The sequence below is a fragment of the Oryzias latipes genome, chromosome 7 (genome assembly GCF_002234675.1).
Source record: "Oryzias latipes chromosome 7, ASM223467v1".
Classification (NCBI taxonomy): domain Eukaryota; kingdom Metazoa; phylum Chordata; class Actinopteri; order Beloniformes; family Adrianichthyidae; genus Oryzias; species Oryzias latipes.
The window spans coordinates 384478-456566 of record NC_019865.2 but is presented as its reverse complement, the minus strand read 5'-3'; the positions used below and the strand labels follow the sequence as shown (position 1 = coordinate 456566).

General features: G+C 48.0%; 1 protein-coding gene across 2 annotated transcripts; it reads right to left on the bottom strand.

Annotated features, from left to right (window-relative positions):
- Nucleotides 1-12267: 12267 nt before the first annotated feature.
- Nucleotides 12268-56833, bottom strand: ajap1 (adherens junctions associated protein 1). Of its 2 annotated transcripts, none has more exons than XM_023956269.1 (6): nucleotides 55889-56833; nucleotides 35108-35838; nucleotides 24804-24891; nucleotides 24444-24686; nucleotides 19731-19854; nucleotides 12268-15828 (listed from the first exon to the last, which is right to left on the bottom strand). In XM_023956269.1, the coding sequence occupies exons 1-5, from the start codon at nucleotides 55915-55917 to the stop codon at nucleotides 19782-19784; spliced, it is 1164 nt and encodes a 387-aa protein (XP_023812037.1). In that variant the 5' UTR covers nucleotides 55918-56833; the 3' UTR covers nucleotides 12268-15828; nucleotides 19731-19781. The 2 variants fall into 2 exon arrangements, with proteins under 2 accessions (XP_023812037.1, XP_023812036.1); XM_023956268.1 differs by lacking the exon at nucleotides 55889-56833 and adding an exon at nucleotides 41452-41773.
- Nucleotides 56834-72089: the final 15256 nt, after the last annotated feature.

Here is a 72089-nt window from a genome sequence, read left to right as displayed (position 1 = left end):
GGATTTAGTGTTGGGAGAACATCAGCACCAGGTGGGCGGAGCTCCACCAGCACCAGGTGGGCGGAGCTCCACCAGCACCAGGTGGGCGGAGCTCCACCAGCACCAGGTGGGCGGAGCTCCACCAGCACCAGGTGGGCGGAGCTACACCAGCACGAGGTGGGCGGAGCTCCACCAGCACCAGGTGGGCGGAGCTCCACCAGCACCAGGTGGGCGGAGCTCCACCAGCACCAGGTGGGCGGAGCTCCACCAGCACCAGGTGGGCGGAGCTCCACCAGCACTGATGTGGGTAAGATGCACACAGAGCTGCCTGGCTGAACAGCAGAGGTCCCGGCTAAAGCGGCAAATCCATAAGTTATTAAATAGATCATTGAGTCTCCACAGTCGGCTGGTAATGAAACAACATTGAATCAGCGTGAGGCGGGGGGGCGGGGGGTGACAGTAAGTAGATGGGATGGTCATAACAGCTCCAAACTGTTGATGGGCGATTATTGTCCTCCCAGCTGCCACTGATGGGACTCTCCTGAAAACTTTCCAACCCCCCCCCCAAAGCTGCTGCTCCTATGCAGGATCTGACCTGCTTTCATTATTTTCTCCTCTTCTAAAAGGAGAACCCCCCCCCCTCTCAGTGAACAGAAAAGAGGTGAATGAATTAGAAACGTGAGCTTCACCTTTAACCCTTGTGCTATCTTAGATGCCCCCCCCCGCTTCCATTGAGGTGTTCCCCCTACCATGACAAAGGTGGATAAAGGTGGAAAGATTTCATGTAATCCATGGACACCAGTGAAGATCACAAATCATTGAAGAACAAAGGTTCAGAGCACTGTCTAGTGGGTCTAGATGACCCTACTCCTAATGTTAAAGTGCCTAGGATAGAACAAGGGTTACCATGAAGAGTGGAGGAGTGACTCCATCAGAAGCTCATAGAGCTCATCAACGTCCGGATGTTCCAGCTGAGCTCCAGTGTCTCTGGCAGACACTTCCACCCTTTTTCTGTGACTTTTCCTGGACTGGTCGTCATTGGGGGGTGAAGTTATGACATCACTGTCACATGTCATAAATGGAAATGGATCGGTCATCAATCGATGGTTCGGTCATCATGGCAGAAACTTTGACTTAGTTTGGCTTATTCTGCAGAGCAAACCTTCACGCTGACGCTGAGCTCTGTGGGCGTGGCCATCTTTGAATGAATGAATGCATCTTAAATGGTCCTGTGACAGACTGCAGACCAACCAGGATGTCCCGTACCTTCACCCACGAGTGGCAGGGATAGGCTCCAGCAGCCCTGTGGCCCCGAAAGGATAAATAGGGTTTACAAGATGAATACATGAATGAAAACTTTAATTAGAAGCCACTTAACAACACCACACAGTTCCAAAGTGCTTCACAATAAGAAGAACATTTTAAAATTAGGCAGATTAGGGAAAGAATAACAGCATAAAATTACAACAGCCTATAAACTCCATAAGAAACAGATGCAAGTTTATCAAAAGGAGTAACAGAAAATAAGAAGCCACCACCTGCTGAGTGTTGAAAGTGATCCTGAAAGGCAAGTCTTTGGTTTGTGTAACTAAAGCCACTTTATCCCTAAAAGAATCAGAGTTGATGACTGTGAGGTGCCTGAAAGTGCGGTTGAAGCTGGCGTTTTGTGTGTTTGGGGACGGACGTTTTTCTCTAATTGAATGGTGTGTTGGCTCATTCTCTGATCCCTGCAGAGGCGGTTCTGTAATGACAGCAGGAGGAAATAGAGACGTGAGCACAGTGGCCCGGCCCTCAGCGGGGCAGCAGGGGTATTGATCAGATGCAGGGAAGTCCCATAGAAACAACTCAAAGGTCACGCTGGCGGGACTCTGTCTGCAAAATATGAAAATGCTAAAACTTCTCTCTGATTGCATTCACAGCACGCCGCCTCATCTGTTCCCAGCAGGCAGTTAGCGCCCGAAAGGAAATATGTCAGATGGAGCAAAAATAAGCCTAATCTGGACAAAGAAAGGAGGAAAAGGCCACAGCTGAGAGGAGGCTGCCCTGACTTTCCAGATTAGTAATCTGATCACACATCTGATGCTGGTTTTTGTCTCTACATTCAATCACTGAACAACCTGAAGATCTGCAGATGTCCTGAAACTCGCAGAAGATTCCAGTCTTTGGTCAAAAACAGGTCATTTAGAAAACAGAAGAAACTGACAGGATCACCTTCAAGTCGTGGAGCAAGAAATGACGACATTTGTGGTTAAACAAAGGTTCAAATTATATGTCAGGGTAGAAGCTATCTGCTAGCAACTTCAGAAAGGGCTCCACTTCATCAGCTGATGTGGTTGTGTGTGTAGTTGTGTGTGTCGTTGTGTGTGATTGACTTTGGTAAGGTTTAAATCCAGAGCAGCACACATCCGGACATAAACAGAGTCAAAGGGAGACCAAGAATACGTCCCAAGTTGATCAAAACAGTCACGTCTGTCATTTTCCCGATTTCTTCTGAATTCACAGAAAGCTTTGGTTTATTCAATTCAATTCAATTTTATTTTATTTTATTTGTTTAGCCCAAATTCACAACAACAGTCGTCTCGATGGGCTTCGTATCGGTAATTGTAAAAGTGAAAAATAGAATCAAAAGGATCATGAAAACATAGAATTCAATAGGAAAATACTAAACAGACTAAACTAAACTGGTCATCCCTGCCCTTAGACCCCCCTTCTCTGTGAGGAAAAACTCCTAAAAAAACGGATTTCGGAAAAAAGAAGAAACCTCAGGGGTGAAGGAGGGATCCTCCCCCAGGACGGACCAGATGTACCAGAACTCTTAGAGAAGAATTAACTTATCTAAATCTACAACTACATATTTATGTCCAAGCCCGTGGATGATGTGCTGATAAATGTGCTGCTCTGGCCGTTGGTTCCACACAGTGATGAGTGGTTCATGAGGGCCGCAGTTAGCAGGACTTCCTAGATTTGGCCTCGTCGGATATCAATCAACTGTCTGAGACAGACTCAGGAACCCTGAAGCTGTTTGAAAGGATGTTTTACAAAAGAAGAAACTCATCTGTCCATTTTACAGAAAAGTATTTGAGAATCAGTGGCGCACAGATGCTGATGAGGCGTCAGAGCTGGAGTGAGAGCAGCAGGAAGGCGATGTGCTGCTGAACAGGCGTCCAAACTCAAACCCAGACTGCAGACTGACACTTTTCTCATGAGGAGGAGCAGAAATGAAGCCAGAGTGAGGCTGTAAGCAGAGCAGGATGACGGCAGCTGAGAGGGGCCAGAACAGCTGACCTGGAAAGGTGGGAACATTCTGAGAGCCATAAACGCGCTGAGGTGTGAAGCCAATGAGCATCAACTTACAGACACTTCTGAGCAAAGCACAGTCATTGGAGATTAAGACATGTGGGAACATTTCATTTCACCCCCCGCCCGCCTTGTTTTCTGCTTCCGGTTTGCTGCACAATCCAAAGATTTCCCTCCATCCCTCCAAAGTGCACGGACACAAAAAGTCTTTAACATTTATGGTGTTAAAGTGCATGAGCCGAGTCTCTGAAGAAGGGCTCCTGGTTAGAAGAACAGAAAAAGATTTCTTCCACTTCTTCACTCATTGATGCCTGACATGGGTAAAAAAACATTCCCACCAATAATACTCTGATATACATTTATCCTGTTGTATTTGAATGCACCACAGTTACAGGGACATGTTGTTTGGTCAAGATGCACTATGGAATAGGTGGGTTGCATGATGGGATACGTAGTAAGGAGCCTTCGGATTTGAAGTGACTGCTAACGAATGTGTTAATAAATGATAAGTGACCTCAGCACATCCTGAATATTATCATTCCTGTTTGACCCTGAACTACAACAACCCGCACCGCAGCGGCTGTCCGTCTGCCAGCCAGCCGGCTGCCTGGATGCCGACACCACGGACTCAAGAGCGCCTTTTAGTTTCCCGTGTCGGCAGATGTAGAGCCACTGCCCTGCGGGGAATCAGCCAGCTGGGGCGTCCTAAATCTTTGATATTTTTCTTATTTTCATGGACATAATAATAAATAGATCCCAATAGATCCTCTAGTTGGATCCTTGATTTCATTTTTCTCCTCTTGAATGAATGTGGCTCACAGAGACACGGATGTTGCGGCACAAAGGGGCTATAGCGGCGGGACGGCGAGCGCACCGGGATGTGAATGAACCATTTCAAGTATTGATCACATCCGTGTTTTTGAAGGATTTATCACACAAATTATTACTTCGTGGGAACAAATCATTATGATGTTTTTACCGGTGTCAGGTCTTGGGCTCCGTACTTTGACCCCTTTGACGTCTTCAGCTCTGTTGAAATCCTGGTTTCAGGGTGACCTTGTGTGACCTCTACAGCCCTAACCAGATGAACAGAGCTTCACCACTTTGCACCTCTGGATGTGTTCTTTGTCACTGAAACAGAAAACGGTCCTTTCTCTGAGACCATGAAAGCTCTCCCCGATGACCCCCCCCCCCCCCCCCCATCAGGGCGGAGGCTCAGGGACACCTTCATCAGAGCCTCCAAAGGGACAATGCTGCGTGAGAGAGGGAGGGGCTGGTCACAGAGACGGCGTTGATGAGAAAAGGCGGATCTCCTGAACTCAATCTAACTGAATGGACGGCAGAGGAAGCTGAGGGGCTGAATGATGAAGATTGAACGAGGCCTTTGATCTGCCTCCTCTGCTGCTCGCTCTGATCTGATGTGACATCATCAACGGACATCAGTCTTCAGAGTTTACTGCAGTTCAGAGTTCTTCCACCTAAAACCCATTCAGAAGGCTTCAGCTGTTGTGGATTTGGATCTGGGCCGATCACATGATTCAAGGATGCTTTCTTCATGTCTGTAAAGATTCAGCAGCTTCAGACGTGGAGGAAAAGGTGGCACCCTTAACTCACAGAGAAGGTCTTGGTTCAAATCCCAGTTAGGATGCGTGGAGTCGCTGTCTTCTCCTCGGCCATTTCCTCCCACTGTCTAAACGTATCCACCACAGCTCAATTTGGAACTCTAAATTGTCCGTCATCGTGTGACTGTGTGTGTTTGTGTATCTCTTAGTGGCCCTGCAGTGAAGTGGCAAGCTGTCCAAGGTGAACTCCGCCTTTACCCGACAGTGGCTGGGATAGGCTCCAGCATCCCTATCATTCCCCAGAAAGGATAAAAGAAGTTTGGGAAATTGATGGATGGATGCAAGTCTCAGTGCAAACTGCATGGTGGTGCAGTGGTGCAGTGGGTAGGCCTCTAGTCTCACAGCAAGAAGACCCAGGTTCAAGTCCCACTTGGTCCTTTCTGTGTGAAGCTCAATTTCATTTGAATAGCCCAAATTGACAACAACAGTCATCTCGATGGGCTTCATATCAAGCCCATCGTTGTTCTCCAGGTTCTCCGACTTCCTGCTCCAATCCAGAAACATGATTCATGGGGTCATGATTCACTCTAGATGTGAGTGTTTGGTGGTTTGTCTCCGTGTTCTAACCCTAACGGTCTGGGAATCTGTCCGGGTGTACCCCCCCGTGCCCTTCAGCAGCTGCATGGGCTCCAGAAGACCCGTCAGCCACCACGGGAGAAGGAGGATGGAAGGACCGAGTCTGTATGTCAGCGTGTTTGTGTCTCAGTGTCAGTTAGTATTTCTAACATTGTGGGACAACAGTCTGTGTGGGTGTGTGTTTGTTTGTGCGGTGAAGACGCTGACTCAGCAGTTTCTCAGCTCTGAGCGTCTTTCTGAAGTCAGCAAAGAAACTGAGACGTTTGTTTGCTGTGAATTCAGTCAGACTTTGAGCAGCTCCTCTGAGCAGAAACCAAACGCTGGTTGATCTTCATCAGGTGGAGAATAAAGCTGCCGGCCGGAGAGCGTGGAGCGTGCCGCTCCTGTGGAGCGTCCCGCTGTTACACGTCTTTCCCAGAGACATGCAGGTCGATGGAGACAGGTCTGCTTCATGCTGCTTCTCTGGCAGCACAAAGCAGAGAAACAGTCCATAAAAGGGTTTATGTCAAGAATCAAACAGGTTCGTGACGGATGGTGGAGGGTCTGGACACGCATCCAGCGTTCTGCGGTCCTCAGCATCAATCAGCCGGAGGCACAGAACCTGCCAGAGGAACTACTTGGGTGTCTTCACTGATGTCTCCCCCTCAAAGGTGAATCATTTCTTCCACACCCAGACGCTCTAATTGGATTGTAAATCTTTGCTGATCATTAATCATGTGACCTGCTACAAAGCCGCTAATGAGGAGCTATTTTAGCCCCATGACATCACCACCAATCACCAGTGGCAAGGGCTGTCTGTGTTTCTTCCTTCTTTGTGAAGCTGTCGCTGTCGGTCTTCACTCCCTATTTTCAGGTTTGTAAGGATTTAGAACTTGCAGTTTGTCTCCCGTCGGCGTCTCTCAGCTGTCGTACACGATGAATAAAACGTCCAAAACCCGACCTTAGAAAATACCATCTGGATTGAGGTACAGGAGGTTTATGTCACTCTAATGTAAAACCGACCAATCACAGCAACAACACACGTGTGATGTCATGAACACGGATCAGTCCATCATTCCAGTCCAATGTGTGGACAGACTTTGAATAAAGTCATGTGACCATCCAGGGTCTAGAATGTTCTAAGAATGTTCCCTTTGGATTCTTTGGATGTGGAAAAACAACAGTGGAGAACTTTAGAAACTAACATGTGAGTGGATTTGACATTCATGCTAGTTTACTGGTTGGTTTGGACACAGATTTCATTAACTTGATGATCTGGAAGAAATCCAAGAATCTGGAAAACTGTTCAGTAGCAGGAATTTCTGTCTGAGTCTCACTGCTGGAAGTTTGGATCAAGAGGATCTGGATCCACTTTAGGGCAGAGGATCAGATCCAATCGGATCATTCCAAAGGAACCGATATCGACTATGAATTGGATCAGCAACCACAAACTATGAATTGTTGTTAAAAGGAAATCTTGGACCCCTAAAATAACCATAGATGTGAAGAATAATTCTCATTGTGACATTTTCAGCCAAAATCCCAGCAAACTGGACCTTCCGGACGTGAGGACGGGGCGGCGCTGCCGGTGCTGCTTCTGCGTTTACGGTGAGTCACACTGATGCTCTCAGCTCAGAATGTGGCTTCAAGCAGGCAATATGTGTTTGTTTTTCCACCCAAAAGGATTAGAAAGTGACATCCACTGGCTGAAAAGAAGAAGGAGGATTTCTGAAAGAACACTCTTTCTCTCCGAGTGTGATAACTACATCTGGCAGAGTCTGTGTTAAAAGACTGTTACCATAACAACAGCGACGGCGGCCTTTTCTCCGTGCAAAAGGAGCGTCTCTCTCAGCTGTGAGAGGATGTTTCCTTTCTTGACATTTGTGAGTGTACAACACTTCACTTTGAAGGGCACAGTGTGCTGCTCATAATGTGTGCTATTTGCACACTTCAGACTGATCAAGGGCTGTTTGGAGGACCTTTTCCATGCTGTTCTAATAGATGCAGAGCAGCAAGAACCGATTTGAAGGCCATCAGCAAGGGCTTTATGATGCATGTTATGACAGAGTTTAACTGTCCTGAAAGCATCTTCACTGTCAGCTCTGCTGCTTACAGGAAACCACGAGCTCCCCATCAGGAGAAATGAGACTCAGACCGGCCTCTGTGTGCTGTCAGTACCAGCAGTGGAAGAGGTGGCCGATGCTTTCTTCCAGATCCACCCTCCATTCGGCTGAAGCTACCGATCGGCTCTGACGGCGCCGTCTTGGCACGGTGGCAGCTCTCTGATGACTGTCGCTTCGCAGCAGGGATTCATTGCAGCCGGCGTTAGCTCTCTTTGGCAGCTGTCGGCCGGACCTGTCCACACTGTTGGTCAGGTCCAACCGTGCAGAAAAGGCTGCAAGATTGAACCCGATGTGAGGAGCAGCAGGTCTCCAGTCCCGTCAGGAGATGTGTGGACTGACCCAACCAGCCTTATGCTAATGCAGCCCGGCAGACCTCCCCGGGGGCAGATTCTGGCCTCAGGGCAAGAGGGGGCGGACTCATTCTGCTAGTGCTGATTTGTCGAAGGGGAAAAATGCTTCTGGAGGGGGTTGGAACCATCTACATAGTACATGAGAAAACAGAGAGAGGGAGACGAAGACAATAGTCTTTCAGGGCCAAGCCTAAAACGTGAGATATGAATAAATGAGAGTTTTTCTCCTGTGTCTGCTCGGTCTCACCCACCAAAGTCTGAGCCATTGTTGCCATCACTGCCTTGTCTGTCTCTGCTAGCAGATGTTCCAGTCTTTTTGTGTTTCTCTGTCTCCTAACAATCTCTTCAGGATTCATTTTGTTGCCTCTTCTGTTTGTCTCGTGTGTCTGGTTCTGTTTCAAAAACTGTTCACGGTTCTCAAACTTGGATTGTTCCACATTTCTTCCACTGGAATCTCTTCAGTGTTGAGCAGAAACTTCTGCAGGAATTCTTGTCAGGAACAGAGACATTCCCACCCATGTCAGCATAAGATGATCAATATGACATGAGGACATCAAGCTTGTCGCATTTTTACATGTTTAAGTCACTGCAGTGGGAGTCCAAAGTTTGGCCACCATGCAGGGTTGGTACGTTGTGCTGCCCCCAGTGTCTCAGCTTGTAAAGGCTTTTTGTAGCCAGCCAAGAGTCTCTCAGGGTTTTCTTAAGGTATCTTCATGCGTTCCTCCCTCCAAAAGTCCTCCAGTTCTCTGAGACTTCTGGGATGTCTGCTCCACTCTGCTCTAAAGAGGTCTATCCTAGATTTTCAATGATGTAGAGGTCAGCTGATTGGGAAGGCCGTTGGGGAAGGCTCCACCCCCATGCGTAACTCTTGGACAGAGGCTCTTTTCATTGAACTCTTTCTTCTCCAAAAGTATCTTTGCTCGTTCCATTAGAACCTCGTCGCCTCACTGAACTTCTTTCCAAAATGCATCAGGCTTGTTTTTAAGTTTTTTATGAACTTCCAACGTTGAATTTATCGGTGAGAATGGAGAGGAGGTTTTCTTCTGATGACTCTCCATGCAGACCACATTTGTACAAGTGTCTCTTTACAGTAGAAGTGTGTAACTTCAGAGTCTGCAGGGACTTGCTTCATCTCAGTCCTGCGAGCTGCTCTGTCGGAGGTCCGTCTTGGTCCTTCACATTAACTTCAACTCTTCCTGTTGATTTCAATTTTTGATTCCATTCCAAACATTGGATATTGGCGTCTGAAAAAAGGGTTTTCTGTCTTTTACAGCCTCTTCCAGCGTTCCCAGCATCAACTGTTTTCAGTTTCCTGGTTCTAGACAACTGCTTGGAAGAACCCATGATGCTGATTGTTGGGGTACAGGTCACATGACTCAGATAATTGAAATCACATGGTCTTTGCAAACAATGATTGGGAACAATCCATGAGACTGACACGTCTCAGCTTTTCCAGAGGCGGCAGGCTATGCTTTACATTCTGCAGGGGGTCCAAACTTTTGTACACGCCGTCATTTTGTTTTCTGTTATTTTGAAATAGTACATGATGGAGATAAAGCCTAACGTTCTTTTAAATATGACAAGAATGTTTCATCTCTAATCTGATGCCCTTTGAAGATTTCCTTGGCTTCTTTATGCACAGTGATCGAACTCTTTACCTGGAGGGCCCAAACCTTTGATCCCCACTGTACACTTGACCTGCAGGGACAGTTTCATGCTGGAACTGCTTCAAAATGGCAGTGATTGAACAAAGTTACTGTCCTGGTAAAAAAATACAAAAAATACAATTGCTGTATTGATTGAATCAACAGTTTGGAAAAAACAAGATGGCGACGCCATATTTGGCTAATGCTGCTGTGAGTCCCAAGAACACAGCCAGATTTGTCATGAAAAAGGTCCAGTCTTTAGGTTTTTAACATAGTTTATAATGCTACAGCCTTTAAATAAAGTCCTGCTACTCTGTTGTTTTTCTTGCAGTTACAAAAATGTCCGTTTATCTGTAATTTGCAGGAATTTGTGTGATTGCAATGTTACAACATCCTGAAGTGCCTGACACAGATTGTCGTGCGTGTGGTAAGAGTATCGTGAAGTATTCCTACGGATAATGGAAGTTAGACCCTCTTACGGTGTACGGGTGATGCTGTGGTACGGCGCCCTTACACCACACTGACCGCATACAAATGCACGCACACACGTGGTGTGCACGTGATCCAGAAGTGTCTGTAGGACACCCTTGTCATAGAAACTTTTCCTCATTTTAATTTCAATGAGCCCCTGCAGGGCTACCACCCCACATGAACGAACCCGGCTCCATTTGGTCTCATTTGATCCAGAGTCAAAGGAGGAAGGTTGGAAATGCACCCATGGGTGCTGGAAGGCGTGGGGAATGCAGTTCAGAACCTCTGACATGCAAGAAGAGAACATCTGAGAACTTTCTGAACTCTGGAAGGAACATGCAAAGAAGGAACATGCGGTGGAAGCTGCAGATCAGATGTTTGCCAATGGAGCAGAGACAAAACAAGAGGTTCTTCTGGAAGAATGCAGCTTTTTCATATGGCCTCCCCCAGTTATTTGAAGCTCAGCCGTCCTGGAGAACAGTGTGAGTCCAACAGGGCTCACTAAGCGTTAATCAATCCCATGATTAATGGCTGCTGCGTTAGAACGCCCTCATCAGATGAACATTTGCTGCATTAGTGACACCTTCATCCCTAAATCCTTGTTTATCTACAGACACTTGTTATTGTAATGTCCTAAAAGCGTCTGACCTGAATAAAATGACCATAACTCTCGGACTCTAGTACCAATACCCTGAAACAAACTGCCTCATGATCGATTCTCTTTAACAGCTATTTGATAGAAGAGCTTCTGAAAGTCTCTAATCCCATCTACCTCTGCACATTTCCAGGTGTCTCATCTACACGCAGCTTCACAGCTTGATATTTCATGGATGATGATCTGAGGATCAGTGTGCTCTAAAGGCTGCAGCTTCTGCCCTCTGGGCTGTGAATGTGCAGCAGACAAAGATCATGTTCTGCTTCTGCCACATCTCTGAAGCAGCAAGAACCTGAGAACGTCCTCTGAGGGTCAGACAAACGTCTTCAGACCGACCTTTGAGGTCCAGCCCCTCTGCAGAACAGCTGGGCAAACACGGGCTGATGAATTGGCACAAACGTTAGTAGAATGAAAGAAAACAGAATGATGGGTCTGTCTGAGCGACTCCAACCAGACGGTGGAGAGAGGATTCAGGACCTGAGAGACGCTGATCCCTCTCCTGATTCCACAGCTGCTGAAAACGGTCTCCATTTCAGTGTTTTCCTCTTTTTGATTGATCTTTAAGTTTCTGAGTTCGCGTTTCTGGTCACTGGTATTGAGACATGCACAAACTCTGTTGTGTTTTTTGGTTGAATACGTTTTTAAAAAGTGCATTTCTACTATGTTTAATGTCACATCTGAAATCTAAAGGTTTTTCTTTTTTTCTTTCTAACGTACGTTTGAAGGTCCTTGAAAACAATTTTATTATGAATATATTTAAATGTATTATAATGTTAAAACTTTAGCATCTTATTGTCTTGGTGTAATTGTGAGCTGTGACCTAGAACAGACGTGGTTCAGGCCTTTCTAACAGCAAGACCGTATTATACCATGTTTTATATGTTGTCTGGGTGAATCCTTGATTCTGATTGGCTGCTGGGTGTGCATTACAAAGTGATAATGCACAGTGATAACCGCACACCTAAAAAAGTAGTTCCGGTCACATAGATTAAATGTTCTGTATCACTGCTCTGGCTTCTCTGAAACAAAGTTTATCTTCATCATCTGGACAGAAACGAGCGGTCAGAGGTGAACTGTCTCTCTGATCTGATGCTTTATTTGACACGTCAGGATCATCGGCATAGAGATCTCTTTCCTTTGCAGCTCAGTCGAGGTTAGTGCCAGCACAGTCATGTTACCATGACAACGCCCTGCACCACATAAATAATAGTCCGCTTACTGTGAAAAAAAGTGATCTAAGCCCTAAAAACTAAGTATCATAAATGGAATAGTTATTTCTTCTGTTAGTGACCACGGTTTAAGCGGGTTAAAGGCCTTCGAAGTGTCCTTGATCAGAAATGAACACACTTCTTGTTCAGACTTCCACGGCGTGTGTTCATTTCTGATAATGCAGACTTCGAAGGCCATTATTCTTTATTCAAGCCATTCATTCAACTCTTGTTGACAAACTTCACATTAAATGGATTCAGTGTGTCGTGGATTGTATGTGTTATGTATCACACGCTTGTATGATAACCCTGACCCTGAATGCAGAGCTTTCTCCTTTCCTCAAGCAAAATCCCCATCCAGTATTTTCAACCTTTTATTAAGAGTAACATCAGAGTACTAAATGTACAGAAGACAAATCCAATGAGAATCGCATTTACAGTGCTTGCAAATACAGAGCTTAGTACTACAAATCAAAGTCACCTGAAAGTCTGAATGTTTACCAGAAACTACCAAAAGAAAAATGGGGTTCAGACGACTGAAAATGAAATTCTACAACAGGAAGGCGTCACAGCGGCGGGCTGGAGCTGCTCTCCGGTGGACGTGAGATTATAGATTATAGATCTTATACAAAAGTTAACAGAGGTACTCATTGATATATTAAACACAATTATAAAAGGTTAAAGAGTCACAAAGTACAAACTCTTCAGTTTTATGGCAACAACACAACTTTAGGTTGTTTATGGTCAGAATGGTTTGTGATTGACGGTGGACATCTCTACCCTGAACAACATGAAACATCTAAACCCGATCACCTCTGACCTCTGGAGTGTGTTGGGGGTCTTCTGCGTGTGCTGCTGTCTAAGCATATGTGGATGGAGGCGTTTCTGATCGCCACAGGAGTGGTCTGTTCCGTGTCCGACAGCGTGGAGAAGCACCGACACTTAAGAAGTGGAAATGGTGGAGCGGTACCGAGCCGCGTTGCCCCCCCCCCCCGTAAGCGCACAGTGTGTGATCCTGCTGGACTCATGAGGGAAAAGAAAAGGAAGGTAAGCGATGAAATGGGTTCAGAAAGATTGATGGTCTCCTGGACAAAGCGGACGGCCGCACGCTTTAATTAAACCACGTCATGAGCCGCTCCGCCTCTCCTCAGGCCGGCAGGAAGTGGGGATCAGATTTTGGAAATATTCAATCACCGTCGACCGAGAACACGGACGTACGTCTGACACGCAAACAGCAGTCACGGCTCGCAGAAACGCCGGACATCCTTCATGTTGGCAGCCGGAGCCTCCCTGACGGATAACTGCTTGGTGCTGAAAGGAGAGTGGCGTTTTGCGGGTCAACAAAGAGGCACAAACGGGAAAGCCCCGCCCTCTGCAGCTTCCTCAGTCCAGTATTACCACCTTTTCATTGGTTGCCGTTCAGCAGGAAAGCACATTCATGCTTTCAGAGGTGTGGGGTCGTTTCCTCAGCTTCATCAGCGTTTTAGGGCCGACATCCTCGGCTGTTCTCGCCTCGCGGCCGTGGTCTCCTGAACGTAAGGCTTCTTCCCGCCTGCAGCTGCTCGCCAACATAAACCAGACCCAAACATCTGAGCTAACGTTCACATCTAGGGATCAGGGTGAGGAGAGTCTGCAGAGGTTTTCTCTTTAGCAAAGAAACAAAAAGGACAAAGATGCTGTCATGCAGATTGTCAAAAATTCTCAGCAGCAAAGTGGAACAGAGAAAGGTGAGAGGTGATTCATTTTCCAGAAGCTCCATGGTGACCGAAGCAGAACCGAAGCCGAGGCTTCAGAAGGTCTCCCTGCAGGTGGGACCGGGGTGAGGGTCCTGACACGCCCGGAAACAGGACTTTGCTCCATCTCAGTCCAGACCGACGCACTTATTCTGTGTTTTCTTGGAGGCCATGTCAGTGTTCAGCACTAACCTCAGAGGACGGAGGTTTGATTCCAGTCAGTGCGGAGCTTCACGTTCACACGGACGCCACGCCTCCAGATCGACCTCAGCTCCTCTCCTGGATCTGCCGCTGCACTTCCTGTTCTGGATTCTGTTAAAACCCCCACCCCCTTTGAAAGAAGCCAATAAGGGCTTATTTTCCAGCGGACCGGGACAAAAGCAGAACCCCGAACCCGATCCCAACAGCCCCCCCTTCTTTAATCCACTACTGCGTTCACTGGAGTTTGATTCGCTTGGCTGAAGTTATAATACAAGTCCTGCTGGAAAGTGGCACATTTCCAAAGAAAATACCGCAGAGACACATGTAAACAAGGACACTGTCCCCAACCGGGCCAGAACCAGAACCTTTTCCAAACAGAAAGAGGTCAGCAAAAACAGAACAAACCTGTGCACAAAGACAAGCAAATATATAGAAAATACATGTACACCTGTGTAATATACAGCAGCGGCCACGACGCTCTGGACGCTCTCCATCAAAAAAACGTTAAGGATGTGACCCGCCCACGCCAGGCTGGGGCGGGCCGCTCATGGCGGGGTGATGGGGGCCAAAACAGCAGATTTGCACCACAGTGTTTTTTATACGCTCACACAGACTGGTCCACCGAGGGGGGGGGGGGCGCTTTGCCTGGACTTCCAGTCTGCCACCCAGTAAAACTGCTTGGACTCAAACCTGTGACCCAGCAGAAGCGCAGGGCCAGCGAAGGTCAGCCTGACGGTCAGAACCAACCAGAGGCTCCCACACAACCAGCCAGGGGCGGGACTTGATTTGACGGACAGGTGAGAATGCAGAGAGATTTTTCTGAATGCCCGGTACAAAGCTCTGGGGGGAGGGGGGGAGTCATGGATCTATTTTGACAGACTGTGAAGTAGCCCCGCCCCTCAGCGTTTGGGCAGAAAACCCCTGCGGTACTGGAAACAGTCAGCCAGGATTCTAGACCTCGACTGGACCTGAACTGAACTAGAACTACTTTGTTCTGGACCTGGACTGGACCTACTCCAGCCTTGGACTGGACCTGGTCTACCTTGATCTGGACCTGGACTGGACCTGGTCTACCTTGATCTGGACCTACTCTCATGATGTTTCATTTCCTAGAATTTGGCTTTAGAATCTCCCACTTGAAGGTTTTATCTGAACTCTGGCCCACGCTCACCTGAGACCACAGGAAAGTCCCAGCATGCTTTGCACAGTTACCTGTGTTGCAGCAGCGTGAAAGCGGTTAATGCTGCTGCAGCATCTTCCAGGTGTTTGGACGGTAAACTGAGGGGGAACACAGTCCGCTCAGAGCGAGATGATGTGGTGCCCAGCGGTTTTAGCGGAGGGCTGGGCCGACATAATCATCTGTATACAAAAATAAATATAATAACTATATTTCTCAAGATTTCAAATGTGGCCGATATAAATAATTGTCTAAGTCAACTTTCTAATAAAGCCTTTACCGCTCCACAACACACGGACAGAATAATGATTCATATAAATATCTTTTAGACTCTTTTGAAACACATTTCTTAAAATGATTTCACATATTTTCAAACACATTTCTCGCCTTTTGAACTTTCACATTTCTTTAAAAAACATATAAAAACACCACGGCGTAGCAGGAGTCGATGTGGCGTTCCCACATCCCTCCCAGCGCAGTCCTTCCGTGTCCGACTCTCTTCATGGCGTGGCACATATTGGCATTATTGGCACATTGTTCAGGAAACAGTTCATCTTCCAGCCAAAGCAGCTCTGCAGGCTCCTGTCTTCTCCCCGGACGTCCGTGACGACCACAGTCTGCCTCCTTCTCCTCTATCTTTACATGACCTAAATCTACATGACTGCAGGATCCTGGAGAGACGGAGCGGCAGCGCTGGAGCTGCTTTAACTCTAATCTCTAGAAAAATAAAAATCTTCAGCATCCTCCAAGAAGTGCACACACTATTTTACAAAAAGAGTCGCTTTGTGGGTTTCTTGTTTCCCAGGAGATCCTGTGGAGACACAAAAAAGGAGAACTTGAAAAATTGATCATTTATTTGGAGTTTGACTTAAAGAATCTTTAAGAACAGAAAGCTCAGTTTTATGTCATGTATATGTTCTGGCTTTGCCTCTGGTTGATGACATGCTAATGAAAATGCTGAAGTTCTGTGGCGACGTTCAGTTTACTCAACCCCCCCTCAGTGGCATTGACCTCCAGCTTCCTTCCTGTCGTGGCTGTCAGCTGTTAACCACGCCCACAGATGGATTGGCTTTCGTTGTGAAGTTTACCATGAACTAAACGAGTTGTCTCAGTGACCAGCGTCCCCCTGGAGTCACGGACAAGCCCCCAGTTTGCTTGTGGGGTGGCCGTTCGTGAGATGAATGCTTGTGATCCACGTGCAGGTCTGACGTGCTGCGATGTCACCAGGCGGTGCCGTGACATGACAGCCGCCCCGGTTTCTCCAGACAAACAGAACCTGCAGCAGACAGAACAGACCCGGTCCTGACTGACAGCTGGCAGGACTGAGGTTTGATTGGCTCAAAAGAAAGAAAGAATCCCCAAAAACTTCCATCCACGCTTCTTGCAGATCGTTTCTTGGTAGGAGTAAATGGAGGGGGCTGTAGCTTTTACATCCATCAATTATGCACCCCCCCCCCCCCCCTCCATGATGGTTCCTGTCCTGGTTTCAGTCTGGGTTGTGGATCCTCCAGATGTGCTTCCATGCCGTCTTCTTGTCTGTGTGGTTCGTCTGCACTTTGTCCTTTGTTTAGATTCTGAGTAAATTGGGGGGGTGGGTCTGCATTCCATACCTGGAAGGTCAGTGCACTGGAGCTGGGGCAAAAGAGGAGACCCCTTTTTGACGTGGTGTTCAGACAGTGGTGTGAGAAGTGATGAAGGCATGAACCAGCATGGAAGCAGGTTCTCCTCTTCATCGCAGAAACACTGGAGACAGGAACCAGATCTTCGAGGGTCTGCAGACGGTCCGCAGCCGGTCTGCAGACGGTCCGAAGATGGTCCGCAGACGGTCTGCAGATGGTCCGAAGACGGTCCGCAGCCGGTCCGCAGACGGTCTGCAGCCGGTCTGCAGACGGTCCGCAGATGGTCCGCAGACGGTCCGCAGCCGGTCCGCAGACGGTCTGCAGACGGTCCGATGACGGTCCGCAGCCGGTCTGCAGACGGTCCGCAGACGGTCCGAAGATGGTCCGCAGACGGTCTGCAGATGGTCCGAAGACGGTCTGCAGCCGGTCTGCAGATGATCTGCAGACGGTCCGCAGACAGTCTGCAGCCGGTCTGCAGATGGTCTTCAGACGGTCCAGGCTCAGGGCCGGTCGCTGCTTCACGTTTTCCAGAGGAGATCGGGAAAAAACATTTAGCCAAAAAGATGCTGATTCAGGGGGTGGGGGGGCATGAAAACTGAGCTAATGTACATCCAGACTCATTTACCTGCAGGCAATGCCTTCCATGGATATCTGGGTCAGTGGCAAACATGACGCCCCCCCCCCCCCCGCACCAGCCTCTCACTGCCAGTGGGGGCCACAGCATGTGTTTATCAGTCAAACTCACCGCCGTCTGCATGTATTAAACACACGCTTCTTCTTTTTTCTTAACTTTTTTTTAACTTAACTTAAAATAGTTGAAGGCCTTTTGTGTTGGACAGATTCTACTTTTACGACGGGGGGGGTGAATCTTCTGACAGCCAGGGGTATATTTGTATAAAAAGCTTTTTTTTTATTTTTTATTTATTCATTGCATTTTATACTTTAAATATATGTTGTATTTTTTTTGCAACACTGCACGGTGGCGCAGTGGTTAGCGCTCTTGCCTCACAGCAAGAAGGCCCCCGGTTCAAGTCCCGGCTGGGGGACATGAAAAACTACATCAATGGGGGACCTTTCTGTGTGGAGTTTGCATGTTCTCCCCGTGCATGCGTGGGTTTTTCTCCGGGATCTCCGGCTTCCTCCCGCCGTCCAAAAACATGCTACATAGGTTGATTGGAAACTCTAAATTGTCCATAGGTGTGAGAGCGAATGTGTGTGTGATTGAGGATATCCCACCCTGTGACAGACTGGCGACCATTCCAGGGTATCCCTTGCCAACGCCCAAGTGGCCGGGATAGGCTCCGGCAACCCCGTGACCCCGAAAGGGAATAAACGGTTAAGAAGAAGATGAATTTTTTTTACAGAGGGAAGAGAGAGAGGTAAAGTGTAGTAAAAGGGGGGGGGGGCGTTGAAGAAAAAAGAAAGAGGGGGGGGTAAGTAGGGGGATACGAGTGCAAAGCTGCAAATTTGAGTAGTTTATGATTTTAAGCTTCACGACATTTCTGCTAGATCTGCTGGACAGAAATGTTCCATCCAAGGATGAAATTCTGACACTGATTGGAGGTAAGATCGGGTCCTAAAAAATCCAGCCCGACCAGACCCAGGCCCGCGGGCATTAGAGCCCAACCCGGCCAGAACCCGACCAATTAACTTGATTTGCAGGCCGGAGCCCGAAGCAAACCCGAAATTTCAATTTACTGTGTCCCATAGTATTTTTGACAGAAAGAAACGCCAGATTTAAGGTTAAAATAATCTACATATTTTTATGATTATGATAAATGCATTTGCACAATGAAATAACGCTGGAACACAGAATAAGAGGCCAGACAAAGAGTGAAAGAGCGATCTTGATGCGCACTCGCTCAATGCGGTGAAATACTGCAGCCGCGGCGGTGCGTGTTTGCCTTTTCAGTTCCCCTGTCTTAAGTTTTTCCTTGACTTCCTGCTGCTCCATATCGGTGATACCTAAACAAAATAGATGCAGACTTGAGGAGGGAAGATTACATTCACGACACGTGCACAGAGCTGCGGGTGGCCGGCGCCCCCCTCTTTCTGCCAGTTGCTGGACCACAGTGTCTGTCAATCAACGGTGGGCTGGTGACTGGTGGGATAAAGGGGGCGGGGTCTACGCGTGTGTGTGTGTTCGCTGAACGTTCTCCCTCTGAGTAAGAAGCTGGCTGTGCCTTTCGGTTCGTGCGGTAACCGTTCTAACATGCAGGATCAATAAAGAGCTGTTTGACAACCGCCCGCCTAAGGAGCTTCTTTGCAGCCATTACAATATATTTATTAAAAAAGTCAGCCAGAGAGAGAAGCCCGGCCCGACCCGACCCGAACATAATGATTGTCATTTAGTGGTTCTGACTCGGGCTGGGGCTTAAGATCTTACCTCTAACACTGATAGCTTTTCTACCTGAACACGGGTCGTACCGGAACACATCTGTCCATCACCACACTGGGGGTTGGGGGGGTGCTGTGCTCATTATGGGGACCAGGTCCTCCCCAGTCCGATCATCCAGACCAGGAGGGGGGAGGAGCTCCGGATCCTGGAGCCCCCCCTGCTAAAGGACCACATGCTTCTTAAAGCGTCATAGTTACAGTTCTGCTTCAGCTCCAGTGTTTACATTCTCTGGAACATCCGATCTTCTCGACCGATTCCGTGAAGAACGTAATTGTGCTGTGGAGAAAAGCAGCTTTGCTCTGAAATGCTTCACAGCAGAATGCTGACACAGTCAGCTTCTGATGCAGAGAAATGCGCTCCATCTACTTTAATTCAAAGGGTTGAAGAGTTACGGTACTTTAAGGGTGAGTAATTCAGGCGTCCTCTCCCCTATTAAAGGGTAAACATGAGAAAGCCATCATGAAAGATAACGATGCCTTTTTGGAGTAGAAAATTCTCTGACAGTCTCGTCTCTAAACCTGTTTTTTCTCTCTAAAGACGAACGGCGCTGCTCTGACTTCTGTGGAGGAGGAGAAGAAGCGTAATCATGCCACAAATAATAAACATGTGCCAAGTTCCCTCTGTTCCCAAACTGGGGCAGCAGCGCCGTGGGAGTTGAGGTGGCAAAGTCTCCGAGCAGAGTGGAACAGAACTCACCCCAGTAGATGTCTTTCATTCCAACAGAACATCATCAAGGCCTCCAGGTCATCAACAAGAGATCTCGAACCATTTCTCCGACACAAAGGCCACAGGAATCAGTTGCCTTTCGGTGGGAGAGGGCCTGTTGGGTGAAAAAGACGAACAAAACAACCTTTATGGAGTCAAGCTTTGCAGGAAGACAAAAGGCCTTTTCTAACCTTTGACCCCTGAGTTTATTTCCACCAACAAAAACAAATTCTCCTATGTTTTTGCTCTCTTGTCGAGGCTAAACGTGTGTATTTTTGGAACGGCAAAGGTTTGATGCACACACAACGGGGAGTCATCCGCCAAAAACAGACAACCAGGCTGTGGTTCAGCGGCTGGAACGGGGGGGGGGGGGGGGGGGGGGGGGGGCATAGAGGGCTCAAACTAAAAGAACTGAGCTGATGACAAAAACGCAGCGTTTGGTTTTAGCGTGTGCCAGATGAACCGTGAAAACCGTGGATTCAGAGGAAGGTCATTGACTGACTGACCAACATCACTGTCAGCACGGAGCTCTCATTGATCTGAGCACACAGGGGTTCAAACCTCACAGACTGCCCCCATCCTGGACCATTGGTCCCATTTTATAAGTAGTTATGAGTAACAAAGAACATTTATTTATCGGCTCAGTTCCTTTTGGGGTCACGGGTTGCTGGACACGAAACGGAGCAACGGTGAACAAAAGGCGCTCAGCGGTTCTGAAACTAACTGCAGAACAGCACCAACAGGAAATGACTTCACTTCCTGTAGGTTGAAATACTTTAGGAAACTGAGAATGAGATGCATCTTTAAGTCGTTTCCAGCTAACTCTGACGTCAAGGATGACTTCCAGAAATGAACTGCTGTCTCAGTTTCATGAGCATGAACAGAATCTGAAAAACGCTTTAGAAGGTTGTAAAAAGTCAATAAAACAAAGATCACATGACTTTCCCTCTGCTTCATCCAGATTACTGCTCCGCCCCGCCCTCCATCTGAACCACAAACGTCTTTTTACCACGAAAACTGGGAGAAGAGGATGACTGGACTGAATCAGCTGCTGAGTCTCTGACAGCCAGTAAATGTTCATGTGTCCTTAAACCACTCTGTCCATAATCCTCTGAATGAGGGGGGGGCTGAGCTCGCGACCTTCATGTCACCTGAAGGACACTGGAGGAGCTGTTCTGAGGACATCCAGCTGAGGTGTGGACATGCCGCAGTCCTCTGACCCCACCCCCGGGACACCACCCAAAGCTGAATGGAAATCAGGTTTGTTGTTGGAACAGCTGCTGTTTTCTACGTTCATCCTTTGTTTTATCGCTTCTTCTTTCCTTTCAGTCTCAGTTTCCATTCAGACTGTTTTCACCGTTCTGGAGCTGAAATACTCAGAACCTCTTTCCCTCCATGGGAAGAGCCCCGCCCCCATTTTAAATTAGACTTATTAGTGACTGAAATATTTCACACTAGTTGGTTTTAAGGCATAAGTATGCGTGTGTGAACACTATCTGTTTTGTGTACATGTCGACATGTGGACATTTTTGCAGCTAGCAGGTGTGTTTATAACATTTGAGTGTGTGTGTGGACAGGCCCCGCCCTTTTTGTACTACATTTGAACCTTACCGTAATGATTAACAACCAGTAAACCTGTCTGCTTTATGCTGCTTCATGGTCTTACCCCCCTTCCCCTCCTATTATCACCCTCCTACCCCCCCCCCCCCCCTCTCTAGCGTCCCTCTCTCTTCTTCCCCTCTTTCCTTTTCCGTCCGGTCCAACACCAAAGATTTTCAAACATGATTGAAATTAATAAAGTTTGGCCTCAATTACAAAAGGGGTTTATTCAGACATACCTTGGGTTTGTCAGAAGATTAATAACCCCTCTTGTTAAAATAAAATATGTCCAACCCAAGAGGCCCTCAGCTCTCATCTGTCTGCCCAGCTGTTGGACAGGACAAGTTAAAAAAAAATAATAATAAAAATAATTAGACTTATTAGTAAAATTCTGCATGGAAACTGTAAAATGAGACAAAAGCAAAAATCAAAACAGCAGCAGTTACAAAGAGCCATGACTTATCATTGGGCAACAGTTTTTTCTATGTCAAGTTTCCAATGTGTACTTTTTAATTGAAAATCTACGCTGATCCCGATCCTGAGTACAAGTACTTGGGAGTAACCATTGACAACAGACTGAGCTGGAAGAGCAACAGCACTGCTGTGTATAAGAAGGCCAGCAGCAGCCTCCATTTCCTGAGGAGGCTGAGGTCCTTCAACGTGTGCAGCAAGATGCTTGAAATATTCTACCAGACTGTTGTGTTCAGCACTCTGTTCTTCTCAGTGGTCTGCTGGGGGGGCAGCATATCTGCTCAGGACAGTAATAGACTGAACAAACTGATCCGAAGAGCTGGCTCCGTAATCGGTTGTAAAATGGACACATTTGAATCTGTGATGTAGAGGAGGAGTTTAAATAAGCTGGTATCCATCATGGATAATCCTGAGCATCCTCTCCATCCTGTACTGGATGGTCAGCGGAGCTCCTTCTCCAACAGGCTAAGGCAGCTTCACTGTCACACAAACCGCTTCAGGAGATCTTTCATACCTCACTCCATTGGACTCTAGAACTCGTCATCCATGTGCAATAGATAAAGTCATTTATGGTCCGTCTGTTATTCTCTCCTGGTGTGGCACGCAATACAACTGTTCTAATTCACTGATGTCCCTTTCTGATTGATTGTTCTGGTTCTCTGTCGTCTATTGTGTGTAAGTTTGTACCTTGAGCCTAACGCCGACGCTGCAACAACCCAATTTCCCAAGCTGGGATCAATAAAGTATCTTTATCTTATCTTATCTTATCTTATCTTATCTTATCTTATCTTATCTTATCTTATCTTATCTTATCTTATTTGATCCCATCCAGATCTTTTTCCATTTTGATGGTTAGAATCCATTTCCTTACAGATCTTTCCGATAATCCAAACCACCGTCACTTTAAAATAACAGCCAATATCAAGGACCAGCAGATTACGTCCAATGGGGATTTTTGTAACCAAGGAAGTAAAAAAGCCGACAGACAGCAGGAGTGAACTGATTTCTGTTACTAAGATCCAAACAGATCGATCTGTCTGAGGCAGAATCGAATCAAGTCAACCTGAACCATCATAAAACCGTTTCACAATGAAAGTAATTGATTATAACTAATATTAGAAAATACCATCTGGATTGTGACTGTAGGTTTATTCTAGTCAAACAACTCATGCAGTAAGATATTTATTTCCACATTCTTTTAGTTTGGCATAAGCTCCGTTCAATACATAAGACAAGATCTCCATAACCTTTAATAAAATACCCCCCACAGGAGGAAGCTGGGGAGGCGGGTGGGGCGACGAACGCAGCGCTTGCAGTAAAGGAAGAGAATGAACAACTGCACACCTGGACTTGAATAGGACGCTGAACTGGTGAGTTGATTAACTGAACCGCCTTAGGGGAGTGGCCAAAGTAAACGCACTGCTAGAGTTATCCGCCTGAAAAGCTCCCAAAGTCGCTCACTTCACTCTAATGTAAAACCGACCAATCACAGCAACAACACACGTGTGATGTCATGAACACGGATCAGTCCATCATTCCAGTCCAATGTGTGGACAGACTGTGAATAAAGTCATGTGACCATCCAGGGTCTAGAATGTTCTAAGAATGTTCCCTTTGGATTCTTTGGATGTGGAAAAACAACAGTGGTGAACTTTAGGAAACTAACATGTGAATGGATTTGACATTCATTCTAGTTTACTTGTTGGTTTGGACACAGATTTCATTTAACTTGATGATCTGGAAGAAATCCAAGAATCTGGAAAACTGTTCAGTAGCAGGAATTTCTGTCTGAGTCTCACTGCTGGAAGTTTGGGTTGAAGTTTTTCCTTTTATTATTTATCTATGTTTATGTTTAATGTCTAGTTGACCATTTATTTTTAAACACATTTATTTATTTATTTAGCAAACAAAATAATTTAAAACAATTTCATATTGTATACATGTATATACACATATATTCATACAGTCTATTTGTGTATATCCATATTTCCATATAAATGTTTTAGGTAGTTTCTCCGTACATTTCTGCCTCCCGGAGCTGCTGCAGCCTCTTCAAACCTTCTTAATTAGTTTCTACACCTCAGAAACAGCGAAACCACAACATTGATGTGGATTCATTTACCAATAACAGCTGGGTTTATTCTGAAGTTTTACGTACGTTTCTTACTCCTTAACAACAATCCGGTTACTGATTGACATCAGTGACTCCCCCTGCCCCCCAATGCTGCTGGAGTCCTGATAAACCTGTTGGAGGTTTGGATCTGATCACCTCTGGCAGCTCTGAGCCTCAGAGGGCTGCTGCTGGCACTACAAGCTGCCGGCGCTCTGACATCTCACTGCCCCCCCCCCATGTCTGTTTCTGGAAGCGGCCCCCCAGATCCCACCGGAAATCTGCTGAGGCTGCAGAAATGTGGAGGGAGGAGATGAAACACAGGATAAAAGAAAACGGCCTTCAATCCCTCGACATCACTGACTTTGGTGAATCTGGAGGAACGTTTCTGTGGTTTTCCGTCTCCTCGCACTGATAAATGTGACACAGAACCATGACAGTTCTGCTGGAACCATGCTGGATGGGCTCTGCATTCATGACCACGGCCGCCGCGGAGATGCCGCCCCCTCCCTCCGCCCGCGTACCTGTTCCCGTTGTAGGCAGTCTTGTAGACGGGCGTCTGCTGGATCATCTCGTCCGTGTAGATGGGCACGGCCGTCCGGACGCACTCGTGCGAGCACTGCAGGCTGTCGTTGTAGGCAGTGAAGATGTCCACCTTGCTGGGCACCCGGGCCGGGGTGAAGTCCGTCAGGTTCTGGCAGCTTTCCTCTTGCTGGTGGATCTTCCGCTGATGGCTATTGTGGCGCCCGTTTGCAGACTGCGAACAGCTGCACAGACACGCACCAAAGACATGAAGCAAACATAAAATCATACCTCGTCTTTTTGCCAAAAGCTGCAGAGTGAGAGACTGAGGCAAAAACGAAACATAAAGGAATCTTTCCTACCAGTTTTTAAGGACAAGTGTAGTTATCAAGGCTGCAATGACCATGATAAGAGACACAGTGATGGTGATTATCTGATGAACTGCCAAACCTGCAGGAGGAGACAAGAAAAGCAAGAAGGACATCTGCTTTGCTGCAACAAAACATTTGATTCAAGACTTTAGCAAATCACTTAAGTCCAGTTTAGGTATTTTATAACAAAGATGGAACTTATATCAAAAAGAGGTTCATTCTTTTCCCCTTTCCCCGTTCCTTGTCTCAAATGATTGAAAGGACTCTAATCTGTTCTCCAAAAAGGTAATCTGAGTACTTCAAACAGGGAGATCATTTCATCAGTCGGATCTCTGAACATCACCTGTGTGGATGCCACAGAAAGACATATGAAGTCTTTACCGGTGTAACCGGTGTACCGGTTTACACGCAAAGTGAATAAAACTTGATTGAACGGCAGCTTCCACACAGAGATGCAGGACGCTTTCCCATGTGGTCATGCTGCAGGTCCAGCAAACCATAAAGCTTGGGTTCAAACCGGGTTTAAGAAGGGTTAAAGCTCCTCCAACTTTGCCTCCGGTGTCTTTCTCAGGGTTTTAAAACCTTCCTTGAGATACTTTATCCTAGACAAAAACCACAATGCTCACCACCAACCAACACTAGAACAAACTCTGTCTTCTGCGTAAAGACTCCACAACCATTTTCATCAAAGCGTCTTGAGTAAGAATCAAATAAACACAAAGACCAGAGCCTTTCATATTCCTACCTAAACCCAGTTCTGTTTGGATGATGATCTGGTGATGCTAAATGTTTTCAGACCAACAAAGTCAAAGTCAAATTGATCAATTTCCCGCAGCCCACCAGCGCACCGCGACACTTTGGTTGAAAAGCACTGATAACCCACAGAACACACCTTCTTCCTCCCCTTCCTCCTCATCTCCTTCTTCCACAAACAGTTGTCTAGTTTTCACCAGAACCTTACGGGCCATCAGCACCGGGTGTTGTTGAACCAGCTACAACCGACCTGGGCTGAAGGTTCTGTTTGTGATTTACGTGATTAGTTTGGCTTTCGGGTCAGGTTGGACGTCCTTCCTGACACAAACCTCTGCATCTAGCTGAAAGCACTGATGGTGCTTCCTCGTGGCGGAGTAGAAAAGCAGGTAGAAAAGAAGAAAACAGATGTGCCAACAGGAAAAAGGCTCTATTGACATTTGCTTGATCTGAAAGAAAAGCCACAGTGTGGCTTTATGGTTAGTTCAGGACTGTTCCAAAGCTAAAACAAACTATGTTCTTGAAAAAATGAACTCTATTTGTCAACGGCTCAACTTTTTGGTTTGGTTCTCTGAAAAATCTCGAAATAGAAAGACAGAGAAAGAAATCCATCAATTACATTTTCACTATTACAGAGAGAACTGATGCAAAACTGAATGATGAAGCTCAGGATGAGAAGGACATCAGGTAACATGCTGCAGGACAAGAACTAAATAAAAATAAAAGCTGTCATGATGCAAACGGCCATCTGGGCCTTTTTCATCCCACCTTCCCATCACTCAGCTGACTAGATGCTGATCCCAGCCAATTTATCTCTTTGATGCACTCAAATGGAAGTGCTGCTGGATCACTTTGGAAAACAATGCCGCCTTTCCTCTGCCTCGCTCTGCGCAGTCAGCCACCTCTGGATAATAAACTTGGGTTGGCTCTGCCATCCGAGAGGCGAGCCGGGTCAGGCAAGAATTAATGATCTCTTCAGCTCGCTGTGGGAAACCTTCACCTCCCAGAGCAATAAAAGACTCCTGTCGTGTCAAAGGGACATGAACTGAACCAGCAAGTCATCAGCATTTCCCACATATCCTCCCTGAGTCTGCATCTCGCACATTTGTGTGTCTGCGCACATCTCTACGTGTCTGCGCACATCTTTGTGTTTCTGCGCACATCTGTGTGTCTGCGCATATCTCTGTGTGTCTGCGCACATCTGTGTGTCTGCGCACATCTTTGTGTGTCTGCGCATATCTCGGTGTGTCTGCGCACATCTCTGTATGTCTGCGCATATCGTTGTGTGTCTGCGCACATCTCTGTGTGTCTGCGCACATCTGTGTGTCTGCGCACATCTTTGTGTGTCTGCGCACATCTCTGTGTCGGAATTTCTATGCCTAAGCACATCTCTGTGTGTCTGCGCACATCTCTGTGTGTCTGCGCACACCTTTGTGTCTGCACACATCTTTGTGTGTCTGCGCACATGTCTGTGTGTCTGCACACATCTCTGTATGTCTGCGCACATCTGTGTGTCTGCGCATATCTCGGTGTGTCTGCGCACATCTCTGTATGTCTGCGCATATCGTTGTGTGTCTGCGCACATCTCTGTGTGTCTGCGCACATCTGTGTGTCTGCGCACATCTTTGTGTGTCTGCGCACATCTCTGTGTCGGAATTTCTATGCCTAAGCACATCTCTGTGTGTCTGCGCACATCTCTGTGTGTCTGCGCACACCTTTGTGTCTGCACACATCTTTGTGTGTCTGCGCACATGTCTGTGTGTCTGCGCATATATGTGTGTCTGCGCACATCTTTGTGTGTCTGCGCACATCTCTGTATGTCTGCGCCCATTGTGCTGTTATTTATTGCCTTATTTAACTCATTATTTATGACGTGTACTTTTACTTCCACTTTGTTTTATTAAAATTTTATTCTTACTCATTGCTACTTTGTTTGTCGTACTTCTCCAACTGCTATATTTCTTGTTTTAGGCTGCTGTGACAACCGAATTTCCCCCGGGGGATCATTAAAGTCCTATTTTTTATTATCTTATCTTTGTGTGTCTGCGCACATCTTTGTGTGTATGCGCACATTTCTTAGTGTCTGCGCACATCTGTGTGTCTGCGCACATCTCGGTGTGTCTGCGCACAATCTTTGTGTGTCTGCGCACATCTTTGTGTGTCTGCGCACATCTCTTAGTGTCTGCATACATCTCTTAGTGTATGCGCACATCTCTGTGTGTCTCACACATATCTGTGTGTCTGCGCACATCTCTGTATGTCTTCACACATCGTTGTGTGTCTGCGCACATCTTTGTGTGTCTGCGCACATCTCTGTATGTCTGCACACATCTTTGTGTGTCTGTGCACATCTTTGAGTGTTTGCGCACATCTCTGTGTGTCTGCGCACATCTCTGTATGTCTGAGCACAATCTTTGTGTGTCTGCGCACATCACTTAGTGTCTGCACACATCTCTTAGTGTATGCGCACATCTCTGTGTGTCTCACACATGTCTGTGTGTCTGCACACATCTTTGTGTGTCTGCGCACATCTTTGAGTGTCTGCGCACATCTCTGTGTGTCTGCGCACATCTCTGTATGTCTGAGCACAATCTTTGTGTGTCTGCGCACATCACTTAGTGTCTGCACACATCTCTTAGTGTCTGCGCACATCTTTGTGTGTCTGCGCACATCTCTTAGTGTCTGCATACATGTCTTAGTGTATGCGCACATCTCTGTGTGTCTCACACATGTCTGTGTGTCTGCGCACATCTCTGTATGTCTTCACACAATGTTGTGTGTCTGCGCACATCTCTTAGTGTCTGCATACATGTCTTAGTGTATGCGCACATCTCTGTGTGTCTCACACATGTCTGTGTGTCTGCGCACATCTCTGTATGTCTTCACACATCGTTGTGGGTCTGCGCACGTCTGTGTGTCTGCACACATCTTTGTGTGTCTGCGCACATGTCTGTGTGTCTGCGCACATCTCTGTGTGTCTGCGCACATGTCTGTGTGTCTCACACATGTCTGTGTGTCTGCGCACATCTCTGTATGTCTGCGCACATCTCTGTGTGTCTGCGCACATGTCTGTGTGTCTGCGCACATCTCTGTATGTCTTCACACATCGTTGTGTGTCTGCGCACATGTCTGTGTGTCTGCACACATCTTTGTGTGTCTGCGCACATGTCTGTGTGTCTGCGCACATCTCTGTGTGTCTGAGCACATGTCTGTGTGTCTCACACATGTCTGTGTGTCTGCGCACATCTCTGTATGTCTGCGCACATCTCTGTGTGTCTGCGCACATCTCTGTATGTCTGCACATATCGTTGTGTTTCTGCGCACATCTTTGTGTGTCTGCGCAAATCTCTCTATGTCTGCGCACAATCTTTTTGTGTCTGCGCACATCTTTGTGTGTCTGCGCACATCTCTGTGTGTCTGCTCACATCTCGTATGGTTAGTTTTCTTGGTGCTGGCATATTCATGAAGAAAGAGTAAAGACTCAGTGGAAGTTGAATATGATCATGTGATCAGAAGTTCATTTAGAAAGGTCCTGCTGTGAGTGAGGGAGTGTTGTTATGTGTGGGTCACACAGGATCACCGATGATTCATGGAAGATGACACACGTTGGGCACATATGTTTAGAGCCCCATTCTGCAAGTTTATGTTGGAATTCTATGACAGACTAAGAATGCTGGAACAAAGGCAGGACAAACCATTTCCTCATCAACATGCATGTTTTTCTGTGCATGTGAGGACTGTCAGTAATGCAGCAGCATCCCTCGTCCTGTGGAAACAGCTATGTGGAGATAATGGATTGAACACCTACTCATAGCTCACTTAAGAGCGGCAGAAAAATGTGAGAGCTCCACATTTGTAACAGAGCCTCTTCACTCCCACTGAGGACATTTGCACAGCCCCACTCAATATGTGCCGATAAACAGTATGACCCCCCCACCACAAGACTGCCTCTCTCACGACAGCACCTGAGCGGGACGCCCTGGGAGAACACTTCCATCGAAGGTTACCTGCTGATGGCATGGAATTGCCAATTGCTATTGGTGTCAAAGTGTCAATCTGGGCTGATTTCCACTGAGAAACCAGCAATTTAGGAGAGTTATTGCAGGAGAGGGGGGGGGGGGGGGTCTGGATGCTCTCCCCCCACTGTCAAAGGCATGACTGAATAATTCTGTGTGGCAAATGCTGAAGTGAGCAGAGAGGAGCTTTTAGGGTTTATCACTTCTAAAGGCGAACGCGCTCATCGGTTATGGTCGAGCGGCGGGGGGGGGGGGGGGGGGGGGGGGGCTCATCTTACAAAGCACAAATGGAAAAGGGGGGGTTGTTCAACAGCAAGTGCAGAGCAGCTTCAGAAGGCCGCCTGAACGGGTCTTCACCGGGACCGCAGAAGTTTCTGCAGGCTGTTTGGGACCCGGCAGAGCGCGGCGAGGAAAAACAAGGACATCTGGAGCTGTGCTTCACCCCCCCACCGTAGGACTGAACGCCGTTCAGCCGGGCGCTCTTCGTCTCCGAGGAAGAAACGGCAGAAGGACGAGAAGAAGGAGGACCTGCTGATCTGCTGCCGGTTGAGCGGCGCCAACCTGTCATTGTGTTAACGGCTTTATTCACAGTCAGTACACACGGCCCAGGCAGCCTCACTGCATCGCCATGGTAACTGTTGGGGAGGGTAGTTTCTGTCTTTTCTGCCCCCCCCCCCCCCCCCCGCTTTTCACAGTAATGTGTCATAAAGTCAAACGTGCATTTCTGCTGCTCCTCCACATGTGACGCCTGACCAACACGCGTGTGTCTCGGAACATGTGCGGATGTTCCAGCCTCCACCCCCCCTGACAGAACAGCCCCCACCAGCTATCAGCTGCGACCTGCTGAATGATTTCATCTCCATAATGAAGCTGACACCTCCATCTGTGTGTGTGGAGCGGGGGGGGGGGGGGGGGTATACGAGCAGCACAAACACCAGGAACAAACCTGGAGCATCTGGAGCCCCCCCCCATCCCCACCACCTGTAAGAGCAGCGGAGCAACAACGGGGCAACAGGCGGTACCTGCGCCGAGGAGACACCCCCCCCACCAAGACCAGCAGCTTTGGACCGCATGGCGTCTCGTGACCGACGGCGGGGACTGTGGCTCCGCCTCCGGCAGCGCATCATCAAACCAACAGCAGCCCACGAAAAGGACGGCTCCAACGGTACCGGTCCAATGGAACAGAACCGCTCAATCAGAACCACTCAAACAGAACAGAACCGCTCAATCAGAACCACTCAAACAGAACAGAACCGCTCAAACTGAACCGCTCCAACAGAACAGAACTGTTCAAACAGAACCGCTCAATCAGAACCACTCAAACAGAACAGAACCGTTCAAACTGAACTGCTCAATCAGAACCACTCAAACAGAACAGAACCGTTCAAACAGAACTGCTCAATCAGAACCACTCAAACAGAACAGAACCGCTCAATCAGAACCACTCAAACAGAACAGAACCGCTCAATCAGAACCACTCAAACAGAATAGAACCATTCAAACAGAACCACTCAAACAGAACAGAACCGCTCAATCAGAACCGCTCCAACAGAACAGAACTGTTCAAACAGAACCGCTCAAACAGAACAGAACCGCTCAATCAGAACCACTCAAACAGAACAGAACCGCTCAATCAGAACCACTCAAACAGAACAGAACCGTTCAAACTGAACTGCTCAATCAGAACCACTCAAACAGAACAGAACCGTTCAAACAGAACTGCTCAATCAGAACCACTCAAACAGAACAGAACCGCTCAAACTGAACTGCTCAATCAGAACCGCTCCAACAGAACAGAACTGTTCAAACAGAACCGCTCAAACAGAACAGAACCGCTCAATCAGAACCACTCAAACAGAACAGAACCGCTCAATCAGAACCACTCAAACAGAACAGAACCGTTCAAACTGAACTGCTCAATCAGAACCACTCAAAAAGAACAGAACCGTTCAAACAGAACTGCTCAATCAGAACCACTCAAACAGAACAGAACCGCTCAAACTGAACTGCTCAATCAGAACCGCTCCAACAGAACAGAACTGTTCAAACAGAACGGCTCAAACAGAACAGAACCGCTCAATCAGAACCACTCAAACAGAACAGAACCGCTCAATCAGAACCACTCAAACAGAACAGAACCGTTCAAACAGAACCACTCAAACAGAACAGAACCGCTCAATCAGAACCGCTCCAACAGAACAGAACTGTTCAAACAGAACCGCTCAAACAGAACAGAACCGCTCAATCAGAACCACTCAAACAGAACAGAACCGCTCAATCAGAACAACTCAAACAGAACAGAACCGCTCAATCAGAACCACTCAAACAGAACAGAACCGTTCAAACAGAACTGCTCAATCAGAACCACTCAAACAGAACAGAACCGCTCAAACTGAACTGCTCAATCAGAACCGCTCCAACAGAACAGAACTGTTCAAACAGAACCGCTCAAACAGAACAGAACCGCTCAATCAGAACCACTCAAACAGAACAGAACCGCTCAATCAGAACCACTCAAACAGAACAGAACCGTTCAAACTGAACTGCTCAATCAGAACCACTCAAAAAGAACAGAACCGTTCAAACAGAACTGCTCAATCAGAACCACTCAAACAGAACAGAACCGCTCAAACTGAACTGCTCAATCAGAACCGCTCCAACAGAACAGAACTGTTCAAACAGAACGGCTCAAACAGAACAGAACCGCTCAATCAGAACCACTCAAACAGAACAGAACCGCTCAATCAGAACCACTCAAACAGAACAGAACCGTTCAAACTGAACTGCTCAATCAGAACCACTCAAACAGAATAGAACCATTCAAACAGAACCACTCAAACAGAACAGAACCGCTCAATCAGAACAACTCAAACAGAACAGAACCGCTCAATCAGAACCACTCAAACAGAACAGAACCGTTCAAACAGAACTGCTCAATCAGAACCACTCAAACAGAACAGAACCGCTCAAACTGAACCGCTCAATCAGAACCGCTCCAACAGAACAGAACTGTTCAAACAGAACCGCTCAAACAGAACAGAACCGCTCAATCAGAACCACTCAAACAGAACAGAACCGCTCAATCAGAACCACTCAAACAGAACAGAACCGTTCAAACTGAACTGCTCAATCAGAACCACTCAAACAGAATAGAACCATTCAAACAGAACCACTGAAACAGAACAGAACCGCTCAAACAGAACCTAGATATAAGTTCTACAAACTCCCTCCTACAGTAACACAATTCATGGACCTTTAGAACCCAAAGGTCACTTCAGAACTTTACAAACTGGTATTGAATGTCTTTAATATGACCAAAACTTAGACAAGATTCTCCACAGAACTCACTACAGTGGACAACGGTTCTGTACAATGGGTCTCTGTTGGTCTGCTACATGCACGGCCTGTGGTTCTGTTCACCTGTCCAAACATTCTGGTGTTCTGTGAGGATTAATCAATATGGTGTCAATATTAGGTCCCAAACTCTAGGTGACCTAAATGACACAAACCAACAAGGTTCTCACCGCTTTATGTATCGCAAAGAAAACTATCCTGAACTGGAAATCCAAAAACAGTCTTAGCATCAATCAGCACAGAAACCTCATGTCAGATCAATTCTAGTTCATTTCTATAGCCCACTGTCACAACAACAGTCGTCTCAATGGGCTTCTTAACGGTAATTGGATAAGAAAAATGAAATCCTAAAGAACAGGATGTCAGAGAATTCAAACGGGAATGGCTGCACTCACCTAAACGGACTGAGCCTGTTCCGGATGGTCGGGCTGGGGAGGATCTGGTCCCCCTAATGAGCTCATGGTACACCCCGGCAGCGTGCATGTACCTCTGCCCCCACGTGCTCACTGTCACCCTGCTCCCTGTCTGCTTCCTCCCCCCTCCTAACCCCCAGTGTAGTGATGGACAGATGTGTTCCGGTACGACCCGTGTTCATGTAGAAAAGCTATCAGTGTCAGAATTTCATCCTTGGATGGAACATTTTCTGTCCAGTCTGTTGGAACAGAACCACAGAAACAGAACCGCTCCCTCAAAGCTTCCTGCTTCCCTACAGGCAGCAGGGCTTCGGACACATAACTTGTACTGAAGCTCCTCCCACACAAGCCGTCATCAGTTGGACCTGAATGACAGATGGGCCTGAAGGGTAGAGATTTACACTGACTGGCCACTTGATTAGGTCCACTTTGCTGCAGGTCAGATGTAAACAGCTGGACCGGGACCACAGACACAAAGTGACACAATAAAGAATCCTGAATCCTAATAATTCATGTCTAAAGTGGGAAAACATATTTCCTCAGAGGTTAAAATAGTCTTTCATCTGATGCAAAGTTAAGAAACACCATCTTTTGGGGTAAAATTTTCAACCACCAGAGAGCCCAATGTGCACCAAATTCAGAGACTGACACATCTCCCTCAATGTAAAATGTTCACACAGCAGAACTTCAGGCCGACCCCCCCCCAGAATCAGAAGAAAGTCTCGTATCCCATAATGACCCTCTTTGCATTTGCCACATGCAGCACCGTCACATGTCTGACAGCCTCCCATGGTTCATCCAGGAGCTCAGATCAAAGCCTGCACACATTTACAGTCATGCAGGGGAGGGCAGGGGGGGGGCAGGGGGGTCTGTCCCTGCACCAAAGGAAACGTCTGCATCACCTCAGGTCGTCCTCAGAGGATGTGAAGCTTCTCCATTAATGTTCCTCATTAATGGAGCCTGATGCTGACAGTGACGAGCTCCCAGAGGAGGAGAGCCTCGCAGTCACCGTACCAGGAACTGCTGGATGTAGAACCCACAACCCAGAAGAACAAACCACAGGCACAAACCTAAATAAATTAACCTGATGTGACCAAACCAGGAAATAACAACAAACCAAAGGGTGACAAAGTAGATGACCTGACAAGGAAGACCTGAAAACCAGAAACTTTACAGGGCCAGTTGTGGATGATCATCATCCTGAACCTGGAGGAACCTGAACATGCAGGAAGAAAACCACAAAACTGGAAAACCAAAGGGAACGTTCATCCTAACTGGAGTCAAGAACCAATCAGATCTCCTAATTCAGCTGTAACTTTGCATTTATACATTTATTCTGCAGACTTCTTTCCTCTTTCTTTTGTTAAGCTGAAATTTATATGCAAAGTGCAAATTAATTAATTAATTAGTTAATTAATTTAGCAAACAAGAATATTTCTTTTAGAAGCTCTGCATTTATGCAAAAAGTGTTTTAAGCTCCGCAGATCCATACAGAAAGATCCATGTGGATCTGTCCGTACGGATCCACATGGATCCATAAGGATCCACAAAGATCCATTTGGATCTGTCCGTACGGATCCACATAAATACAATGTGTTGCGTCGTTGTAAATCTAATTTGTGTGTTTGTTTCACAATAGCGAAGCTCCAACATGTTTCCATCTTTGCATCTATGCAAGAAGGTGAGGCTGATAACCTGACAACAGCAACAAAGTCAGAGACCCCCCAGTTGTTAAAAGTGTTTGATCTGCCGTGGGTCTTACCTGGGGGGTCCCCATGTCTTGGTGGTGTGGCAGTCTCTGAGTGGCTGTGGGGGGATTTGGTGGTGCTCCTGGACTCTGGTGTGGTCACCACAGTTAACGTCCTTTGTGAGAGCCTGGGGGTGGTGCCAGCGGTTGTTGCCGTGGTGACAGACGAGGCTCTGGTGGACAGCGTTACATTGGGCCCCCTTTTGCCATCGTCGTCTACGCTGTCTGTCCCTGTTGGCCCCCAGTCAATAAATCCTGGCACCGTGGTGGTCCGGCCCTCCTGAGAACGGTCGTAGCTGTCCCACTTGAGCTGCCGCCGAGCTCTGATGAAGAACCTCCTCCTGGGTGGAGCTGCAGGAACCTCCTCCCTTCCAGTCAGAGGATCAGCCGTCTCCATCCGAGAGTCTCCCAAAGGGCACTCCTTACACACCGTCGGTCCTTTATGTGCCGCCTTATGGAACCTCTGATTCTTGACCTTCTGTGCCGCCCCCAACCTGTTGTCCTGGGGTGGAGGAACAGGGTGGAGGAACCGACGGGCCAAAGGGCTCACTGTTCTCCATTGAAGCTTATTAGGCATATCCCAAAGGGGCTGCAGGCGAGGGCGAGAGCGGGGCGCTGCTTTGGATGTGAGCTTGCCCCCCTGACTGAGGGGGCTGCAGGCGGAGAAGTCCAGGGTGAAGTGAGTCATGGCCAGCAGGATCCACACCCGGCGCCCCACACAGCCGCCTGGCCTCAGGGCGGTCTGACTGCAGGGAGAAAAGAGATGAGGTTGAATGTCAGTGGGCAGGATCTGGTTCTTTTGAAAAATTTAACAGAAACTCAGTTCAACTTTGACTTTTCCTTTGGCACAAATCCTCTCAGCTTGAACAGAAACTCACAGTAACAATAACTTACACATTTGCAAGAACTTCTCATTTTTATTGCACAATCATATCAACTCTGAGACGATTAAAACAACACAGGCTGCTGGGCTGCTTCCTCATCGCATTCTACAAGAGCTCCCAGAGATGTGCTTCCTGACAAGACGGTACTAGCAGATCCGTGCTGAGAGATGCAGACGTTTAGAGATCTGCAGACGTTTAGAGATCTGCAGACGCTCAGGTAGCTGCAGACGATTAGATATCTGCAGACGTTTAAAGATCTGCAGACGTTCAGGACGCTGCAGACGTTTAGAGATCTGCAGACGCTCAGGTAGCTGCAGACGTTTAGAGATATGCAGACGCCCAGGAAGCTGCAGACGTTCAGGAAGCTGCAGACGTTCAGGAAGCTGCAGACGTTTAGAGATCTGCAGACGTTCAAGCAGCTCTGTGTTCAGGCGAACGATCCGGAATCAGACAGTTTCTCTGAACAACCTTCAGTGCCCCCTCCCCACCCTCTAGACACGGCTGCAAATTGATTCCTAGAGGGAAAAGCTCATTATGGACATATCTCTGATCTGGACTGTCCTTGGCGAGGGGCTGTTATTCTGGACGCGTCACAGAGGTGATGATGACGTCTCCATAATCATCATAAGAAAACAATCATCTTCCTGCAGCTTCTCCTGCCTGTCATGAGCACAGATGGAAGTTCAGACTGACTGTTACCCCAGAAAACGTTTGGACCAAAACAGATTCTGTACTATGGAGTAGATCAGACAGACAGAGCATCAATCCCTACAAACAGATGTGCAGACACAGCGACCAGGAAGAGCAGCCTCCTCTACCTTTCATCAGCTGAGGGGAAGCAAACTAATGGTTTAGATGGGCTGCGCTTTAGGGAACGCCACTGACAGAATAACATGGCGAGGTCAGTGTGCTCCGACCGCTGTAAATGATTGTTTGTCTTGAGGGGTTCTGTTTGTGGTGTTCTCTATGCAAAGGCTTTTTGGTTCATGTGACACAGGTGAACTGCATCACCTGACCCTGATGGAAAACACCAGTTTGGTTTGATTAAACTGTGAGAAATTCCCTGAGTGAGGTTTAAAGTCATTAAACCTCCTAAAGGCACGATGAACAGCCACTAACTCCCACTGCCACAGCTCACATGGACGCAAATGGAAAACAGAGGTTTCAATCTAAGAAATCCCAGTGATTCTGGAAGAAATCTGCATTTGATCTGGTTTGAGGTTAGGGACATATCTGACCATCCTCTGAGGAGGGACATCACATTGTTCTGTTTAGACGGTTTAGATGAAAATCTGATTAGGATAGGACTTTTGGGTTCACGGGTTCACAATGCATGGCGCCATTTGTGGAGTGGGACCTTAACTGCAGTCTCCCATCAAAGCAGAGCCAATCAGCTCCTGGTTGGGGTGGGTCGACATCGATCCAAACTAAGAAACGCTGCTCATGGAATGACACACATTTCACAACAGCACAGGCTGCAGATGAAACAGCACGTTGGAAGGATGAAAGTCCAGAATTTGGGAGGAAGGAGTGGGCTTTGACGTGGCAGATGAAGAAATGTAGCTGGAAGAGCACAGATGGCAGGAGAGGTGCAGCATTCATGGTGGGACTGTGTGCTGCTGCAGCGCTTTAGGAGCACATGCTCCATCATTCTGTCACCGCTAACGTCAAACCCAAAGTAAGCTCTGACAATATGGAAGGAAATCCTTTCATAAGACGCAGCAGAACCATGCAGAACTGCTCTCCTCTGACTGGGCCATTCGAACAACATGCATTCTGATTGGCTGCAGGGTGTCCGTTAAAAAGCGATCATGGACGACCGTTAAAGAAGTTCTGATTACATAGCCTGAATGTTCTATCACTGCGCTGGCGGCCAAAACGCTGCGGCTAACCGGGACAACAGAGACCTGGAAGAATGTCTGTCCATCTGTCTTTATCTGATTTACAGTGAAAACATTTTTATTATTGATTAACGAAAGAAATGGTTTGTTGATCCACATTTATGGATCAGAGTTCATGGTGGATTTTTCTTCCATCAAAGCGATGTAGGAAATGACTGATGGACTTTCTTTCTTTGAAACAAACTTTATCTTCATCATCTGGACAAAAACAGGCGGGAAGAGGAGAACACTCCTCTGAACTGACGCTTTGGATCGCTGAACGTTTAGCAGATAAACCGCTTTCCTCCACTGATCAGTCCTCATTCAGGAGCTGCAGCAGAGCCAGGTCGGTAAAGGTTACCATGACAACACGTCACACTAAAGGCATCAACAGTGCGCTCTTGTGAATAATGTTAAAACAGTAAAAATAGAAAGATGAAAGAACTAATAATGAATTATGACACCTCACTTGTTGGGACTCATAGATGATGAGCCTCTATGGCGCCTCAAAGGTCAGAGTCTGAAGGTCAGCTGCTGGTTTCCCACCAGTTCGGGTGTAAATGTGTGGATCAGCTGCTCACAGCCGTCATTCGTCCTTCCACTGAGGAGTCCCAGCAGCTTCCAGCTGCCTCTACAGCTTCTCATCACGTTCACGGTGCCTGGATGGAACATTTGACTTGTGGCGTTTCACAGCAGTGTGTTTAACCCTTGTGTTATCCTATGACCCCCCCTTCCATTGAGGTGTTCTCCTACCATGACAAAGGTGGATAAAGGTGGAAAGATTTCATGTAATCCATGGACACCAGTGAAGATCACAAATCATTGAAGAAAAAAGGTTCAGAGCTCTGTCTAGTGGGTCTAGATGACCCAACTCCCAATGTTAAAGTGCCTAGGATAGCACAAGGGATTCACTTTGCTCCTGGGCTCAAATAGAGGATTGCTGAGGGGCTTCAGCTGGACTCGCCAATATGCCAGATGAAGACCTTCTATTTCCTGGTGTCATGGGGGGGCTTTTCTCAATCAACTCAAATGTCCCTCAGGAAGGTTTCAACCACCAGCGAGTGTCAGAAGTCGTTTCACTACATCCAGCAGAAAAAGCCTCTGGACAGTGAATCAAAGTTTGGGGAGTTCTGACTTTAGGTCTCGTCCTGACGCAGGGAGACTGGAAGCACACGATCGGAGAAGTCCCGTCACATGACCCACCTTTGGCTTTCAAAACAAGGCCAATGCACACAGGGGGCGGAGTCAGGCAACGGCAGATTTGATCTGAAGAAGTCTGTAACTCCTTGACTTACCCATCAGGCCTCAAAAGAACGCCGTCTGGGGGTCATTTCCCGTAGAAGGTCAAAGTACAGATCAATTATGTTGGAAATTATTATTAATATGAATATGTTTATTATTGAATTTTATTTATTTGAACTGTTGGTCTGTCTGTTAAACCTCAATCTGTTTCTGCAAAAAGCTAAAAAATGTTCATTTCAGTGGAAAAACATTGAAATAATCAAACATGGAGTTCTGTGAAGCTGCCTTCAGGCCGACACTTTTTCTGTCAAATACACCATCCCTCCTTTTTCACAATAAAAGCGCTCATCTGGTCGTCACAGTAACTGAAGCCGTCTGTTGGCTGTGAAGTGGCAGCTCTTCCTGGCGGAGCGTGCATTCCCACCAACAATCCTGGCTGTTTGTGTCCTGCAGACGCGGATTGTTGTAAAACACTGTTAGTCCTGCAAGACTGGGGTTTCTGCAAGAAGTGTGCTGAACAGTGACTCCGTGGGGATGTTATGGGTCCGCGCCACAGCAGTAAAAACCGGACCGTGTCATGTTTGTACGGATCAGGCCTGAACATTTTGATCAGCTTCATCGTCTGTCGGACGTTGCTCACTGTCCAAATGAAGCCAAACGCAAACAGGAATTCCCGGACCACATCTAATCAGTAACAGTTCTGATCTGGTCCAGTTTTCCTGAACAGAACCACACTCTTCTTAAACATAGGATGAATTAAGAACCTGGTTCTGCATCAGTGACCCAACAGGGAGGACGAGGTTACGCCGGTCCGCCATGCTGCCGCCATCATAACAACCCTACAGTCCTGAGCTGCAGCGGGAATGGAACCTCTCATTCTCACGGTTCATCTGAACGATGAAGGAACCTGCTGGAGATGCTGCTCCACATCATCACACGTGTTATGGACGTGGTTTAGAAGCTCACATTGATGGAAGGTTTGGAGTTCGGTTTGATGAAGTTCATTGTGTCCAGATGTGAAATCCTGACGAAGCACAGTAGAAGAAGAACCTAAGCGAGCTGCAGGGTCCTGTCTGAGTCTGGTCTCATCCTCCTGCTCCACGACTGTCATCAGAGTTTTCCCTCATCATGGTCCCTCCACCGCATGCCTGACCTACTTCCCGTCCGTCTCTACCATCTCCTGTGTAAAGCAGATGTTAATTACAACTCGTGTTGACTTTGCAGAGGGGAGGTCTGGGCAGATGGCTTCCCCACCTGAGGAGGTAAGAAAAACATGCCCCCCCCCCACTTAGCACTCCTCATCTTGAAGCCAAAACAAATGCTGAGCTGTGTTTTGAGTGAAGGCTGATGGCTGCAGTCTGCCAGCAGCCTGTGCTCCCACTCAGAGGTGGGTTTTCGGTTCCTGTCACTCTGCTAACAAACTGGCAGCCAAACGTGGCCGTTTATTCCGATTGGCAGAAGCCGTGGATGGAGGCTGAACTCTGAGATCGGCGTCTCTCCCACTCCCTTCTAAAAACAGCAAAGCAGGATTCACCAGGGAGACGCTGCAGCAGCTACAGGTCACAGAGTTTCAGGCGGCGGTGGGCGGCTTCCTCTGTGGCTCCACCGCGGGACAGCAAAAGGTTAAAATGAGACTTAGCCAGAGCACGCTGCAGCTCCTCCAGCAGCTTTTTGTATCTGTTGCTAACAGGACTGATTCCAATCTGCTTCTGTTTCTGCTCATTTTTGATTCACCAGTTAATGTTCTACCCAAACAAAGCTGCATTCATGCAATAATAATCAGATAATCCTCACAAAATGATCTGACCGCCATATGATGACGACCACGACACAACTACAGGTCTGCAGCGGATGAAGATGACGGCGGGAAAATAAACTAAACATAAAAACGGTTTGGTTTCCTCTATGGGGTAAAAAAATGAGTCAATTTACTACTCAGAATAGTTTTCTGTACAGATTCAGGTTCATTGAGGAGATTTTGTACTATAATGAGAGAACATTTGTCAAAATAGAAGCTGGGGTTGTTAAGTCACATTTCATCACTACATAAATTGGCTTCCTGCATGAATCTTCTGATCTCTCCAGGTCAATATTGTCTTCTTAGCTCCAGGATTTAGTCCGACTCTCTTTCAGGGTGTCTCAGTGAGTCGTCCTGCTAGTGCAGGAATCTTTTCTTTTTAACTTCCAACAGCTGAGCAGACGGATGAGAGCTGAAAGCCTCTTGTGTTGAACCGGACGGAAAAGAAAAGGAGGGAAGAAGAGGGGCGGGGGGGTTTGGGGGGGGGGGGGTAAAACCACGAAGCAGCATAAAACAAGTTGCTGGATGTTTATAATCACTATGTTACAAACATACCTGTTGGCTCCAAAAATGTTCACATGCAGACGTGTCAACATGCACACAATGCGACTCATGTTCACACACGCGTCCTTCAGAATGCATAAGAACTCGGGTCTCTCAGGTTTGGTTCGCTATGAGGCGTCTCCCACGCGGTCAGTTTGGTCAAACCTCACTGGCAGAAGATCATTTGACTTCTGTTTTCTCAAAGGCACGGCGTCGTCGGAATCTTCCTGGGACTTCTGGACAGACGACATCTTTCAAATCACAAAGCAGAATCTGGGGCCAACCTTGGCATCCTGCAGCGGCGGCAGACAGAGGACTTTCTACAAGCATAGATCTGAAATGCACTCTGGGAAATGCCGAGCTGGCCGAGTCTGTGTGAGCATTCCTGCCTCAAAAGCGGCGTGCAAACGCTGGGGAGGGAGACGCTTCCTAAAATAGAGAAGGACGTTTGCCTGACCCTGAGAGAGTGGCAGAGATGATAAAGAAAAGAGAACAGCCAGAGCTGTGAGCTGCTTTAGCCCCCTCCCCGGGGGGAGGAGGGGGGCGTCCATGCTGCAGAAGAAGGACGTTGGTGAGCAGCAGAGCAGGATGAGCTGCATTCCACTGCTTCATCAGCATCTCTGTCCAGAGACGGATGCAGGAAACGTTTGCCACACATTCTAAGCGTGTAAATATGAAACAAAAGGACCATCAGTTACTCAGACGCCTGAGCCTGAAGGAGGGAAACGTCTGCAGGATTTCTTTAAAATCACACCTGCAGACTCGCAGCACAACGTCCTTCATAAAAACCTTTTCCGTCTGAAATGATGGAAACTTTCAGGGCACATGTTTCAGATATTTATCTAAAACAAAAATGTAAAGAGTGCAGATCTGCATGAAGACACTGTCTGCACGTCGATGGAGGTATGAAGAAAGGACTTCTTGGAGAAGAGGATACTGTTTCCAGAAAACATCTTCTGTCATTCAAACCGTGTGATTTGATGCTGATCATTTTCTGTTTGACAACCTGAACTTTTTCTGAGAGAAAAATATTTGAATCTAAAGTCCAAACTTCTACTTCTAGCGGTTTATTAAAACATCTCATCGGCCTTTTTCCTCTTTTGGTCTCTCATTCTGACTAAAGATGAACTCCTGTTTCCACAAACTGGTGGGCCGCTGCGGCTAAAGGAAGATCAAACCGCTCCGTCTTTGCTGCAGCACACAAAGAAAAGCGGGAAGAGCTCTCATTAATTCCAGTTTGTAGCTTTGAAAGAGGCCGACCCAGAGAAAAGCCAGATTCACCAGCAGCTCCACTGCCTTAAGCAGCACAAGCTCCAGCCTTTGTGTCTCCAAACCGACTGAGTGGAGGCATCAAACCCGTGAGCTTCAGGAGCCGTAATGATTCCTAAATGTTCTGATCATCACCTTGTTATGAGAAGAACGTTTAACTTCCTATCAAACGTGGATCCAACACGACTGGATGAAAAAATCCTGATTGGATTTAGAGATGAAGTCGAGCGTTTCCACTTCCCAAAGCAGAGTTTTGTACGCGTGAATAATTCTGCTGTTATTGTATTTTATGAAGTTTGGCTGCGAGTCATTAATCACTAAAAGCTGTGGGGCGGATCGGCGCCACAGGCAGGTGGAACCCAGGAGGTTCCAGAGAAGAAACCCAGAATGAAAGGAAATCAATATTTCTGTGAAGAAACTGAGCTTTGATGGAGTGTTCCAGCCTGAAAAAAGGCTTTATTTTAGAAAGCAGCTTTTGAACAACCGAGTGGCTCCTAAAAAATGTGACGGGTCACTAAACTCCATGGACAAGTATCGATGAAGCAAAAGAAAAAGGTCAGCAGGCAAACAAAAGGGATTCTCATCACCGCAGCAGATAATTATAAACCAGAGATGGAGGTGGTGCCCCCTCCCTGAGGGAAACCCTGAGCTCAATCATACAGGAGCTTCTAATGAAAAGGGAGGAAATGCAGCGCAGAGCAGAGAAACGTCCCGCAGGAGGAGAAACATGGCCTCCACGGAGAACCAAGTCCCTCCTGGATCCAGCAAGGAGCTGGACATTTCAGCATTTGTTCCATCAAAGTAAAGGTCTGAGTCTGCAGGTCAGATTTTGCAGGTCCAAGTCTGCAGGTCCAAGTCTGCAGGTCCAAGTCTGCATGACACCAAGACCAGATACCTTCACAGCTCAGGACCCCTGGTGAAAAGCAGGTTTCAACCGATATCAAACCTGCCCTTTATTTCTAAAATCCTAGAAAGAGTTGTAGTTAAGCAGCTTTACTGCCACCTACAGGACAACAGCCACTTTGAAGACTTTCAGTCGGGGTTTAGACCTCACCACAGTACGGAAACTGCACTAGTTAGAGTCTCTAATGACTTGTTATTGGCCTCAGAAAAGGGTCTACTTTCTATTCTGGTCCTGTTGGACCTCAGTGCAGCCTTTGACACTATCGACCACGGTATTTTACTCCATAGATTAGAGCAGGACATAGGGATCTGCTCTCCAGTGGTTTAAATCCTATCTGTCCCATAGGTATCAGTTCGTTAATGTAAATGGCCATTCCTCTCAGTGCACTCGAGTCAACTATGGAGTCCCACAGGGCTCAGTCTTGGGACCGATCCTGTTTACGCTTTATATGCTACCCCTAGGAAACATAATCAGGAAACACAGCATTAATTTTCATTGTTATGCCGACGATACGCAGTTGTATTTATCCATGAAGCCTGACCAGAATGACCAGATAGAGAAACTGAACGCCTGCATCAGTGACATCAAGACCTGGATGACAATTAATGACCTCCTCTTGAACCCAGAAAAAACTGAGGTCATTATACTTGGTCCTAAAAACCTCAGAGATGCTCTGTCTGCTCAGATAGTCTCCCTGGATGGTGTAAGTATAGCCCCCAATTCCACAGTTAGAAACCTTGGGGTTTTACTTGACCAGGATTTATCATTTAAGGCTCACATATCTCAGGCGTGCAGAACTGCCTTTTTTCACCTGCGGAATATTGCTAAGATCAGAAATATACTTTCTAAGATTGATGCTGAAAAACTCATCCATGCATTTGTTACGTCGAGGCTGGATTACTGTAACTCCTTGTTAGCAGCGTGTCCTAAGAGTTCCTTAAGAAGTCTCCAGCTTGTTCAGAACGCAGCAGCTAGATTGTTAGCTGGAACCAGCAGAAGAGATCACATCACTCCTGTGTTAGTTTCACTTCACTGGATCCCAGTTGATCCTAGAATCAAGTTCAAGATCCTCCTGTTAACCTATAAGGCCTTACATGGAATGGCCCCGTCCTATATTAAGGACCTCATAGTCCCTTACCAACCAATCAGAACACTTCACTCACTAAATGCAGGACTGCTTGTGGTTCCTAGAATTAGTAAAAGTACGGTTGGAGGTAGAGCGTTTAGCCACCAAGCCCCTGTCTTATGGAATAAACTCCCAGCTCATGGAAGAGAGGCCGACTCAGTTTCTACATTCAAAGCTAAACTGAAAACATTCCTCTTTGGACAGGCTTATTGTCAGACTAGTTAGTATTCAGAGATTATTTAACTTAATGTTGATGTGTTTAAATTAAACTTAAGAATAACTATTTCTTTTAAAAGGCTGCTAGAAGTTGAAGCTGGGGTAACTATGGTGCACTGGGGTTCTGTCCTCTTTCCTTTTTTACTTCTACCCTTCCTCTCCTCTATTCTTGATCATAATTTATCATTTAGTTCTCTATGTCTCTGTTTGCTGCAGTGATTCATGTATTGTCCCTCTTTCCCTCTTTCCCCTCCTGGGGAGTGGGAGTGCTTCCAGACTCCAGTTGTTTCATCCGTGCTCCTGTTCCTGACCGAGTACCTCGTCTCTGCTCCTGCTCCTACACCTGGCTGTGGATCCTGTCTCCGGCTCGACTCGCGCCTTTGACTGTCCCCCCCCCCCCCCCCCCCCAACTCCAGCTGGATGAAGCTCGTCTGCTGGACTTTAAATATGTAGTTGTAGATTTAGATAAATTAATTCTTCTCTAAGAGTTCTGGTAAATCGCCTGTCCGTCCTGGGGGAGGATCCCTCCTTCATCACCCCTGAGGTTTCTTCGTTTTTTCCGGAAATTTTTTTAGGAGTTTTTCCTTACAGAGAAGGGGGGTCTAAGGGCAGGGATGTCCGGTTTAGTTTAGTCAGTTTAGTATTTTCCTATTGAATTCTATGTTTTCATGATCCTTTTGAGTTCATGTTTTACTTTTTCAATTACAGATACGAAGCCCATTGAGACGACTGTTGTTGTGAATTTGGGCTATAGAAATAAAATTGAATTGAATTGAATTGAACTGTAAAAATGAATAGAATTAAAGGACTGTTTCTATTAAACAAACGTTGAAGCAGAAATGAGGTGAATAACAAAGTGCAGCTTGACAAAAAAACGGCGTCACAAGAAAAAGCCAAACTGACTGCAGCCACATCTGCCAACAGGAAGAGTGGCTCTGCAGCACAGATCAGGTCAGACATGGCATGAGCGGGTCGATCAGAACCAGTCTCATCCACTGTGGCCAACCTGGAGATGGTGGAGAGCCACTGGCTCTGAGCCGAGGACCACAGCCGGGTCGCTGAAGGTTCTTGCTCATCCAGGCGTAGCCTTGATATTTGGTCAGAACAACTGCATGATGGGATGAGCAGCGAAACGTTTCAAAGGAAGAAATGATTAATGACTCTGGGGCCCAGGAGAGTCTCAGCAAAAGACCAAACCTCAGCACAGCTGACCCGCACCAAACATCAGGTGTTAGACCGCTCCCCCACAGACAGAAAGTGTTCATGCACATTTTGCTGCGCAGGTCGTAGTGAACATTTATACAACACATAGTAGTAAGGGGGAAGAGGGTGAGACGCAGGCGTGTCCTACAGATTTGTCATTTTCTCAATCCCCCCACATCCTGCAGACTGAACAAGGAGCCGTTAGAGCTGTTCACGTGAAACGTGCACGCTCCTGGCTGCAGCCCGACTGTTACAAATGAGAAAATGACCTAATCAGAGTGTACTTTGAGTGGACGTCCTGCAGGCGCTTCTGTGTGCAGCACTTATGCAGTCAGTAAGGAGCCAGAACTCACACCTCACTGACGAGTAGAGGACGCCGTACGACGGTCCCATCAATACCGATTCCATCGGCCTTACAAATACTTCATGATACTCTTACCACACGCACCCCAATGGTACATTCCATTTTCAAGCGTCCCTTGAGGTGGCCGTCCGAACCTGTAGTTCCTACAGACACACGTCCTTCCCGTTAAGAAGCAGCCTCTCCTCTACGACCCTCTAAGGACTTGGACAACCAAAACCACCTTAAACACCTTTTTTGCACACTTTGACCCTCCCAGTAGCAGAGCCACCATAGATAAATAGATAGAGTACTTTATTAGAGAGCATCCTCTGTCTGAGTGCTACGATGTGGTACGGGACCTGCACCACTCAAGACAGGAAGGACTTGGCCCGGGGCAGACCCCCCCACCTGGAAGGCTGGTCGTACAGCTGCAGACCCCGCCTACCTGGAAGGCTGGTCGTACAGCTGCAGACCCCGCCCACCCGGAAGGCTGGTCGTATAGCTGCAGACCCCGCCCACCCGGAAGGCTGGTCGTACAGCTGCAGACCCCGCCCACCTGGAAGGCTGGTCGTACAGCTGCAGACCCCGCCCACCTGGAAGGCTGGTCGTACAGCTGCAGACCCCGCCCACCTGGAAGGCTGGTCGTACAGCTGCAGACCCCGCCCACCCGGAAGGCTGGTCGTACAGCTGCAGACCCCGCCCACCTGGAAGGCTGGTCGTACAGCTGCAGACCCCGCCCACCTGGAAGGCTGGTCGTATAGCTGCAGACCCCGCCCACCCGGAAGGCTGGTCGTACAGCTGCAGACCCCGCCCACCCGGAAGGCTGGTCGTATAGCTGCAGACCCCGCCCACCCGGAAAGCTGGTCGTATAGCTGCAGACCCCGCCCACCTGGAAGGCTGGTCGTACAGCTGCAGACCCCGCCCACCCGGAAAGCTGGTCGTACAGCTGCAGACCCCGCCCACCCGGAAGGCTGGTCGTATAGCTGCAGACCCCGCCCACCCAAGACACCAACTGTTTGTACCTCTTCCCTCTGGCTGGAGCATCAGAACCCTCATGAACAGACTGAGAAACATTTTCTTCCCCAGAGCTGTGAACCCCCGCCCCACACAAACACACACACACACACACATACATAACCCTCTGACCCGTGTCAATACACTGTGACATGCTTTGGCTGCACTTTCCATTTCTGTGCAATAACCATTTCTATTTTACTGGGAAGTCTTTCTTTCTTGTGAAGGTACTTATTGAAAAGAGCTGCTGGAAAGTAATTCTGTTGTGCATAATGACAATAAGAGATTCAGATTTTTTATAAAATATTAGACAATAAAGTGTTTGCTCACGTTTATTCGTTACCAAACTTTGAATGACAGCCGTCAGCCGCCTCTGTTCACATCATGTTATGGCAGTAACAGCTACAAATAAAGACTGAGAGACAGCATCAAACCAAAGAGAAGAATCCAAAAAAACAATTCGGACCCTGAACCGGGCTGCAGCAGAACTCAACTGGCTAACTTTTTCAAAGTTCCAGAACCCGTTTGTTGTTTTGAAGGGACTAAAAATGGATTCATCCACTCAGAAAAAACACCACAAATATGAATCACAAACTTTAGAAAACGAGTTCCTTCCAGCAGACATCAGAACAGAGAAGTCTGGACCCACAAACCAAAAGAGACGCAGCAGACGCTGTTTTTAGGAGGTGAAGGCGGAGCCTTCCAGACCCTCTGCTGCTGCCTCAAAGTGGGGCAGAAGGAGAAGAGTCTGCAGGTGCCAGCTGGCAGCCAGAGAAACGCAAAGTCACCCAAGCTCCTCACCTGAGCCGCATCAACCCCCACAATGCTCGGCGGCATCCTCACAAATGCCTTCATTTCCACTGGAATGTCGCCTTTTCTCCAGTCTGAGCTTCCTTCACGTCTTCCATCTTCTCACCCCTCAAGGTAAACCCCCCCTGAAGGAAAACTATCCAACTGTTCTCCAAGTCCTCCAGAGCTCCGCAGATGAAACACGGCAGAACGGCAAGATGCTTCGTCAGACCGCAAGAACCTAAGAAAGGACTGGTCCGTTAACCAGGAACACAACGCAGGACTCCGTCCCGCTGTTAGAGCCCCCGTCAGCTAGGATTCTAACAGCATGACAGAAATACCCCGGAAAGTCCATCACTTCCTAAAGCTTATGAGCAAAACACGAGACGACTCCAAAGAGGATCTCAAAGTAACATTTGAATATTTAAAGTCTGTGTTCATTTCACATAATCATGGCTGAAATAAATAAGAGTTCACTTTGAAGATCAGGATTTAAAAACATTTCTGCTCTGAAGCGCAGAGGTTGGATCTGCAGACCCCCCCCCCAGTGGACTGTGGTTTGTGTGAAACAGTCTCAGACCAGAAACGCGCTCTAACCCTCACCCAAGCTCCAAACCGCAACTTCTGACTCACTTCCTGTTGAAGCTCCACCTAAAACTTCCAAACTATTCTGTGTTTTTGAAATCTAAAAATGAAGCTGATTAACCATGAAATCGTTTTTTCCGTTTCTGTCATCTGATCACTTTAGCCCCATAAAAGGATTTGAACCACACATTTCTGAGAGCGGGACCTGAACTCTGCTGAACAACCCACTGGATGGAGGGAATAACTCTTACTATTCATTTTTCAAACGACTACTCGCTGTAATGCTAAATCAGTTGATGATGAATTCTTTATAATCCAGCTCCAGCATGTAAATAAAGAGCTTTTTCCTGATAGATCAGATATTTCCTGAGATATTTTTACATCTTAAACAAATGTGTTTGGGAGCAAAACTGAACAAATCAACCAACAGATTCTAATCTATACTATCTATATGTCATTGTAGGATCAAATGGTTTCAAAAACATTTGATTTAAAAACCATGTCATTTAGTCAGTTCTGTGATGTCGTGGGCTTCTGGGGTTTTAACAGTCAGGTGGGATTTACCTGCAGTCAGCAGGTGAGATACACGTGTGTGATAAGCAGCAGCATACTTTTCATTGACAATCGGACTTTTCTGAGGAAATAAACAAACAAAAGGTTTGTGTTTTCCAGCTCGTGAACATTTGCACATCCATGAGCAAAAACTCAGGACAGAACGGCTGCACATGATGAAAAGCATCAAAGGAAAAGAAAGTCATTTAAAGGAGCTCAGAGAAACGGAATCAGGCCTCAGATTGTGAAGGACAGAGGAAAATCTCCACCTTCACAGCTCGTTCGTTCTCTAGAAGCTGCAGAACATTATCTCATTTTAGTTCAGCAAACATCGCCTGCAGGCAGAACGTGACGCGGGTCATTTGGAGACGTGCTCTCCTCCAAGAACATAATCCTCAGAAGCAGACTGTGCAAAGAAACGAAGGCAGGAAAGGTCAGCAATGTTAGGATGGAGATATTGGGATTGGCCATCATCTCTGTAAATACACGGGCCTGTGATGTGACCTTTTCCTCTCAGCTCCTTCCCATGCACTTCTTTAGGAACGTTTCTCTGCTCCACATGTTCCCCATCTCTGAAGGGGTTTCTTCTGCAGGACAAACTCTTCCTCTGAGCTCTGAGGCTGCTGTGTGAAGCTGAAACTACAGATTTACGGAGGAAAACAAAGCAAATGGTCGGGTGGAGTGTATATATCTGTGTGGTTAGAGGGGGTCCAAGATGCAGCCAAGGCTGTTGCATCATCCCATTAATTACTCCCGCTGCACAATGTCCTGCGGTACAGTGTGCCTGACCCACATGTTCAGAGCAATACTCTGGTCTGGAAAGAATTAGAGTGAAAAATGGAAAGGAGGACAGAGCTCTGCTCACACGGGTCCCTGGATATCAGTTTTCACGCGGCCCTATGCCGCATACATCACTCTCCTCCAGAGGATCCCATAAATGTAATCATTATTCCTGCAGCCTCACAGTCCACCTCTTTGTGGAAGCCCAGAGTCCTAACGGAGAACGCCGCATGTTGTGGAGCGCAGCGTCCAATAGACAGACCAGGAGCCACAGCGCGCTGGTTCTGAGTCCGGATCATGTTTAGCTTTGCAGCAGCAAAAATGTTCTGAACTGGAGCCACTAAACGTCTGCAAGCAGGTGAGACACCTCTTCCAATCAATCAATCAATACTTCATTGTCCCGTGAGGGACATTTGTCCTGGGCTGAGGAGCCCACCGCTACAAGATAAAGAACACAACAGAATAAACACACACAATAAGACGACACCCACAAACACAACAGCCAGAGGCCGCTGCTCTGGACCGTTACGTTTGTTCAGCCGTCTCATGGCTGATGGAACCAGCGCCTTCTATCTGTTGGTTTCATGTTCGGCTGCTCTGAAGCGGATGGTAACAATCCAAAGTCAGAAAGCAGAATCTGAGATGGATCACTGAGGATTTTATGACCCAGACGTGTCACAGAGCACTCATTCATTGCTGCAAAGATGGAATTTCACGTGTATGACCTTCACAGCTGTTTTCACCGTGTTACCAATCCTGTTTTGGTTTGGAACAGACAAACCGGACACACAGATCGCATGGATGAGACTTTCAAGCACAGATGGGTAAAATGTCCACGGTATCGGCTACTGACACCGAAATGAGTCCAAACCCGAACCAAAAGCGGTTCTGGTTTGCTGTTAAACTCTGGTTCCAGGAGTTGGTCCCTGATGGCGCCGCCCATGAATCTGAAAAGTCTGCCTGTCCTTTTATAGAAATCAAGGTGGTCACATGACCCTGACATCATCTGTGACACAAAAACCAGGAGCAATGTGGGGTTCAGCGTCTTGCTCAAGCACACTATAACATATAAGCATGTAGAGCGGGAATTGAACCTGTGTACTTCCAAGCAGAGGTCGACCGCTCTACACGAAAATGTCAGCACTATTTTCATTTTCACCTTTAGTATAAGAACTGCAGGAAAACAGTCCCCGTGTGGCTTGATTAGACGACAACAGGCTGCCGCGGTCAACGCCGCCATGAAAACACGCCACAAAGGCGCCAAAGAGTTTTCATCAGGAAGTGCAAAAGCACGAACGGCCTGAAAGCGCCGACACAAACACGTCCAAGGACGTCCACAGGGCTCCATGTGGGACTTAACAAGCCGTCCAATAGGATGGCAGAATTCATTCCACATCAGCAACACGTGTTGCTGATGCAGACGTCTGCGCAGCTGCAGCCGCAGCCAGGCAGGACGTGAAAGGATGCAGAGGTGTGCTGGCCAGAACCCAATCCCAAAGACAACCAGCTGCAGGAATAGCAGTAAGATGACGCTCGCCGTCTGCAGCGCCGCCAACATGTGGCGACGCACGGCTTCACCTAAAGCTGCAGGTTTGAAAGCAGTCGTTTGTACATCCGGTAATGAAAGACCAAAGTCCGGTTCCTCAGGCTGCTTTTCTGATGGCTAACTGTCACAACGCCAGCAAACAGCCAAACAAAGCCCAACAGCCCAAGCCCCCCCCTCGTGCTCCCAGCATCCCTCTCTGCAGTCTCACACTGCATCACTGCTGAGGATCTTTAGCATCACGCAGGAAAACGCCAACACGCTTCGTCTTCCTCACACGTGATGGATGAGAGAGAAGCAGAAAGCAGCCTGCAGGTGCAGAAGTCACATCCTGTGGAAATCATCTGTGAGCATCTCTTTAGCCTAAGCGTGACTCCGGGGGGGCTCCAGAGCTGAGAAACCGTGGACCGACACCCACCAACCCACGGCGACGGCAAACTTGTGGTCTGAGCCTGAAATAACCGCCAACCTTGGAGAATTCCAGCTGAGCTTCAGCTCACAGCTTGAGATGCGTCAGAAAACCTGTGAACGGACGGTCACTCTGACACCAGGGTCATGTGACCCCCACCAGGGTCATGTGAGCCCCACCAGGGTCATGTGACCCCCACCAGGGTCATGTGAGCCCCACCAGGGTCATGTGAGCCCCACCAGGGTCATGTGACCCCCACCAGGGTCATGTGAGCCCCACCAGGGAACATGACCCTGTAACAATTCCCTTTAACTGCCACACGTCAATCCTTTCTCACATACACCCATATGAGGGTTTGCCCCAGATGGGGGCGGGGTGACCCGTGTCTGTTTGGGTTGTCCGGATCCACAGAGGCTCATTGAGGAGCGGCCGCACAGGTCCAAACGACCACGTCCTCCCTGCAGCTCCAAACTTTAACCAATCTCTGCAGGAGAGACTTCAAGCCTGAAGAACAACTGCATGCAGGAAACATCTGCTCACAGCTGTCAGCTGCTGCTGAAGCCACGCCCCTCACCTTTGTGGCAGGAAGTGACGGCTATTTATTCAGAGGTGAGGTCATCCTCCCGGTCTGTTCAAGTGGACTCGGCTTCACCGTAAAGACGAGCTAAAAGTATTTTGGATCCATGTGACCAAAGAGGACCTGATTCAGCTAGTGGAAGCAGAGGCTGTTCTGATTAGAGCGCCTGAAGCCGCTCCTGTGGATCAGCGGCTGCAGGAGGCCGGTCGCCCACTGTCGCCCACTGACGCCCGCTGACGCCCGCTGTCGCCCGCTGACGTCGCTGACGCCGGCTGTCGCCCGCTGACGCCCGCTGTCGCCCGCTGTCGCCCGCTGATGCCCGCTGTCGCCCGCTGACGCCCGCTGTCGCCCGCTGTCGCCCGCTGTCGCCCGCTGATGCCCGCTGTCGCCCGCTGACGCCCGCTGTCGCCCGCTGACGTCGCTGACGCCGGCTGTCGCCCGCTGACGCCCGCTGACGCCCGCTGACGCCCGCTGAAGCCCGCTGATGCCCGCTGACGCCCGCTGACGCCCGCTGACGCCCACTGACGCCCACTGACGCCCGCTGATGCCCGCTGATGCCCGCTGAAGCCCGCTGAAGCCCGCTGACGCCCGCTGACGCCCGCTGACGCCCGCTGACGCCCACTGACGCCCACTGACGCCCGCTGACGCCCGCTGTCGCCCACTGACGCCCGCTGATGCCCGCTGAAGCCCGCTGAAGCCCGCTGATGCCCGCTGACGCCCGCTGACGCCCACTGACGCCCACTGACGCCCGCTGATGCCCGCTGAAGCCCGCTGAAGCCCGCTGATGCCCGCTGACGCCCGCTGACGCCCACTGACGCCCACTGACGCCCGCTGATGCCCGCTGAAGCCCGCTGAAGCCCGCTGATGCCCGCTGAGGCCCGCTGACGCCCGCTGACGCCCGCTGACGCCCGCTGACGCCCGCTGATGCCCGCTGACGCCCACTGACGCCCGCTGACGCCCGCTGTCGCCCACTGACGCCCGCTGATGCCCGCTGAAGCCCGCTGAAGCCCGCTGACGCCCGCTGACGCCCGCTGATGCCCACTGACGCCCGCTGACGCCCGCTGACGCCCGCTGTCGCCCCACGTAACCCTTTATGACGGGCCGCTCTTCAATTCATCAGCTGATCCGTCATCTGCAGCTGTTTTGGCACATGACCTTCTTTGCCGCTCCGGGTCAGAGTCACTGGTCAATTAAGACATCACACACAGACACACAAACACACAAACAATGACACACACAGCAAGACCCCCCCCCTCCTCCACAGCAGCAACAGTCTATTTCACTGCAAATGAGGTTAATCAGGCTCCAGAGAGGCTCGGATAATAACCCTCATAGAGGCCAGTAGGATGGCACCTAAATCACAGGACAGTCTGTCGCCCCGCCTCGCCCCCACATCGCCCCCGCCTCGCCATCGCCATGTTTGCCCTCCAGTGTTTTCCAGAACTGCAATTCGGTGGGTTTTATGAATTTTACGAGCAGCTCGGGGAAAAAGAGGGCAGAAGATCCTGGAGATTCAAAAGCTTTCATCTCCACGCGCTTTCACGAGAACCTCATCATACGTGTGGAGGAACGGCAGCGGCCTGCGGCGGAGCATTTCCCGTTCCTGGCTTCAGGTGCAGCGCCGCGTGAACTGATCCGTCCGGCCGCAGGGCTCCACCTCCGCTCTCCTGTGGTCTCAAATGATGGTTTCCCGTCTAACCTCCAGGTTTTTGGGGTTTCTGGCTGACGCTGCTCCTCATGTCTTCAGGATTTCTCTCAGCAGAGGCTGCAAACCTGATCCTTTCTGGAGACGAGCCGCTCCGATGAAAACCAAACACTCCTGAGGACATTTAGACCCAATCCAGACCCCTATTAGACCGCCATCCAGACCCCCATTTAGACTCCATTTAGACCCCCATCCAGACCCCCATTTAGACCCCCATCCAGACCCCCATCCAGACCTACATCAAGACCCCCATTTAGACTCCATTTAGACTCCATCCAGACCCCCATTTAGACTCCATTTAGACCTCCATTCAGGCCCCCATTTAGACCCCCATCCAGACCCCCATCCAGACCCCCATTTAGACTCCATCCAGACCCCCATTTAGACTCCATTTAGACCTCCATTCAGGCCCCCATTTAGACCCCCATCCAGACCCCCATTTAGAACCCATCCAGACCCCCATTTAGACTCCATTTAGACTCCATCCAGACCCCCCATTTAGACCCCCATCCAGACCCCCATTTAGAACCCATCCAGACCCCCATTTAGACCCCCATCCAGACCCCCATTTAGACCCCCATCCAGACCCCCATTTAGACCCCCATCTAGACCTCCATTCAGGCCCCCATTTAGACCCCCATCCAGACCCCCATTTAGACCTCCATCCAGACCCCCATTTAGACCTCCGTCCAGACCCCCCATTTAGACCCCCATCCAGACCCCCATTTAGACCCCCATCTAGACCTCCATTTAGACCCCCATCCAGACCCCCATTTAGACCCCCTCCAGACCCCCATCTAGACCTTTATAAAGACCTAGATCCACACCCCATACAGACCCCATTTGGACTCTGATCTCCTGGACCCCCCAGCTTCAACCTAACATAACTACGGAGCAGGCTGGAAATGGCGCGAAGAGAAGCTGCCGGAAGCCAAATTTACTTTTGTTTTTTTACAACATACCACCTTCTAATGATCTGCGTGTTTGGAGGTGGGGTTCGGTCTGACAGGTGTGTGCACGAGGCTGACAGAGCTCACCTGAGGCTGTGTGCACTAGTTTGTGCGCACGTGCGCGTATGTGCGCAGTTGGCGCTGTTCTGCTGGCGCCTCCTCGTGGCCGGATTGCGAATCATCCCATCCCTTTTGGACAAAAACACTGGGAGAGGCTTTCTTTTTAGCTGCAACTGTTGTTGTTGGAACAAACACGGATGTGCGCGTGACGTGGAACATCCATCCACAGCTCCACCCGTGGATGGATGCGCTGAGCCTGAACGCAGACGGCAAGTTGTTGTGGCGCAGCTTCAAAAACTGACTGTAGTTTAGCAGCTGTCAGTCACCCCCCACCCCCCGCGCTTTCTGCAGACGTCTGAACATTATTATATTAACAATATTCAGCAACACATGTTTCTGATACATGAACGTGCACGCGTCTTACCTGCGCGTAACACTCCGTTTTATCCACATTTTTCTTGCCTGTCGGATCCGCCTCAGTCCTCCGGGAATCCTCCCATCTGGATTCAGAGTTTCCACCAAAGTCCACGAAATTCGGCTTAACAGAGGCGGACGGAACCGTCCAGTTCCGGGCTCGCTCCAACCGTCCGCGCGAACATCCCTCACGCCGTCCCCGTCAACATTGCGCACAAAGAAATCCGTCTGAATAGCGGAGCAGCAGTTCAGCAGTTCTGACAGTGGGAGTTCTTCTGTCCGCGGAGCGGGCGGCCAGGTGAGCCGGAACCGGAGGAGCTGCTCTCAAACTTTACCTCCCCGCACGTGAAACGGTCCCACCGAACCGGCAGAAAGGACGGAGGAAGCGGCGGGAGCCGGCATGACGCTCACCGGTGAATGACAGCGCATCTCCAACCGTGGACATCCAGAAACACCAGCACCCGCGCGTGGGAAGCCAGTCTCCACAGGCGGGGGGTCCTCGTTATCCACTCACGCGGCTGGATGTGTTCGCGGCGCGCGCGGATGGAGAAAGTTGAGAGAGAAAAAAAGGCTCCTGAAAAAAGGGATGAGGGTGGGGAGGGGGTGGGGGGAGGACGGCCGCTCTCCTCCCGCAGCTCCCCGCCTTTCTGACTGACGAACCAGCTGTCGTGACGTCACTAAACGCCAGCCTGTCATACCCGGGACATCACCTGTGCTCACCTGCAGCGCGTGACCTTTGGAGGGACGGTCGACCAAAGCACACCCGTATCACTGCCTCACAGCTGACTCGTCTCCATGGAAACACGTCCATCATCCCATAATAGTGCATCTGTAGTGACAGAATGCTGCTGGCACCAGGTCAGCATCACGTGATCACCGCTCCTCAAGATCAATAGCCGATAGGAACATCAGGACGTTCTCCAAACAGAATCGAGGGAACCTTTTCCAAACAGAACATCAGGATGTTCTCCAAATAGAAAGGTGGAACGTTCTCCACACAGAATATTAAGACATTCTCCAAACACAACTATGGAACAATCTCCAAACAGAACATCAGAATGTTTTTCAAACAGAATCGAGGGAACGTTCTCCAGACAGAACATCAGGACCGTGGGAATCAGACTCCTGAACAGCTGACAGGACATCACGCTGTCACTTCACAGCAGGACGTTCTGCTGTGGTTCTGTTTGCCTCCCTCACTCATGGTTCTTATTGCACATCAGACAACACATACCAGATTACTGTTTACTTCATTACATTTCAGCTTTTATTCTTTATTGCATTTTAACTTATTGCATATTGCTTACTAGATTTGCTCCTAGTACTTTTTGTGTATTTGTGTGTACTTTCCTGTGGGTAACGTATGAACGTCTGGAGGAAGAATCTCGTTGCTCTGAGAGCTTCAGCCGCCTGGACACTGCTGTCATCCGCCGTCTCCCCGTTTGAGGTGAACGTCTCACCTGCAGGCTGTCTCCACACCTGAAGACAGCAGCGGTGCACAGATCCCTTTCCGTTAGAATCAAGGAGGAATCGTCTGATCTGCAGCATGGGGGGGGGGGGGGGGGGGGGGGGGGGTCTGCCACCTCAGGGTCAGGAGTCACACCTGCGTATTTCTGTGCAGCAGCTGCTGCTGCAAAATAGCATGGACTGTTCTATTTAGTGTATTTATTTTACCCCCCCCCCCCCCCCCCCCCCCCCCGCTGGCTGCACATTTCTGAACAGCCACTCTGCTGCCGGGGGGGGCACTCTGCTGCCAGCAGATGAATTACAGCTGTTTATAAAAGCGACTGCTCTGCACACGAGGAGGCAGCCTCCCTCCTCCACTAATTGTTGCCATAAAACACTTGTGTGAAATGCCGTCATTACTTTATTACGGTGTGTACATACATCCTGATCCAAGTGGATGTCTCCGTTTGATGAAGCCCCCAGCAGCTCTCCTTCTCCTCCTCTCCTATTTCTAGATTTGACTGCTTAGCGTGTCGATGTCACACGTGTTCGTAAAAAGACCTGCACGCCGTCGTGTTTGCCTCATACGGCCGACTGCTGCAGCCGCATGGATCTAAACGGATGAAGGTGTTACAGGAGAAGAGGTCCGGGCGCAGCTCTTCAGAAACACTTTGAGGTGAGGAGGATGGTGGTTGTAGTTGCTGACCTCCTCCTGCTTCTTCCAAAGATGACGTTCCATCAGATCTTTGGAAAAACATTTTGCAAGAATCGGTACACACCAGTTTGTTCATTCCCACTTTTAGTTTCCAGACTCTTTCCCAGGTTGAGGTAATGATGGCTGGATGAAGCTTCATGAAGCAGTAAAGCCTTTCATCCAATAGGTTCACATTTGTTGGATACAAATATTATTAGATGGTATGAATCTGAAGTGTGTGGCATCTCGCAGAAACCCTGTAAATAAAACTGTTAGCAGAACAAAAAGGTATCAAACCGCAAATGTAGTTGTATACTGTCTGGATGTGTTGTTGTGTGTCTGGTTGGTTCTCCATTACCATCCTATCAGTCTGGATCTGGAAGTCCCACAGGATCTTTGCCCTCTCATTCTCTACCACCTTCGGAGGTGTTTCCCATTTTGACCTTGGGGTTTCCAGTTCATATTCTGCACACATGTTCCTGTATATTATTCCAGCCACTTGATTGTGGCGCTCCATGTATGCTTTACCTGCCAGCATCTTAAATCCTGCAGTTATGTGCTGGATTGTTTCAGGCGCCTCTTTGCACAGCCTACACCTTGGATCTTGTCTGGTGTGGTAGATCTACACCGTGGGTCTTGTCTGGTGTGGTGGATCTACACCTTGGGTCTTGTCTGGTGTGGTAGATCTACACCTTGGGTCTTGTCTGGTGTGGTAGATCTACACCTTGGATCTTGTCTGGTGTGGTAGATCTACACCGTGGGTCTTGTCTGGTGTGGTAGATCTACACCTTGGGTCTTGTCTGGTGTGGTGGATCTACACCTTGGGTCTTGTCTGGTGTGGTAGATCTACACCTTGGGTCTTGTCTGGTGTGGTAGATCTACACCTTGGATCTTGTCTGGTGTGGTAGATCTACACCGTGGGTCTTGTCTGGTGTGGTAGATCTACACCTTGGGTCTTGTCTGGTGTGGTAGATCTACACCTTGGATCTTGTCTGGTGTGGTAGATCTACACCTTGGGTCTTGTCTGGTGTGGTAGATCTACACCTTGGATCTTGTCTGGTGTGGTAGATCTACACCGTGGGTCTTGTCTGGTGTGGTAGATCTACACCGTGGGTCTTGTCTGGTGTGGTAGATCTACACCGTGGGTCTTGTCTGGTGTGGTAGATCTACACCTTGGGTCTTGTCTGGTGTGGTAGATCTACACCTTGGATCTTGTCTGGTGTGGTAGATCTACACCGTGGGTCTTGTCTGGTGTGGTACATCTACACCTTGGGTCTTGTCTGGTGTGGTAGATCTACACCTTGGGTCTTGTCTGGTGTGGTAGATCTACACCTTGGATCTTGTCTGGTGTGGTAGATCTACACCGTGGGTCTTGTCTGGTGTGGTAGATCTACACCTTGGGTCTTGTCTGGTGTGGTAGATCTACACCTTGGGTCTTGTCTGGTGTGGTAGATCTACACCTTGGATCTTGTCTGGTGTGGTAGATCTACACCTTGGGTCTTGTCTGGTGTGGTAGATCTACACCGTGGGTCTTGTCTGGTGTGGTAGATCTACACCTTGGGTCTTGTCTGGTGTGGTAGATCTTACACCTTGGGTCTTGTCTGGTGTGGTAGATCTACACCTTGGGTCTTGTCTGGTGTGGTAGATCTACACCGTGGGTCTTGTCTGGTGTGGTAGATCTACACCTTGGGTCTTGTCTGGTGTGGTAGATCTACACCTTGGATCTTGTCTGGTGTGGTAGATATACACCTTGGGTCTTGTCTGGTGTGGTGGATCTACACCGTGGGTCTTGTCTGGTGTGGTAGATCTACACCTTGGGTCTTGTCTGGTGTGGTAGATCTACACCTTGGATCTTGTCTGGTGTGGTAGATCTACACCGTGGGTCTTGTCTGGTGTGGTAGATCTACACCTTGGGTCTTGTCTGGTGTGGTAGATCTACACCTTGGGTCTTGTCTGGTGTGGTAGATCTACACCTTGGATCTTGTCTGGTGTGGTAGATCTACACCGTGGGTCTTGTCTGGTGTGGTAGATCTACACCTTGGGTCTTGTCTGGTGTGGTAGATCTACACCTTGGGTCTTGTCTGGTGTGGTAGATCTACACCTTGGATCTTGTCTGGTGTGGTAGATCTACACCTTGGGTCTTGTCTGGTGTGGTAGATCTACACCTTGGATCTTGTCTGGTGTGGTAGATCTACACCGTGGGTCTTGTCTGGTGTGGTAGATCTACACCTTGGGTCTTGTTTGGTGTGGTAGATCTACACCTTGGGTCTTGTCTGGTGTGGTAGATCTACACCTTGGGTCTTGTCTGGTGTGGTAGATCTACACCTTGGGATCTTGTCTGGTGTGGTAGATCTACACCTTGGGATCTTGTCTGGTGTGGTAGATCTACACCTTGGGTCTTGTCTGGTGTGGTAGATCTACACCTTGGGTCTTGTCTGGTGTGGTAGATCTACACCTTGGGTCTTGTCTGGTGTGGTAGATCTACACCTTGGGTCTTGTCTGGTGTGGTAGATCTACACCGTTGGGGTCTTGTCTGGTGTGGTAGATCTACACCTTGGGTCTTGTCTGGTGTGGTAGATCTACACCTTGGGTCTTGTCTGGTGTGGTAGATCTACACCTTGGGTCTTGTCTGGTGTGGTAGATCTACATTGGTCTTGTCTGGTGTGGTAGATCTACACCTTGGGTCTTGTCTGGTGTGGTAGATCTACACCGTGGGTCTTGTCTGGTGTGGTAGATCTACACCTTGGGTCTTGGTCTGGTGTGGTAGATCTACACCGTGGGTCTTGTCTGGTGTGGTAGATCTACACCTTGGGTCTTGTCTGGTGTGGTAGATCTACACCGTGGGTCTTGTCTGGTGTGGTAGATCTACACCTTGGGTCTTGTCTGGTGTGGTAGATCTACACCGTGGGTCTTGTCTGGTGTGGTAGATCTACACCTTGGGTCTTGTCTGGTGTGGTAGATCTACACCTTGGGTCTTGTCTGGTGTGGTAGATCTACACCGTGGGTCTTGTCTGGTGTGGTAGATCTACACCTGTGGGTCTTGTCTGGTGTGGTAGATCTACACCTTGGGTCTTGTCTGGTGTGGTAGATCTACACCTTGGGTCTTGTCTGGTGTGGTAGATCTACACCTTGGGTCTTGTCTGGTGTGGTAGATCTACACCTTGGGTCTTGTCTGGTGTGGTAGATCTACACCTTGGGTCTTGTCTGGTGTGGTAGATCTACACCGTGGGTCTTGTCTGGTGTGGTAGATCTACACCTTGGGTCTTGTCTGGTGTGGTAGATCTACACCTTGGGTCTTGTCTGGTGTGGTAGATCTACACCTTGGGTCTTGTCTGGTGTGGTAGATCTACACCTTGGGTCTTGTCTGGTGTGGTAGATCTACACCTTGGGTCTTGTCTGGTGTGGTAGATCTACACCTTGGGTCTTGTCTGGTGTGGTAGATCTACACCTTGGGTCTTGTCTGGTGTGGTAGATCTACACCGTGGGTCTTGTCTGGTGTGGTAGATCTACACCTTGGGTCTTGTCTGGTGTGGTAGATCTACACCTTGGGTCTTGTCTGGTGTGGTAGATCTACACCTTGGGTCTTGTCTGGTGTGGTAGATCTACACCTTGGGTCTTGTCTGGTGTGGTAGATCTACACCTTGGGTCTTGTCTGGTGTGGTAGATCTACACCTTGGGTCTTGTCTGGTGTGGTAGATCTACACCTTGGGTCTTGTCTGGTGTGGTAGATCTACACCTTGGGTCTTGTCTGGTGTGGTAGATCTACACCTTGGGTCTTGTCTGGTGTGGTAGATCTACACCTTGGGTCTTGTCTGGTGTGGTAGATCTACACCTTGGGTCTTGTCTGGTGTGGTAGATCTACACCTTGGGTCTTGTCTGGTGTGGTAGATCTACACCTTGGGTCTTGTCTGGTGTGGTAGATCTACACCTTGGGTCTTGTCTGGTGTGGTAGATCTACACCTTGGGTCTTGTCTGGTGTGGTAGATCTACACCTTGGGTCTTGTCTGGTGTGGTAGATCTACACCTTGGGTCTTGTCTGGTGTGGTAGATCTACACCTTGGGTCTTGTCTGGTGTGGTAGATCTACACCTTGGGTCTTGTCTGGTGTGGTAGATCTACACCTTGGTCTTGTCTGGTGTGGTAGATCTACACCTTGGGTCTTGTCTGGTGTGGTAGATCTACACCGTGGGTCTTGTCTGGTGTGGTAGATCTACACCGTGGGTCTTGTCTGGTGTGGTAGATCTACACCTTGGGTCTTGTCTGGTGTGGTAGATCTACACCGTGGGTCTTGTCTGGTGTGGTAGATCTACACCTTGGGTCTTGTCTGGTGTGGTAGATCTACACCTTGGTCTTGTCTGGTGTGGTAGATCTACACCTTGGGTCTTGTCTGGTGTGGTAGATCTACACCGTGGGTCTTGTCTGGTGTGGTAGATCTACACCTTGGGTCTTGTCTGGTGTGGTAGATCTACACCTTGGGTCTTGTCTGGTGTGGTAGATCTACACCTTGGGTCTTGTCTGGTGTGGTAGATCTACACCGTGGGTCTTGTCTGGTGTGGTAGATCTACACCTTGGGTCTTGTCTGGTGTGGTAGATCTACACCTTGGGTCTTGTCTGGTGTGGTAGATCTACACCTTGGGTCTTGTCTGGTGTGGTAGATCTACACCTTGGGTCTTGTCTGGTGTGGTAGATCTACACCTTGGGTCTTGTCTGGTGTGGTAGATCTACACCTTGGGTCTTGTCTGGTGTGGTAGATCTACACCTTGGGTCTTGTCTGGTGTGGTAGATCTACACCTTGGGTCTTGTCTGGTGTGGTAGATCTACACCTTGGGTCTTGTCTGGTGTGGTAGATCTACACCTTGGGTCTTGTCTGGTGTGGTAGATCTACACCTTGGGTCTTGTCTGGTGTGGTAGATCTACACCTTGGGTCTTGTCTGGTGTGGTAGATCTACACCTTGGGTCTTGTCTGGTGTGGTAGATCTACACTTGGGTCTTGTCTGGTGTGGTAGATCTACACCTTGGGTCTTGTCTGGTGTGGTAGATCTACACCTTGGGTCTTGTCTGGTGTGGTAGATCTACACCTTGGGTCTTGTCTGGTGTGGTAGATCTACACCTTGGGTCTTGTCTGGTGTGGTAGATCTACACCTTGGGTCTTGTCTGGTGTGGTAGATCTACACCTTGGGTCTTGTCTGGTGTGGTAGATCTACACCTTGGGTCTTGTCTGGTGTGGTAGATCTACACCTTGGGTCTTGTCTGGTGTGGTAGATCTACACCTTGGGTCTTGTCTGGTGTGGTAGATCTACACCTTGGGTCTTGTCTGGTGTGGTAGATCTACACCTTGGGTCTTGTCTGGTGTGGTAGATCTACACCTTGGGTCTTGTCTGGTGTGGTAGATCTACACCGTGGGTCTTGTCTGGTGTGGTAGATCTACACCTTGGGTCTTGTCTGGTGTGGTAGATCTACACCTTGGGTCTTGTCTGGTGTGGTAGATCTACACTGGTCTTGGTGTGGTAGATCTACACCTTGGGTCTTGTCTGGTGTGGTAGATCTACACCTTGGGTCTTGTCTGGTGTGGTAGATCTACACCTTGGGTCTTGTCTGGTGTGGTAGATCTACACCTTGGGTCTTGTCTGGTGTGGTAGATCTACACCTTGGGTCTTGTCTGGTGTGGTAGATCTACACCTTGGGTCTTGTCTGGTGTGGTAGATCTACACCTTGGGTCTTGTCTGGTGTGGTAGATCTACACCTTGGGTCTTGTCTGGTGTGGTAGATCTACACCTTGGGTCTTGTCTGGTGTGGTAGATCTACACCTTGGGTCTTGTCTGGTGTGGTAGATCTACACCTTGGGTCTTGTCTGGTGTGGTAGATCTACACCTTGGGTCTTGTCTGGTGTGGTAGATCTACACCTTGGGTCTTGTCTGGTGTGGTAGATCTACACCTTGGGTCTTGTCTGGTGTGGTAGATCTACACCTTGGGTCTTGTCTGGTGTGGTAGATCTACACCTTGGGTCTTGTCTGGTGTGGTAGATCTACACCTTGGGTCTTGTCTGGTGTGGTAGATCTACACCTTGGGTCTTGTCTGGTGTGGTAGATCTACACCTTGGGTCTTGTCTGGTGTGGTAGATCTACACCTTGGGTCTTGTCTGGTGTGGTAGATCTACACCTTGGGTCTTGTCTGGTGTGGTAGATCTACACCTTGGGTCTTGTCTGGTGTGGTAGATCTACACCTTGGGTCTTGTCTGGTGTGGTAGATCTACACCTTGGGTCTTGTCTGGTGTGGTAGATCTACACCTTGGGTCTTGTCTGGTGTGGTAGATCTACACCGTGGGTCTTGTCTGGTGTGGTAGATCTACACCTTGGGTCTTGTCTGGTGTGGTAGATCTACACCTTGGGTCTTGTCTGGTGTGGTAGATCTACACCTTGGGTCTTGTCTGGTGTGGTAGATCTACACCTTGGGTCTTGTCTGGTGTGGTAGATCTACACCGTGGGTCTTGTCTGGTGTGGTAGATCTACACCGTTGGGTCTTGTCTGGTGTGGTAGATCTACACCGTGGGTCTTGTCTGGTGTGGTAGATCTACACCTTGGGTCTTGTCTGGTGTGGTAGATCTACACCTTGGGTCTTGTCTGGTGTGGTAGATCTACACCTTGGGTCTTGTCTGGTGTGGTAGATCTACACCTTGGGTCTTGTCTGGTGTGGTAGATCTACACCTTGGGTCTTGTCTGGTGTGGTAGATCTACACCTTGTCTGGGGTGATCTACCTTGGTCTTGTCTGGTGTGGTAGATCTACACCTTGGGTCTTGTCTGGTGTGGTAGATCTACACCTTGGGTCTTGTCTGGTGTGGTAGATCTACACCTTGGGTCTTGTCTGGTGTGGTAGATCTACACCTTGGGTCTTGTCTGGTGTGGTAGATCTACACCGTGGGTCTTGTCTGGTGTGGTAGATCTACACCTTGGGTCTTGTCTGGTGTGGTAGATCTACACCTTGGGTCTTGTCTGGTGTGGTAGATCTACACCTTGGGTCTTGTCTGGTGTGGTAGATCTACACCTTGGGTCTTGTCTGGTGTGGTAGATCTACACCTTGGGTCTTGTCTGGTGTGGTAGATCTACACCTTGGGTCTTGTCTGGTGTGGTAGATCTACACCTTGGGTCTTGTCTGGTGTGGTAGATCTACACCTTGGGTCTGTTGGTGATCTACCTGGTCTTGTCTGGTGTGGTAGATCTACACCTTGGGTCTTGTCTGGTGTGGTAGATCTACACCTTGGGTCTTGTCTGGTGTGGTAGATCTACACCGTGGGTCTTGTCTGGTGTGGTAGATCTACACCTTGGGTCTGGTGTGGTAGATCTACACCTTGGGTCTTGTCTGGTGTGGTAGATCTACACCTTGGGTCTTGTCTGGTGTGGTAGATCTACAGTCTACACCTTGGGTCTTGTCTGGTGTGGTAGATCTACACCTTGGGTCTTGTCTGGTGTGGTAGATCTACACCTTGGGTCTTGTCTGGTGTGGTAGATCTACACCTTGGGTCTTGTCTGGTGTGGTAGATCTACACCTTGGGTCTTGTCTGGTGTGGTAGATCTACACCTTGGGTCTTGTCTGGTGTGGTAGATCTACACCTTGGGTCTTGTCTGGTGTGGTAGATCTACACCTTGGGTCTTGTCTGGTGTGGTAGATCTACACTTGGGTCTTGTCTGGTGTGGTAGATCTACACCGTGGGTCTTGTCTGGTGTGGTAGATCTACACCTTGGGTCTTGTCTGGTGTGGTAGATCTACACCTTGGGTCTTGTCTGGTGTGGTAGATCTACACCTTGGGTCTTGTCTGGTGTGGTAGATCTACACCTTGGTCTTGTCTGGTGTGGTAGATCTACACCTTGGGTCTTGTCTGGTGTGGTAGATCTACACCTTGGGTCTTGTCTGGTGTGGTAGATCTACACCTTGGGTCTTGTCTGGTGTGGTAGATCTACACCTTGGGTCTTGTCTGGTGTGGTAGATCTACACCTTGGGTCTTGTCTGGTGTGGTAGATCTACACAGTGGGTCTTGTCTGGTGTGGTAGATCTACAACTTGGGTCTTGTCTGGTGTGGTACATCTACACCGTGGGTCTTGTCTGGTGTGGTAGATCTACACCTTGGGTCTTGTCTGGTGTGGTAGATCTACACCTTGGGTCTTGTCTGGTGTGGTACATCTACACCGTGGGTCTTGTCTGGTGTGGTAGATCTACACCGTGGGTCTTGTCTGGTGTGGTAGATCTACACCTTGGGTCTTGTCTGGTGTGGTAGATCTACACCTTGGGTCTTGTCTGGTGTGGTAGATCTACACAGTGGGTCTTGTCTGGTGTGGTAGATCTACAACTTGGGTCTTGTCTGGTGTGGTACATCTACACCGTGGGTCTTGTCTGGTGTGGTAGATCTACACCTTGGGTCTTGTCTGGTGTGGTAGATCTACACCTTGGGTCTTGTCTGGTGTGGTACATCTACACCGTGGGTCTTGTCTGGTGTGGTACATCTACACCGTGGGTCTTGTCTGGTGTGGTAGATCTACACCTTGGGTCTTGTCTGGTGTGGTAGATCTACACCGTGGGTCTTGTCTGGTGTGGTAGATCTACATCTTGGGTCTTGTCTGGTGTGGTACATCTACACCTTGGGTCTTGTCTGGTGTGGTAGATCTACACCTTGGGTCTTGTCTGGTGTGGTAGATCTACACCTTGGGTCTTGTCTGGTGTGGTAGATCTACACCTTGGGTCTTGTCTGGTGTGGGAGATCTAGACTTTGGGTCTTGTCTGGTGTGGTAGATCTACACCGTGGGTCTTGTCTGGTGTGGTAGATCTACACCTTGGGTCTTGTCTGGTGTGGGAGATCTACACTTTGGGTCTTGTCTGGTGTGGTAGATCTACACCTTGGATCTTGTCTGGTGTGGTAGATCTACACCTTGGGTCTTGTCTGGTGTGGTAGATCTACACCTTGGATCTTGTCTGGTGTGGTAGATCTACACCGTGGGTCTTGTCTGGTGTGGTAGATCTACACCTTGGGTCTTGTCTGGTGTGGTAGATCTACACCTTGGGTCTTGTCTGGTGTGGTAGATCTACACCTTGGGTCTTGTCTGGTGTGGTAGATCTACACAGTGGGTCTTGTCTGGTGTGGTAGATCTACAACTTGGGTCTTGTCTGGTGTGGTACATCTACACCGTGGGTCTTGTCTGGTGTGGTAGATCTACACCTTGGGTCTTGTCTGGTGTGGTAGATCTACACCTTGGGTCTTGTCTGGTGTGGTACATCTACACCGTGGGTCTTGTCTGGTGTGGTAGATCTACACCGTGGGTCTTGTCTGGTGTGGTAGATCTACACCTTGGGTCTTGTCTGGTGTGGTAGATCTACACCGTGGGTCTTGTCTGGTGTGGTACATCTACACCTTGGGTCTTGTCTGGTGTGGTACATCTACACCGTGGGTCTTGTCTGGTGTGGTAGATCTACACCTTGGGTCTTGTCTGGTGTGGTACATCTACACCGTGGGTCTTGTCTGGTGTGGTACATCTACACCGTGGGTCTTGTCTGGTGTGGTAGATCTACACCTTGGGTCTTGTCTGGTGTGGTAGATCTACACCGTGGGTCTTGTCTGGTGTGGTAGATCTACACCTTGGGTCTTGTCTGGTGTGGTAGATCTGAGCCTCTATGGCTCTGGTGCTCAGGGCTTGTTCCTGGGCTGCCAGGATGAGTGCTTCAGTGCTGTCCTGTAGGCCAGCCCTTTATAGCCATTGGTAGGACTTCTTGATATCAGCCACTTCAGTTATGGTCCGGTGGTACATCCCATACAGGGGTTTCTCCTCCCATGAGGATCTGTCCTCCAGCACTGTATCCTCTGCTCTCCATTGCCTGAGACATTCACTGAGCACACTGTCATTTGGGGCCTTGAGCTTGATGTACTCATGCATCTTGGATGTTTCATCCTGGATAGTGGCTTCTACGCTCACTAGTCCTCGGCCTCCTTCCTTGCGGCTAGCATACAGTCTCAGGGTGCTTGATTTGGGATGGAACCCTCCATGCATGGTGAGGAGCTTTCGTGTTTTAACATCCGTGGTCTGTATCTCTTCCTTTGGCCATCTTATTATTCCTGCAGGGTATCTGATTACTAGCAGTGCGTAGCTGTTTATTGCCCGGGTCTTATTTTTGCCATTGAGCTGGCTTCTCAGGACTTGCCTTACTCGTTGGAGGTATTTAGCTGTTGCAGCTTTCCTTGTTGCCTGCTCCAGGTTGCCATTTGCCTGTGGAATTCCAAGGTACTTGTAACTGTCCTCCATGTCTGCTATTGTTCCTTCTGGGAGTGAGAGCCCTCCTGTGTGGACTACCTTGGCTTTCTTTGTCACCATCCGGCTGCATTTCTAGAGCCCGAATGACATCCCAATGTCAGTACTGTAGATCCTGGTGGTGTGGATCAGGGAGTCAATGTCACGCTCGCTCTTAGCATATAGCTGGATTTTTTTAAATTTGATTTGAAATGGTTTATTTCAAGCAATCAAATAAGAATAAAACACAAAAACAATAGAATCATCAGTTATACATTCATACAATGACGAGTCAAACTTAGGATAATTAGGCATAAAATTAAAAATTGCTTGAAAGGGAGTGGAAGGAAGCGAACAGAGACACATTCTTACTAATTTAGTTTCTGTACATTACCACAGTGAATTTGAAAAAAACAACTCAGATGCCATTGAAGGGCAGACCTTCAGCTTTTATTCCATGGGTTGAACAAAAAGATTACATAAAAAAGTGAAAAACTAAAGCATTTTTTAAACACAATCCCTTCATTTCATGGGCTCATCAGTAATTGGACAAATGAAATAACTGAAAACCAAATGGTCATTCCTCATATTTGGTAGAAAAGCCTTTGTTGGCAATGACAGCCTGAAGTCTTGAACTCATGGACATCACCAGATGCTGGTTTTCTCCTTCTGAATGCTCTGCCATATAATCCATCCCTGTTCTACCGTAACCATTTTATTACATGATCTATCATTACCCGGTTCCTAGCTTTTATCAGACAGAATTAAGAATCCTTAGGTATCAATAAATGACATGAAAAGGATGAATTACTCAAATTATTATGTAAAAAATAACTATTTTAGAAATCAACATGGTAAATGCAAATATCTAAAATATATGCAGATTGTTACTAATAAAAGTCATGTATATGATTAAAAAATAAGACTATAGCAGTGAAATAGACAAAACACTGTTTCAAAAATCTTCAGAGCAAAATGTGATCAAGAATCAAAAGTTAAAATATGTCCAAAATTATGTTACATTAGGAAAAATCCTAAATAAATTTTTCAATTTTTTGGAGCAAGTGGATGTCCTCCAGGTAGAGGAGGTGACTGATGGTCGCTCCATTTCTGAGTCGTATCCATAGGAAATTTTTACCAAAATATTTTCCAAAAACACATAAGTGTGATGAATCAGTGCGACAGGGTGAAGGAGAGAGCTTGAATGTGCCTAAGATGTTTTTCAAGGTATTCCAGGTTTCGGTACCCGTCCCTACGTGATGGTGGTTAAGGTTTTGACTGACTTTTTTTTAGAAATCTTTACCTCACTTTACTATAAGAACTGTCCAATTCATAAATTCAATAAGAAATTTACCAAATATTCTTGGTTAACCACCGGTCTAGAACATGCTTGTAAAAAGAAAAAGAACCTCTAGAAGAAATTCTTAAATGAAAGGACAAGAGAAAGTGAACAAAAACATGTCATACAAAAACAAACTAACTGAAATAACACGGCACAGTAAAAAAGTGTACTTCAATAATCTACTGAATGAAAATAAAAACAACGTGAAGCGATTTTGGGAAATATTAAATAACATCATTAAAAATGGTCCGTGTCCAGTGTTTTTCATAATGTTCAGTTCCAGCCATGGATGCAGGCTTTCATTTTTCACAGAATTTCATTGAAAGACTTGGGAGTAATAACAGTGCGCCACATTTGCTAGCTCACCACGTGCACGCTGTTCAAAATCTACAACTTCTAATTCCAAAATTTTTTCCACGGTAGCTTCCCATTGATGCCCAAGAAGTTTTGAAACGATTGATAAAAATCCCAACAACAAGTTTACATTTGTATTCGGTAATAAAGGTGCTTTCTATGAAACCCCCAAGATGGCTGCCTTTTCCCGAAGTCAAAGTTCGGCGAAACTTCAGAGATGGTTGTAGACTTAGGTTGGCAACATGTGTGTGAAATTTCGTGGAAACTCGCTCGAAAAAAAGTTAATTTTTCCATACTGTGTAAAAACGCAAAAATCGCACATTTTGTCAAAAAAATGTCTGCCAAACCGTAGGTCATATCGCCATCTCTTAATAATTTCAAAACTTTGTTTAGATATCCCCGAGAGGTTATATGGGTTTCGTTAGCCGAAAAAAATAAGAATTTTTTTTTTTGGCCAAGTCAGCACATTTTTTGCGATGTTTTAATTCTTACCACGCCCACATTCCTTTATCAATTTTGTCGTATGTTACATCGTTTTGTTCAGTGCGGGACAGGGGATCGCATTTGTCATTTTCACGACATTCCGATAAAAAATGTGCGCGCTAGCTAAGATCGCAATGGTTGCGAATTCGCCACGGACACGCCGTTCAAAATCTACAACTTCTAATTCCAACATTTTGTCCACAGCACCTTGCCTGAGAAGTTACGAGACGATCGCTAAAAATCCCTAGGACGGGTTTATGTTAGTAACTTCCGCTAAAGGGGCTTTTCTTTTTCAAATTCAAGATGGCGTCCTTTTCCCAAGGTCAAAGGTCAATGACACTTCTGTGGTGTTTGTAGACTGGAGCTGGCGGCAAGTGTGTGCAATTTCGTGAAAATTGCTCAAACAAAAGTGTCGTTTTCCCGTGTTGTGGAAAACCACAAAAATCGCCAATTCTCAGAGTTCGCCACAAAACGGCCGCCAAGCTGTAGGTCGTGTGGCCGTCCCATAATGATTTTAAAACTTTCTTGGGAGATCCCCAAAACGTGTGTTTTGGTTCCATAACTGTATTTTAAAAATTTCGGGGCCATACGTGATTGTCGGCCCATTTGGTGTTTTTTACGGGATCGCTCACCATGATGTCATCGTGTTCGGGGGGGTGACGTTCATCTTGTGGAAAACTCATTTTCAATTGATCCCAGGTGTGTGCACACTTTTGGTGCATGTGGCGGGGGGGTCACATTTCCTCTGAAAGGCGGCGAAATCGTTCCAACTGCAAAATCAATGTGGTCCTTGCAGTCAGTGATGCTGCTGCGGGCCATAATAATAAACATATATCAGAATATAACAGTAGATATTTATTGTACTGTTCCTTAATATTACCATGTTTCACCTACTGTATAGAAATTTGGGGGAATAATTATAAGAGCTCACTACATCCTCTCTTTTTACTTCAAAAAGCCAGATGTCTTGATCACACAAACTATTTATTTTAATAATCTAGACTTTTAAAGCTGGATGACCTTGTTGGTTTTTACACCACCAGCTTCTATACAGAGTCATTGGGAAATCGTTACCATTGAATATCCAGAAACAGTTGTTAGAAAATGAAGGAGGAACAAACTGAGGGGATGTAGGAACTTCAGGATCAAACTGATAAGAACCACAGAGAAAAGTTTCTGTGTGTCGGTGTGTGACACTAAACTCTGGAACGGGTTCAGTAATGAGCTCAAACAATGTTCAGATATTCAAGAAAATGTAGAAAGAAACTCTGATTTAACGATATAAAGATAAGAGGAGTTAAGGACCAACAGGTGATTGAATGATTCCAAATCCACGTGTGAACTTGATGGTGGTGAAATAATCAAAGCTCTTTTAATTACAATCAATAAGTATTACACTGTAATGTGTAATAATGATTACTGAAATGTCTGAATTACAATCAATAACTATTGATTTTCTTTATTGATCTGCAATGTGTAGCAATAATTACTGGTTTAATGTGATCATGTGTTCTAATAATCAATGATTATTACATAACGGCTACTGTTTACTGAAATCATGAATGAATGTTTCCTGAAGAGAATCAATCATCAATAACCACTGGATTTAGTAACTGGAAAAGAA

Coding starts and splice junctions, on each gene's coding strand:
- ajap1 (XM_023956268.1), bottom strand. CDS start 41,510: ATGAGTCGCATTGTGTGCATGTTGACACGTCTGCATGTGAACATTTTT. Junction 35,839..41,451: donor AACATTTTTGGAGCCAACAG/GTATGTTTGTAA, acceptor TTCTCCCTGCAG/TCAGACCGCCCTGAGGCCAG. Junction 19,855..24,443: donor ACTGCCTACAACGGGAACAG/GTACGCGGGCGG, acceptor TTCACCCAACAG/GCCCTCTCCCACCGAAAGGC.